The sequence below is a fragment of the Zingiber officinale genome, unplaced genomic scaffold (assembly GCF_018446385.1).
Source record: "Zingiber officinale cultivar Zhangliang unplaced genomic scaffold, Zo_v1.1 ctg134, whole genome shotgun sequence".
NCBI classification, from domain to species: domain Eukaryota; kingdom Viridiplantae; phylum Streptophyta; class Magnoliopsida; order Zingiberales; family Zingiberaceae; genus Zingiber; species Zingiber officinale.
Genome location: NW_024589830.1, coordinates 367,240 through 439,328, shown reverse-complemented (window position 1 = coordinate 439,328; position 72,089 = coordinate 367,240). Strand labels below are relative to the sequence as shown.

General features: G+C 39.8%; 5 protein-coding genes across 7 annotated transcripts; 2 read left to right on the top strand and 3 right to left on the bottom strand.

Annotated features, from left to right (window-relative positions):
* The first annotated feature begins 29,905 nt into the window (after positions 1–29,905).
* LOC122036212 (ABC transporter G family member 5-like) lies at positions 29,906–32,501 on the top strand. The gene has a single exon (XM_042595480.1). The coding sequence runs from the start codon at positions 30,055–30,057 to the stop codon at positions 32,347–32,349; it is 2,295 nt and encodes a 764-aa protein (XP_042451414.1). The 5' UTR covers positions 29,906–30,054; the 3' UTR covers positions 32,350–32,501.
* Positions 32,502–32,973: 472 nt separating this feature from the next.
* LOC122036151 (nuclear mitotic apparatus protein 1-like) lies at positions 32,974–53,181 on the top strand. The gene is made up of 18 exons (XM_042595377.1): positions 32,974–33,306; positions 34,303–34,524; positions 35,256–35,348; positions 36,616–36,668; positions 38,207–38,303; positions 40,840–40,913; positions 42,066–42,186; positions 42,800–42,910; positions 43,794–43,870; positions 44,433–44,499; positions 45,739–45,804; positions 46,265–46,372; positions 46,476–46,606; positions 46,692–46,758; positions 46,893–46,960; positions 47,043–47,136; positions 52,373–52,443; positions 52,559–53,181. The coding sequence occupies exons 1-18, from the start codon at positions 33,157–33,159 to the stop codon at positions 52,971–52,973; spliced, it is 2,085 nt and encodes a 694-aa protein (XP_042451311.1). The 5' UTR covers positions 32,974–33,156; the 3' UTR covers positions 52,974–53,181.
* A 425-nt stretch (positions 53,182–53,606) lies between these two features.
* LOC122036220 (exocyst complex component EXO70H1-like) lies at positions 53,607–55,568 on the bottom strand. Its single transcript, XM_042595487.1, has one exon. It carries the CDS (start codon positions 55,566–55,568, stop codon positions 53,607–53,609), a length of 1,962 nt encoding a protein of 653 aa, XP_042451421.1.
* A 2,187-nt stretch (positions 55,569–57,755) lies between these two features.
* LOC122036197 lies at positions 57,756–63,103 on the bottom strand. Of its 3 annotated transcripts, XM_042595454.1 has the most exons (6): positions 62,627–63,101; positions 61,609–61,697; positions 60,814–61,183; positions 59,306–60,729; positions 58,706–58,886; positions 57,756–58,626 (listed from the first exon to the last, which is right to left on the bottom strand). In XM_042595454.1, exons 1-6 carry the CDS (start codon positions 62,721–62,723, stop codon positions 57,989–57,991), a joined length of 2,799 nt encoding a protein of 932 aa, XP_042451388.1. In that variant the 5' UTR covers positions 62,724–63,101; the 3' UTR covers positions 57,756–57,988. The 3 variants fall into 3 exon arrangements, with proteins under 3 accessions (XP_042451388.1, XP_042451387.1, XP_042451389.1); XM_042595453.1 differs by having other exon boundaries at positions 59,306–61,183; positions 62,627–63,103; XM_042595455.1 differs by having other exon boundaries at positions 59,306–61,183; positions 61,609–61,681; positions 62,627–63,103.
* Positions 63,104–66,894: 3,791 nt separating this feature from the next.
* LOC122036183 (protein SLOW GREEN 1, chloroplastic-like) lies at positions 66,895–70,570 on the bottom strand. The gene is made up of 2 exons (XM_042595433.1): positions 69,344–70,570; positions 66,895–67,301 (listed from the first exon to the last, which is right to left on the bottom strand). Exon 1 carries the CDS (start codon positions 70,417–70,419, stop codon positions 69,355–69,357), a length of 1,065 nt encoding a protein of 354 aa, XP_042451367.1. The 5' UTR covers positions 70,420–70,570; the 3' UTR covers positions 66,895–67,301; positions 69,344–69,354.
* Between the last annotated feature and the right edge of the window lie 1,519 nt (positions 70,571–72,089).

The following is a 72,089-nucleotide window of genomic DNA, read 5'->3' as shown; positions in this document are numbered from 1 at the left end:
ATTCAATAAACAACACACACTTTCGAGTTTTAATTTGCAAGCACAACAAAACCATATTTTTTAGGTCGTAACTTAGAGTAAAACTCAATTTACAACTCTATTTGTTATTCAGGAAATAATTCAACTATACAATTCCCACATCAAGATTAAAAAGGGCTTGATATTATCTCACATCAGGCCCACCACTGGGCCTGATGTTTTCCATATCAGACCCAACGGTGGGACTGATATTTTCCCATATTAAGCTCAGCGTGGGCCTGATATTATCTCACATCAGGCTGACTGTGGGCCTAATATTTTCCCACATCAGGCCCACGTTCTGGATAAAATTTATCGTAAGATTAGATCGGCTCCAAAGAGATCTAAATCAACAATAGACGACATCGTTGGAGTCCTTGATGCATCAGAAAGCCACAGGAATTGATTTGGGTGCAATCTGATATCTCTATGTCCATTAATGGATTTTTGTCAAAATCCACTAATGGATCTAGGGCAGTTAGATTTCACCAAAATATCAATAAATGGGAAGGAATAACAGTCAATGAAGTTCTTGAGCCATGCGATTTGGCATGGAATAATGCAATTGCCGGAATTCAATGAACATCACACACTTTCGAGTTTTAACTTAGAGTTAAAACTCAATTTACAACCCTATTTGTTATTTAGAAAATAATTTAACTATACAATTTTCACATCAGGATTAAAAATGACCTTATCTCACATCAGGCCCACAGTGAGCCTGATATTTTCCATATCAGACCCGTCGATGGGACTGATATGGGAAAATATCAAGCCCAACATGGATATGATATTTGTCATATCAGGGCCAACTTTAACCTGATATTATCTCCCATCAGACCCACCGTGGGTCTGATATTTTCCCATATCAGACCCACATTCTGGCTAAAATTTATCGTACGATTAGATCAGCTCTGGAGAGATTTTAATCAACAATAGACGGCATCGTTGGAGTCCTTGATACATTAGAAAGCCACAAGAATTTATTTGAGTACAATCTGATCTCTCTATGTCCATCAGTGGGTTTTGACCAAAACCCACTAATGGACTTAGGGTAGTCAAATTTCACCAAAATATCAATCAATGGAAAGGGTTGAGTGAGGAGAAGGTAGATATGATGTCAAACTTAGGTTCTAACCACTGTCAATAAAGTTCTTGTGTCATGCCATTTGACACGGAATAATATAATTGCTGGAATTCAATGAACAACACACATTCGAGTTTTAACATAGAGTTGAAACTCAATTTACAACCCTATTTGTTATTTAGAAAATAATTTAACTATGCAATTCTCACATCTGGATTAAAAGGGGTATGATATTTTCCAAGGTTGTCTCAAGATTCCCCGAGGCCCTAGGCAATAATAATAATAATAATAATAATAATAATAATAATAATAATAATAATAATAATAATAATAATAATAAAAGCTCTTTAAAATATTTTTAAATTTTTTTGCTCAAGTTTTTTTCATTTGAATTTGGGATTAAGAATGACCGATTAAAAAAATGATTTATTAAAAAAATGATTTATTTTTTAAAAAATAAAATATTATTTGTATATAAAATTTAATTTTCTCACTAATATTTAGATACTTTTTTTTAACATTGTTAAATTATTTAATCTTTTTGAGATATTGTTGAATGTAAATAAAACTTTATTAATTTTAATTTTGATTTTTTTTTCTGATGAAGCATTTTCCTTTACGTTGTGATAAAAAAATCTTTGATTCATGTTATTATCGAGGAAGAAAAATAAAGAGTGAGAAAGAAATATTTTCGGCCAGGGAGAAGAAGAGCGTTCTTATCACCGGCAAGATAGCATAAACTTATAGAATTACTGATGAGAAAAGAAAAAATATATCGACGAGAGCATAAACTTACAAAATTAATGATCAGAAAAGAAATAGGCACGAAGCAACCTGGTGAGAGAATAATTAGGATTTTTATAGATATTGAGAAGGAAAGAGTTTATTAGTTTTATAAGATATATAATTAAATAGAATAAAATCTTGGCTAAGTGAAATTATGAGGAAATAAAATTAAATAAAATAAAATCTTAAACTAATTGTAATAATGAGGAAATAAGGATACGATATAAATAGGAATAATGAATTAATTAATAAGATGCAATTAATGAGTTAACATGATATTTATTAATGTGTATGCTATCATTAATTAATATTAATTATTCATTTTAATTTTTTTTTTTTAAGTCTACTTAATTATTTAATCAATGGGCCCCAATAATATTGGGGTCCTAGGCATAGGCCTTAATGACCTATGCCTTGTGCTGAGCCTGATATTTTCTCATATCAAGTCCATCGTTGGATCGATATGGCAAATATCAGGCCCATGGTGAGCCTGATGTGAGATAATATTAGGTCTAATGTGGGTATGATATTTGTCATATCAGGCCCAACTTTGACTTGATATTATCTCATATCAGGTACACCGTGGGCCTAATATTTTTTCATATCAGGTCCACATTCTGGCTGAAATTTATCGTAAGATTAAATTGACTCCGAAGAGATCTAAATCAACAATAGACAGCATCGTTGGAGTCCTTGATGTATCAGAAAATCAGAGGAATTGATTTAAGTGAAATCTGACATCTCTAGGTCCGTCAATGGGGTTTGACCTAGGGTTTTTGGATATCAACAAAATTATAATTAATAGGAATGGTTAGAGAGGTGAAGGTAGATATGATATTAAATCTCCTTTTAATTAAAGAATAATATCCTAGTCTTTCTTGATATTATAGACTAATTTGTAGCAAATATTATAAGTACATCATGGAATCATATCTCTCCTTTTCTACCAAATGTAGTATTGTTTGAAATTTATCCTTCCACACTGATTTTTTTTTCAAAGCAATAATCCTTCAAAGTAGAACTCATTAATGCCTTACGACAAAACTGAAGCTCTCTACTTTATTGCCATGTTAAATAAATGCAAGAAGAGATATGACAAAAGGTAGTTCAAATCCTCTGTCTCCATTTCTCTCTGTCCCCGTGTCCCACTACCGATCGGACGGATTAGATTAAATCTCAAAGATGATTTGCACATCACGAGGATACTGCACATATTTTAAAGATGCAAATCATCTTTGAGATTTAATCTAATCCGTCTGATCGACAGTGAGACACGGGGACAGAGAAAAATGAGGACAAAGGAAGAGATTCGTGTTGAAGTTGTCAATATAAAAATATCCTATGATGAAGTGATGTGCATCCGAATCATACAAATAACTTTTGATTTATAAATCTTAAATTGTGACTCGGATGCGATCGGATACTCTTTTTGATAATTTTACAACTAGGATGTTTCTAAAAAAACGAAATGTAACCGCTCCTTATAATAAAAAAAAAAAGCCGAATTCATTGATCTATTTTTAGTCAAAAGCCAAATTCAAATTGACTGATTTTAAATATATGCCTTTTAACATTTTAAATTATTAAAATATATCATTTCACGTTTAACCATAATATTATTGGATTTGTTTAAAAGAATAATAACGTGGCATATTAATGAATAAATGATTAAAAATAATAAACGCTTAGCTTATTTAGAATTATTTATTTAATTAATACGGAATATATTACAATGATACTATAATCAAGCAAACCCACGATCTTATAAAACTCGATCGTGCATGCTAATCCATGACACAGATCTAGCTCTACATGATGCTGCAGTTCTCTTGCTCATCACTGCGCTCCTTGTACGGGTATGGATGATAGTACGGTTGCGCGGGGGTTTGGTACGCATAATTATAGCTCACCGGCGGCGGCGGCGACCAGGTGATCTCGTCGTCGTCCTTCCAGTAGGGGCCAACGCTGAGGAGCTCGACGCCGACGGGGTCCATCTTCTTCCGCAAGACGACGATGAGTGTCACCGAGTCGATTCCCTCCCCCACCACGATCAGCCGGTCTCTGTCCAACGACACTGACACAACACCTGCCGGAACCACGATCGATCGGCATTTAACGACAGCAAAACTAATGAATATTGATGAATTAATTAATTACCGGGAAATCCTGAGGCTGTCTGTAGTGCTTTGGTTCGCTTCTTTGCATCCGACGTCGGCAACCTCATCACCACCTCAACAACCAAAAAGAAAACTATTTAACAATGAAATTAATTAATTATGAAGAAATTCGACTCACCTTAACCATCCTCCTTGGTTGAGAAGGAAGAATGAGGACAGAGAGACAACAATATAATTACTTTCTTGTCGTTAAATGTCTTACACTAATATAAACAAGTCTATTTATAAAAATTGTTAAAAGAATATATGGAAAAATATAATAATAATAAACATAGATTATAAAGATTCACAAGATTTTCTTGAATATTTTAAGAAGTTAATCGCACGAGATCGAAATTAATTAATATTCCCTCATATTGTCTATTTGCCACATCCTTCCAATTTTGTCGTTCCTCCTCCTCCGTTTGCATAGACGCATTTTGAGCAGTATATATTCCCTTTTTCTTTCTTGTTTAATTCTTTGTTTGAAATAGTATATTTTTAAAGATTCTTACATTTACTTGTATCGTTTTGAAATGATTGATTGTTTTTAATAATATTCCTTTTTTTATTTCTTTATCCAATTATGATGTTTAGATTTATAGACAGACCAAGCCCAAGCAACGTCCCAAAAATATTGTGTCCTCGTATCTCAGTGTTGATCAGACGAATTAAATCACATTTCAAGGATACAATGCATGTACATCATGAAAATATCATAGTCGACGATTCAACATAAATTGACTATTATTATTTCAAGTAAGCCGCCATGGTGAAATTGGTAGACACGCTGCTCTTAGGAAGCAGTGCTAGAGCATCTCGGTTCGAGTCCGAGTGGCGGCATCCTATCCTATCAAAAAAATCTTCTAAAATAGACACAACGGATCCTATACAATGGCTCCTATAATGTATTCAATTCTCGATTTCAATTCCCTTATGGTGAAATGGTAGACACGCGAGACTCAAAATCTCGTGCTAAAGAGCGTGGAGGTTCGAGTCCTCTTCAAGGCATAATATTAAGAATGCTCATTCAATGAGCAATTCAATAACAGATTTCGGATCTAATCAATATTGATATACCGATCTGTTGATACGAAGTATTCCGGCAATCCCCACGATCCGAGTCCGAGCTATTGGAATAGGTTCGGCAGGGGATCACGAAATTTTGGCGATCTTCTCCATCTAATGAATGAGGAGTCCGTTTAGAAATCGTCCGCCCCGCACCCACCCCCCGAGTATATGATTCAAGAGGAATCACACAAGGGTAGATTGATAAAAACCTCTGGTAAAATATCCACCAGTACCCATAATCCAGCAGATAAAGTACATTACATAGTCCGTTTTAGGGATTGGCGACCCGATCGATACTGGGATACGAAGACATAATTTCTTTTCGGGACATAGGATCTCAACCCAACAACGCCTTGCTTGCATGTGAAGACATCTGCAGCAACACACGCGCCACGTGTGTGTGAGCTCCAAAAGAAACACGTTTTACCAACTGTCTTTCGCGTACACAACGTGTCCCGACTGGATTTATGACAAGCAATTAATTCACAAAAAAAAAAAATTGAATTGGTACCATTCAGACGCTGAATTTTCCCTCTATGAAGTAATTGGAATGTCTGTCTTTCGCTATGGGACTAGAACCCATAAGTCATCTTTCCATCTAATTTTTTTAATAATCTTTCACATAAATGAAAACAAAAATTTATGATAATCTTCGATAGTCGAGTCAAGTATAAAATAGGTAGATGTTATCTTTTGAATCTTTCCTTGTGATCACTATTTGCTAACTGGTTGATCAATAGACGTGATGTCTTTGAATTGACTATCGTTGATGTAAGCATAGACAACTCTCACCCAGGACTCTTTCTGATATAGCTCAGGTCTCATGAGTGTGGCCGTTCTTGGCCTTGACCATGTCTGGTTCTGTGAGAAACGATAAGAATTGTGCCTCAATTCTCTTCGAAGCGGTTATTCTTTCTCACATAGATGATCCCTCGAGAGTAGTCATCTACTCTTCTTGATCATTAAGAGCCTCTTGACTTACCTTGGCCCGATTACTGTTTCATTGGGTTTCCCCATAGTATGTTTAGTCAGCCGCTGGATAACGGATTCTATCTTTTTTTTTACAATAACAAATCCTCGGGTCCGCAATCTCTAGTCCATTCCACAATTTGCACGTCGGATCATGGTCGGAATTCGATTAAAATTGACTATGATCTCTCTGGGTTCACCTTCCCACCTACGTTATAGTTTTGGGTTGAATCAGATGGCCAGAGGTCGCTAGCGGTGGGTGGACTGTATGGTGCGAAGTAGGGGCGATTCACCCACGCTCGACTCAAAACTATAACCTAGGTAGGAAGCGGATCCCAGGGGAAATCGCAGCCAATTTTAATCAGATTCGATCAAAATTCAACGTGCAAATTGTGGAAGGGACCAAGAAAGAACCCGATATTTGCGAACCAGAGGATTTGGATTATTTTTTTACTACCTTGTAACACATTTACGGTATATTTGTTGGGATTTTTTCTCCAAATAAAAAATATAATTATAAGATATTGTACTTTGGGGTCATCTGTCGTGAGTATTTTATGATTTATTCAAACAGCCGGTAGAAAATTTTGATAGGATCAAATCGGATCGGACGTCCCAGATACAATATTATCATTTTTATTGTAATTGAAAGAGACTGGGAAATTTAGCTATTCCATCGGTTCAATTCTTGTTATTTTCACTATAACCTTCTGTTGCATGCTTTCATTCTCTTTGCCATGACGTGAGCTTGAAACAACCACCCCTCGAGTGGATTGGAAACAAATCCTCGTATAGGTTGAATCTACGATCGTTTCTTAATTCGTATACCAGATAAATTTAAAACACAACTTGTAAAACTTCGTATTTGCCGTGATACGATATCAAATAAATTTAAGTACTAGATCTCTCTAATTGTACTAATATAGTATAGAAATGACTCAGGTTGTTTCCCAACGAATGTAACGATAAGATGATAATTTAGGATTATATGTTATTCATATTTTTAAGATTTTTAATATGGAAATGGGAGTTGTTTGGATTTTAATTCTAACCCTAACAAATTAAAAACAAAGTAAGTAGGAAACTAATACTGAAATAAGATTTAACTAAGTGTCAATAATTAATTCACAATGCATTGTCACTCTATGTTATGGTTTAACCATCAACACAATTAAACTAAACAATGAAATAGTAAAGCATTTAATAAAACATAATCTAGTAAATTAAAGACATTGCAACGAAATTAAGCATAGAACGAAATCTAAAACATGTAATGAAACCTAAGCTAATCTATCTAATTGCATTCAATCAAAACTAGAACTTAGCTAAATTGAAAGAACAAGATAAACTAAAAATTAAACAAACTAAAATACATCAAATTGAATTTAACCAATTCACCGGACACCTACTATGCATGAAACAAATGAAGCAAGATGAGTACAATTCAAACATAAAGAATTAAGTTCAATACAAGCAATCAATCAAAATTAGCAAACATTAACAATGAACAGAATTAAACTAAGTATTCCAACCACAATCCACACTCAACTTCTTTCAATACCAAGGACTACCCTTGCCGTCACACAAGAGCTCGGAGATTGAACCCCTAACTCCGATAAACAGTAGCACACTGTCGGTCTTCTACTCACTTCGACAACGATGATGGAATGACTCTTCACTTGAAGAAACCCTCTCCAAATGAAGTTGGTTGGTCGACTGTGAGATTGCACTGTGAAAGGGGATGAACCGCCACCGTTGTCTCCTTGCTCTGCCGCCTGAACCCCAAACGGTGGAGCTGCCAGAAGGAAGCCAGTCGGCGGAGATCACACCGGAGAACCCCTCCGGCGAGGTGAAGATGGTCGCTGGCGTTGCCGTCGCTCACAGCTTCCGCCAAGGATGCTTGCTGCCGTCGCCACTTGGAATCAAGAAGGAGAAGGTGGAAAGTGTTGGCCGCCCGGCGACAGTGAAGGTAAGGAAAGAGCCGCTGGCCGATGGTGAGGAAGAAGAAAGGAAGAAGAAGAGGTTGGCGCTGTGTGGGTTTGTCGCACGCCCTAGCCAAAAACGCGAGGAGAAGAGGATAAAGACGCGATAAAGATGAGATCGGTACTGTTCGTCCGCGTGAAGCGGTAAGTTTATTAATGGGTTTCGGGTTTGGGTAAGGAAAGGGATATGAATCCAATAAGAGAAGTGAAATTGGATTTTTGAAATTCGGCTTTAAGAGTGGGCTTGAGAATTGGATTGGGTTTTTGAAATCGGACTTGAAATCACATTAAATTAGAGCTCCACTTCTTGATGAACTCTTGGATTATTTAATCTTGATCAACGGTCCAGATTACTTCCCTACAAAACATGATGCACCTTGAAACCCCATAAGGATACTTTTCGACCCATGTGACATCCCTTATGTAAAGAGGTGAATCTCCAAGATTTGCGTTGACATGTGTAGTGGACATGAGTTTACAATAACAACTGAACAACATTAAATTTTGATACTCAGAAAGGCCAGTGGATAGGAAAATGTCAACTGGAATGGTTAGGTCGACATCGAAAGTGATGGAGCTGGCTAGCTGGCCATGGAAAGAGCTACATCTTTGACTGATTTGCCAAACCTCTTTTCTAAGGAACAAGAGTTTATATCTCACCTAAAGCATGCTACACTTGATAAGTTTGAAAATTTTGTGCCAGTGTGTCTTTCATGGAGTCAATATAATCACTTTCAAAATTACTAGAATTGTAAAAAGTTGGATACTGAATTACAAAAAAAAAAACAAAAATTAGAGACATGAACCCAGAGGCATATGCTAAAGTTCACTGTCCTGACTTCTCATTGCTCATGGATAATTTTAAAATATTGAAGAAGCAAAAATGTTGGAAGAACACTAGAGAGCTCTTGATTAGGAATTTCTTCTTCCAATAAATCCTCTTTCATAGAGTAAAGGCCAAGTAATTTACGGTTGTATACTTATCAAGAAATGTCTATGGAGTATATTACTTCACTAATATCATTGCCTGAGTGTCTGTTTTCATTTTATTTTTTTATAATTATCTAATTTTTATTATTCAATTAATTTTAGAGGTGACTGACTCGATTCTAGAAATTTTCCACCACCGACTACGAAAATAAATCGAGCAATACAAATGGATTTTGTCGGACGACGAGCATCATAATTAGTTTTTGTGTTTTCGTATACATTAACTTTAATTGCATTTCTTCTTATGACTTTATAAATTATCCTTGTAAAATATGATAATCCTCATCCAGAGCTGTCTCATGTGATTTGAAAAGGAGGTAAATTATGAAGATTTCATCTAACATAGTGACCATTTTTATAAAAAGTCAAATGATATGTGATACATTTCACATATGTTGGAAATCAACTTCACGACTGATCCTGTCTAAAAGATGAGAGATGGCACGTTGGTGACAATGACTTGGTTGTTGACCGGAGTTAGATTTTTCACTCGACAATGAAGCTTCTCCTTGCTTTTGCACACACTCCAACGACCAAACAGAACGTTAGCGACCAAAGACCAGGGAGGGATTCCCTAGCAAGGCCTTCCGACGCTCAAGTCAAATTTGATCCTGTCTGAAAGTTGAGAGATGACGCGCTAGTCACGATGGCTTGGTTGTTGACCGGAGTTAGAGTTTTCCCTCGGCGATGAAGCTTCTCCTTGTTGTTGCACACACTCCGACGAGCTAACAGAATGTTAGTGACCAAAGACCAGGGAGGGGGTCCCTTGCAAGGCCCTCCAACGCTCAAGTCAGTATGGATCCGGCGAAATGAAGAAGAAGAACAGTAACAGAAAGTGGCTCACACTAAGATAAGGTTCAGATGCAGAATTATACATACCTTGTCAACGGAGAAGACCCCCTTTATATATCACATCTCATAACCTCCGTGATCATGAGGCGGCACAGCTTGTTGGAGCGTTAGAGGTCGTTGAGTCGTGGAGCATGCATTACTTTGGCAATATGTGATAATTGTCCGAGGAATCTCCCATTGACCCATATGTATATCTCTTTTATCATTTATAATTTATGTTGTTTGTTGAAGGAATATGTTGTCAGAGGTTGTCGGTTGATAGGAGACATAAGAAGGTTCCAGAAGAATATTCTCTGACATATAATCATTATTCTGATAAGCTGTTAGATGTCTGCTAACGGAGTATAACTTGGCTAGGTTATACGACCGACCGATTTTATGTTTATCTCCATAATGAGCTGTTTAGTCATATATATAGCACCGTATATCCCGGCCGACTTATAAGGTCAACTGTATTTATGTCTGTTCTTGCCTTACGCTGTTGGTTGGTGTTCTGTGGGTTGATTAGGGATGGCAACTTCACCCTAACTCGATGGAGGATCTGATATCCGAGCCGAATGGAGAAGGGTATGGAAGGTCTATCGATACTCGATATCCGACCCGAATACCTGATTAAATAATATATATACATATATTAAAGAAAATTTTATTTTTCTAAAATCTACTAACTATTTTTGTTGATATTAGGAGTAGGCTATATAGATGTTTAATCTATTTTATTATATATATATATATTAATAGGATGTTGATTTTAATATATTTTTATTGAATGATAATAATTGGATAGAAAAAAGAAAAATTATAAGTATCGAAGATATCTGATCCTTTAATGGGTATGGATATACCCATCAGATATCCTATATTCGATGGGCATAGGGACGGAGGATATAAAATCTGACCCGAATTTGACACATTGCCATCCCTAGGGTTGATGTCTTTGTCCTATACTGAAGATAATCTCTGTCATGTATTGAAAATAGTAGAAACCCTATGTTGGAAGTTCATTCAAAGAGCAGTAGTTTAGTCCGGCAGCCAGATGAGGATATGTGTTTTGATCCCGTCTGTCCTTATCTGGTCGGGCATGTATGGAGAACCTTATGAGACTTAGTCATCTTAGACCCGGACGACCTTTACCTACCCGAGTGTTTATGAGCAGAGATATGTGACTTTAATCGACCGGTCTGTTACTCGGACGAGCATTCTTTGATGTCTATGTGAGGCGGTATAAGGCTTTAAAGTTGCCCTATCGGGTATTGAGCGTTGTCCAGAATTCGTTTAGAGAATAATATAATGTAATATTGAGCATGCTAGAAATATGTCCGAGAAGACATGTAATAGGACATGTAATAGCCTATGCAAGTTGGCAATTCTTTCAGGACTGAATATGAAACTGATTGCCTTTAAGGTCGGCCGGACCTTTAAATTGACCGAGTGTGTGTAAAGAGAGTTATAAGGCTAAAGATCTCAAGCCCGTTCAGTCTTTGTCCGACTGCACCTACATAGAGCTTCCAAGGGCTAGAGAGCCTTAAACCTGGGCGATCTTTAACCTAGCCAAGCGTATATATAGAATCATGAGGCTGAGTGCCTTAAACCTGGTCAGTCTTTAGCTTATCCGGGCGTGTACATAGAAGTATGAGGCTGAGTGCCTTAAACCCGACCGACCTTTAGCTGGTCGGGCTAAACCTGGGCTCCGTAGCGTGGGCGACGAAGGCAGGCAAGAGGTGCCCTCTCCCCTTGACTCGGAATACCACGTCACACGGACTTTGACTGTCACGTTACCTTGACTTTGACCGTCATGTCATCTTCTGGGTCTTCTCATTAATCCTCGTATCACTAGCCTCCCCTTCAAGCCTAGTCGAATAAAGTGTAGCTGACTGACTGAACTCAAGTCTAGTTTTCATTCATACTTCCCACCTGCCAGGATCGTTCGGGAGTATACGCCTATCCGGTAATATATGCTCTCCCTTATGCTTCCCACACTTAGCACCTAAATTTCAAAAACTGCATGTCAACAACGCCTTGTGAAGGAGGGAATACTGAGGATGTGCAGAGAGGCACTCTGTTGGTGGAATGATTTGGTTGTCACTTCTATCATAAATGATTGTTTATGGGTGAATGTCATGTGGCACCACTCCTCATTCTCTGAAACGGCCTCTAACGTATGCTTCTTCGTACGACTCAATGGCACATCTCCCTTCGTAACTCAACGGTCCTTCAGGCGTAGGCCGTTTTGATCAAACGGCTGTAATTAAACCACCCTTTATAAAAACCCTAAACAAACCCCTTTTTCTCCACACTTTGCACTTCATCTTCTCCAACCTTTCTTTCTGATGACTTCTTCTCTCTCGGCCTTCTCGCGTTCAAGCTTGATGATCTAGTAAGTCGTTTGTTCTTTACTCTCTCAATCCTCACTCTTTTCATCTTTGCTCCTTTCATCCTTGCTCTTTCCATCTTTCCCCATGGCCCAAGAGTCTTTCGCCCCTGGTATACCATGATCTATTCGGATTTTGATGCTGCCAAGGAGGTGTACATATACTCTCATTATATAATCCCCCAAATTTACCGCATCACCATCCCTTCCTCAAACACTCATCCTCACCATCCACCCACTAACCATATTATCTTCTTTACGAACCAGCTAGCAACTAGTTTGCCTTTTCCCATCCCTCCGTTCATGTCGAAGGTGAGTTAGTATTTCCATATTCTCTTACAGCAATTTGTACCCAATGCCTTTTGTTACATGTGTGGGTTTTTCATGTTGTTTCGCCTTTATGGAATCCCTCTGACACCGCGAAACCTTAATATGTTCTCCTACCCTAAGAGATCAGAACCTGGGGTATTTCTTTTCCAATCTCGCCCAAAGACAGTGTTCTTCAAGGACATGTCATCCTCGAACAAAAGCTAGAAATCACATTTTTTTTTTCTTTCTCAAGCTGCCAGAACCTATTACTTGGTCGTCCGAGTAGCAATCATCCCTTCCTCCTCTTCCTATCTTAGAGGATTACAAACAAGATCCTTCTTTTATCTCCTACTTCCCCAAGTTGAGCAGCCAATGCTTTCACATCCAGAAGTGGTTACGCGTAGGACTTCTTCATTTGTTTGGCATGAGCTCCATACGAAAGAAACTTCCCTGCTCTTTTGGTAAGCTCAATAACTTTTGCATTATCTTTTCACTAACTAAGGTATTTTTTATTTTATACAGTGGACGTCATTTTCGAAACCTTGGTCGATAAGAAGCTCTGCTTAGAAGAGGAAGCATTTGCTGCAAATGAGCAAGAATTATTAACCAAGCGAGCGGCTCAACCTGTCACCCCCCTCAATGGGGTGTCCAGCAGTCACATGGTCGAGCCCAGTGTGGCTATTATTTATGGGGACCCGTCCTCTGACCCTATCCCCATCTTGGAGGCTTCCCCCACAGAGGTGGAGGCTGCTCCATAAAGGAGGCGCAAAAGGCGTAGGCTTATCCATACCCAAATCCCTGAGGGCCCAACGTCTTCTGCTGAAGTTGAGGCATCCTCGCACATCTGTCTCCCGCTCGAGAAGAGCTTCCCCAGGGGGAGGTTCAAGAACAATCTTCTGAACTGATTCTACCCATTCTTCCTTCTAGCGGCCAAACATTAGAGCATGTCCATACATCAGAGGTCATTTCCTTACTAGACGAGCCAGTGGACCCCGCATCCCCTCGGGCGAAGACTCCCTTGACCTTTGGGACACTCGGACGACCTCCTCAATTTTCCACCTCCTTCGCTGTGCCATCCACCCAGGCCACAGACCCTCTCTCGACCTCTCCAACTAGCTAAATACTCCTACGGGTTCGTCTAACGAAGGCCTGGGAAGACGCTGGCAAGCAACTGAGTGAGCTAACTCCTATGGAGTTAGCAAACGAGCTCTCTTATGCACAAACTAAGGTAATGCAATTTAACTTTCTATTTATCGTGATGGAGGCCTTTAATACTCTCTATTCTCCTTACTAGCTCTGAGAGATTGAGATGAGCGCAACGCAACAACTATTTGCCCTGGCCCAAGAAAATTCATCACTAAAGCAGTGTGTCTATGAGACAGCCTCTCTTCCGTCACGCGAATGGTTAAGCAGACTAGAAATTCAACTTCAAGAGGCTCGAGAGTTAGTGAAAGTTGAGCTAGAAAAAGTGAGCAATTTAAAGACTACCTTGGAGATTTCAAAAGTCAACCTCCGATCGGAGACTACTCTCCGAGTGAATTTGAAGAAAGAGGTGGACTGCCTCTCCACTCAATTGGAGGAGCAAAAAGTGTTAGGATCTCTTCGTACGGCTAGAGAGGGGGTGTGAATAGCCGCCCCAAATCGCTCGTTTCTTCCTACAATTTGTTAGCGCAGCGGAAAATACAAATAGAAACGAAAGGAAGAATACCAAACCTTAACACAAGGATGTAACGAGGTTCGGAGATGAAACTCCTACTCCTCGGCGTGTCCGTAAGGTGGACGAAGCCTATCAATCCGTCGGTGGATGAGTCCCCGGAAAACCGGCTAATACAATATACTCCTTGTGGGTGGAGAAACCTCGCCACAATATTCTTGCAACAGCAAGAAAGGAATACAACAAGAAATACAAGAAGACAAGAACAATGAATGTAAAAACACAGGTTTTCTTGCCTCCTCGCCGACTGGATTTCGTTGAAGCAGCAGCTCCTCAGAACACCTACAACAGCAGGATATCCTAGTCGAGAAGCTCACGCGAAGCTTGCGAAGAAGAGCTCAACAAAGCTCAAGCACCAGAACAGCAGCTCTGTAGAAAAAAGAAGAAGTAACAGTGCAGCAGCAGCCCTCGACCCCTTTATACTGCGAAGAAGATAGCGAAGAAACTAGCCGTTGCGGCATCAGAAACCCCGATCGGTCCGCAGACCGATCAACCAGCGCATGAGAATCGTTGTCACCGATCGGTCCCCAGACCGATCAGGTGTCACGATCAAGCCCCGATCGGCCTGACCGATCGAGGAACCTCTGATCGGTCCATAGACCGATCAGCTTACCTCACGATCGTCACTGATCGATCCGGTGACACATAAGACAGTGGATCGGTCGCAGACCGATCCACGGTTTTCTTCTCGCAAGGTTGCGTTGCCTCCTGATCGGTCTCCGGACCGATCAGATTGCAATCGGTGAGCCATCGATCGGATTCCGATCGGTCACCAGACCGATCAGGGCAAACGCAGTATCACCGGATCGGTCACCGGACCGATCCAACTCCTCGATTTAGAGTGCCCTCTCTAACCTAGTTCGGAGAACGAGCTACGAAGCCCTCTCCGACTCCATATGCCAAGCTTCACTCACTTGGACTTCTCAACACGGATGTCCGATCACCCTTGATCCATCTGGATTTTCCTTGCGGCTTCACTCACGGGACTTTCCACCGGCTTCACTCACGAGATTTCACACGCCTAACATCCGGTTGGGACTTTCTCATTCACCTAGCTTCACTCACTAGGATTTTCACCGGCTTTACTCACCAGGATTTTCCCGAATGCCCGGCTTCACTTACAGGACTTTCACCTTCACCTAGCTTCACTCACTAGGATTTTCACTGGATTCACTCACGATTTCTCACCATTGGCTTCACTCACCAGATTTCCAATGCCAGCTTCACTTACCAGGACTTTCACCTTCACCTAGCTTCACTCACTAGGATTTTCACCGGATTCACTCACCAGATTTCCACTGGCTTCACTCACCGGGACTTTTCCCGTGCCAAACTCCTTGTTTGGACTTTCCCGATGCCAAGTCTCCATACTTGGACTTTTCGCCAAGTCCCTGCTTGGACTTTTCCGTGCCAAATCTCCATACTTGGACTTTTCCGAATCAGTCAACCAGTCAACCTTGACTGCGGTTGCACCAATAATCTCCCAAACATCTATTCTTGTCCCACATCAAGAATAGAACTCTCTCACGAGTGTCAAACATCAACATGCAACACAACTAGGTCAACCTTGACCTAAGGTTGCACCGACAATCTTCCCAAGTCAAACATCAAAATACAACTCGAGTCACGTCAACTCGAGTCGGGTCAACCAGGTCAACCTTGACCTAAGGTTGCACCAACAATCTCCCCCTTTTTGATGTTTGACAAAACCATAATCAAGTTAGGTTAACCCGATAACCTAACTTAGGTTTTCAATCATCTTCCAATGTCCAATGTTCTTTCCTTGAACATTCTCTGGACATTCTCCCCTTAGGTTAACCCGATAACCTAACTTGGGTTCTCCAATAATTCTCCCCCTTTTTGACACACATCAAAAAGATTACCAATGTTCTTCCTTGAACATTCCTTGACATTCTTTCCCTAGCTTAGGTTAACCCGATAACCTAACTTGGGTTCTCCAATAATTCTCCAATGAACACTCTCCCCTTTTTGACACACATCAAAAAGAACAAGGAGGGTATCAAGGTCAAGAGTTTCTTCCTAATGAAAGTCCCATACCTTTCATTTGAAACTCTTAATTTCCCCCTTGATACTAAACTCAACAATCAACTTAGTGATAATCCCATATCACTAATCCTTAAAAGTCTTTTGGAGTAAAAACTCCCCCTAAAAGTCAACTCCCCCTTGACAATTAGGTAAAACTTCCCCTAAAGGTCAACTCCCCCTTGACCATTGCACCAACAATGTCTTGGCGAGTTTCAAACCTTTAGAAATCCACAAAACCCAACTTCCAGCTGAAATTTCAGACCAACAGCTGAAAATCAGAAACTGGCACGCACTGATCGGTCCCCAGACCGATCAGAATCCCCCTGGATCGGTCCCCAGACCGATCCACCCTTCACTGATCGCACTGGATCGTCACTGATCGGTCACCAGACCGATCAGAACTTCCCTGGATCGGTCCGGTGACCGATCCACACTCTGAAATCAGAGATTTCTGATTTCCCTTCCCGGAAATTCAGAAACTCCTAATAAATTCCAGAAAATTCTAAAAATCGTAAAATTTTGAGGATACACTCCTCATACCATATACTATCACGGAAAAATAATTTTCTATGAAAATAGTTTCCATTTTTCAATCTTGATACAAAGTTCAAAAACTTTGAAAAAGTTCAAGTTTAACCCAACTTTGTATCACAATGTTCAATGATGAATGCTATCACTAGGAAAGCTTCATCAAGGTTTTTCAAATCAATTTTAAAATGCTTTTAAAATCATTTGAATTTAGGACCATAATCTTAGGGCTAGATGTACATGACTTGTACACAAGCTTTCCCTATGATCCTCCTTTTCTTGAATTAGGCTCATCTAGGTACAAAACTATGCACCTTGATCCTAACTCATGATCCTAATATCTCACACACATCTAAGGTGTATCAAACCACATTCAAGTCAATTTGATGTGAGATATGGGTTAAGGTCAACTTAGGCTAAGTTCTCATGCATTTTCTAAACATCAATTTGATCTCAATATCAAATTATATGTTTGTCCTTAAATCAATTTCATTGATTATAATGCAAGAGATGATGACATGGCATATAATGATATCATAAGTAAAAACATGTGCCAATGTCATGATGTCATGGCATAAAGTTTGAAACTAAACTAACACATGACATATAATAACCTAAGCATTATCATGACATTTCAAATGATCATAAATTAAATATGATGTCATGACATGGCATATGGCAAACAACCATGGTAAGTTAACACAAATAAAATACCTAGATTACCTATCTAAGTATCCTTAATCACTTAGCTAACTTAAATTCTAATCCTAGATTGCCCAAAGTGCTCCAAGAAAATGTCAAAACCCAAATTGACATTTTTTGATCTCTTGTTTGATTTATACCATTTAAAATTCTACAAGAGTAGCACTTCTAAGTTAAGGCCCGGATTGCCTTGATTACCTAAGAGAATATCAAAATCCCAATTTGATATTTCTCTAGGTTTTTCCAAATTGTGTCAATTTAAAGTAAGATTAATATATTCTCACTTTGGCACAACTTACTCTTCCAAGGAGTGAATGACAAAGATTATTCCATTTCATTTTCAAAGGTTCCCAAAAACCTTGAAAATGCTCCTTGAGTGTCAATTTCCTCAAAGTTGGGTTAACTACCCTTCTTATTGGAGTTGACACTCTCTAACCCATCTATGGGGTAGAGAAAATGCTCCTAGGAACCCAATACCTATTAGAGCTCATTGGGTTCACTAAATATTCACTAGGGATGACTTCCCTAGCAACCCTCCTAATGACCCTCTTAGGCTTTAAAGCCTTGGTCATTTGGGTCTCATCAAGGTCAACTATAGGGGTGACTTCCCTTGTGACCTTGGTGGTGGTCTTCCTAGTCCTAGATTTTGTTCCATAATCGAATGAAACATTATGGTAAGTGGGCTTGACCAATTGGGACTTAGGTTTGTGACCCAAACCTTTCTTGTCCTTGGGCTTTGAAATTTGACCCTTAAACCCTAGAGATGACTTCTCCAAGTTCTTAAGAGCCTTTTCCAAAGTATCAAGTCTTGACCTCAAGACTTGATTCTCCTTCTCTAATACCTCAATTTTTGATTTGTCATTTTTCTTTGAGGCATTCCTAGGCATGTGTCTAGTTGATTTGAGATTCCTACCTAGGTTCTCCTTAACCTTAGATGAGGTAATTCTAGGGTTGGCATTCCTAGTAGTATCCCTATCTAGGTTGACATGTTTAGCACCTAAGCACATGTGTTGATTTCTAGTGTTAACATGCTCATCATTATTTGCAATAGCAATAAAACTACTAGCATGTTTCTTATTTGAATTGCAATAGTATGCCTTAAAAGGTACCTTAGGGTTTGCCTTAGCTCCCCCTATCGATGTGCATCCCTTGTCCTTGTGAGGTTGCCTCCCCCTTGGACAATGGCTCCTATAGTGTCCCCTTCGCTTGCATTGGAAGCACACTACGTGCTCCTTGCCTTTGCGTATCGGGACTCCGGCTTTCTTGACCTTTGGTGCCGGTGGAGTCTTACCCTCTTTGGACACTTACTCTTGTAATGCCCAAATTCCCTACACTCAAAACACATTATATGCAATTTACTTGAAATTAACATGTTTGAGTTACCTAGGTTTGAAGATGGATGAATGCTCTTTTCTTCATCCCTTCCGGAGGTAGATGCTTCTTCTTCTTGCTCCAATCTTGAAGAAGTGCTCTCATCCTCTTCTTCCTTAGATGTTGAGTAACCCTCAACTTCTAATTCCTCTCCTCCATGGTGTGAGCTACTTAGCTCACTTGACTCCTCTTCATGGCTTGAAGTGGAGCTCTCCTCATGGAACTTGGCCAAGTTGTTCCACAACCCCTTGGCGTTGTTGTAACCACCTATCTCACACAAGATGTCATTAGGTAATGAAAACTCAAGAATTTTCGTTACCTCATCGTTGATCTCGGATTGGTGGATTTGTTCCTCCGTCCACTTCTTCTTTTCTAAAGGTCCTCCTTCTTTATCCATCGGAGGATTGAACCCTAATTGTACACAACTCCAATGCACTAAGTTAGTCATAAGAAAATACTTCATTCTTACCTTCCAAAACGCGAAATCATCGCGGTCGTAGAAAGGCGGAATTGTGACATCTTCTCCGAACCGATCCATTCTCTAGCGCTTGTGCTCCCACGGGTGTGAATCCGATGAAGAGCGACCTTGCTCTGATACCACTTGTTAGGATCTCTTCGTACGGCTAGAGAGGGGGGTGTGAATAGCCGCCCCAAATCGCTCGTTTCTTCCTACAATTTGTTAGCGCAGCGGAAAATACAAATAGAAAGAAAGGAAAGAATACCAAACCTTAACACAAGGATGTAACGAGGTTCGGAGATGAAACTCCTACTCCTCGGCGTGTCCGTAAGGTGGACGAAGCCTATCAATCCGTCGGTGGATGAGTCCCCGGAAAACCGGCTAATACAATATACTCCTTGTGGGTGGAGAAACCTCGCCACAATATTCTTGCAACAGCAAGAAAGGAATACAACAAGAAATACAAGAAGACAAGAACAATGAATGTAAAAACACAGGTTTTCTTGCCTCCTCGCCGACTGGATTTCGTTGAAGCAGCAGCTCCTCAGAACACCTACAACAGCAGGATATCCTAGTCGAGAAGCTCACGCGAAGCTTGCGAAGAAGAGCTCAACAAAGCTCAAGCACCAGAACAGCAGCTCTGTAGCAGAAGAGAAGAGGAAGAAGTAACAGTGCAGCAGCAGCTCTCGACCCCTTTATACCTGCGAAGAAGACAGCGAAGAAACTAGCCGTTGCGTCGCAACGGCTAGAACCCCGATCGGTCTGCAGACCGATCAGCCTAGGCGCATGAGGCTTCTGTTTGTCACCTGATCGGTCCCCAGACCGATCAGGTGTCGCGATCGAAGCCCTGATCGGTCTGTGGACCGATCAGGGAACCTCCTGATCGGTCCATAGACCGATCAGGCTTCGGCTCATCAGCCACCGATCTATCGGTCAGCAGACCGATCCACGGTTTTCTTCTCGCAAGGTTGCGTTGCCTCCTGATCGGTCTCCAGACCGATCAGATTGCAATCAGTGAGCCACTGATCTGATTCTGATCGGTCACCAGACCGATCAGGGCAAACGCAGTATCACTGGATCGGTCACCAGACCGATCCAACTCCTCGGTTTAGAGTGCCCTCTCTAACCTAGTTCGGAGAACGAGCTACCGAGCCCTCTCCGACTCCATATGCCAAGCTTCACTCACTTGGACTTCTCAACACCAGATGTCCGATCACCCTTGATCCATCTGGATTTTCCCTTGCCCGGCTTCACTCACCAGGACTTTCCACCTGGCTTCACTCACCAGGATTTCACACTGCCTAACATCCCAGTTAGGACTTTCTCATTCACCTAGCTTCACTCACTAGGATTTTCACCTGGCTTTACTCACCAGGATTTTCCCGAATGCCTGGCTTCACTTACCAGGACTTTCACCTTCACCTAGCTTCACTCACTAGGATTTTCACCTGGATTCACTCACCAGGATTTCCCGACTGCCTGGCTTCACTCACCAGGATTTCCCGAATGCCTGGCTTCACTTACCAGGACTTTCACCTTCACCTAGCTTCACTCACTAGGATTTTCACCTGGATTCACTCACCAGGATTTCCCGACTGCCTGGCTTCACTCACCAGGACTTTTCCCCGTGCCAAACTCCCTGTTTGGACTTTCCCAGTGCCAAGTCTCCATACTTGGACTTTTCCAGTGCCAAGTCCCCTGCTTGGACTTTTCCGTGCCAAATCTCCATACTTGGACTTTTCCCGAATTAGGTCAACCAGGTCAACCTTGACCTGCGGTTGCACCAATAATCTCCCAAACATCTATTCTTGTCCCACATCAAGAATAGAACTCTCTCACGAGTGTCAAACATCAACATGCAACACAACTAGGTCAACCTTGACCTAAGGTTGCACCGACAATCTTCCCAAGTCAAACATCAAAATACAACTCGAGTCACGTCAACTCGAGTCGGGTCAACCAGGTCAACCTTGACCTAAGGTTGCACCAACAAAAAGCTGTGCATGACCCAAGCTTACTACCCGAGATACCGAGTGAGATAATCTACGCTCGGACTTAGAGACTGTCCAGACTACCAAGGAGTCCAAACTAGCGTATCTATTGTCCAAGTTAGAATCTGTTCGAGCAAAATTGACGACCTATAAGGCGGGGAAGGATGAAAGGTTTAAAACCAGGAAAAAATCTCGTCTCCAGACACCTGAGTTCAACAAACCTATCGCTGACTCTATTGGCAAGGATCTTCTATTAGGAGCTGATGGTGCGATAGAGCAATTAAAGGAAGGTGGTTATCTAGTTTCTGATTCCCCCGTCTCTTCTTAGACCGCAGGACGATAATGAAGACTCGCCCGCCCAACTTGTTTCCCAAGTTGTTCTGACTTATCTTATTTGTATGTTTCATTTTAGTTTTGATCAAACCTTATTGCTTGCATCCATCTATATAATTAATCGAGTTCTTAAGTCTTTGTCACATATGTTCTTTACCTCTAATTGTTTCTAGCGTCTTGATGTCTTTGCCTTTGAATATGTGCACATGCTGCATAAAATACACTGATGACAGTACTATATTCGGCCAGGTCAAGACCCGAGCATCTATAAAGGGTCAAGGCTTATTCATGGAAGGGGTGACCTTTTGCAGTAGTTCGTCAGAATTTGACTAGATGAACTACAACGAGTGGAACCCTTAGCACAGCATGGTCATATTAAAAAATCGTTCGAGTATAACGTTATCTTGTCCTCCCTTTAAGACCAGACAAATATTGTTTATCTAGACCAATCGAAAATATATCCGCTCGATCAGTATGAACTCCGCTCGGGTTTGAAACCAGTCTTACATGCTCACATAAGTCGGGTCGAAGTCAACCACGTGGATTTTTAGTCGGCGTGCGTGTGACTTCCTTGCTCGGTTGGAGTCTCCATTGGTCAGACCTTCTGCAATCATGCCAATATCCCCTTGAGCAACGTTATTGCAATTTTCCTCCTGCCGCGTCGGAGGGGGGGGGGGGTGCTCTTGCTAGACTTGGGCAGGGGCCTAGGCCCGGCCCCCTTGCTGATGGGGCGTTCTTCGACGCCGATCAGTGCCTCAATATTCTCTTCGGGGTAGACCATTCGACTGCTAGTACTGTCGACGGTTGGGAGATGGTGAGTGCCAGCGAAACCCCCGAGTGACGGGCTAGTGATTCTCCCAATTATAATGATAACAATTATGGGTGTTATGGGTCTCCAACTGGTGATATTTATGAAACCTGGGCAGACCCCATCTAAGGGGCTCGGGGAAGGTCCTCTGCTCAACCTCCATATATTGTACAACTTGAGGTTGTGGCTCTTAATGATAAGGCGGTGGACCCGCTAGACGTCATTTGTGAGAAAGAGGTGGAGGCAATGCTCGGCGCTCAGGAACTGAGGCTGGGATAGGTGCAGTGACATCCTTCTTTCGGGTGGACTGTGCTTCTTTTACATTATATACTTGATCGCTTGGCCGAGTAGATGGTCAAAGTCCTTGGGTGCCTCCTGATTAAGGATCGAAAAAAGTCATTGTCTGCGATCCCTTGAGAAAAGGCACTCACTAGGATTTCCAAGGTGGTCGAGGGTACATCCATGACCACTTGGTTGAACTTCTTGATGTAGGCCCTGAGCATCTCCTTGGGCCCTTGTTTGAGCGAAAAAAGGCTCAAGGTAATTTTTTGGTACCAGTGACTGCTAGCGAAATGATAAGGGGAAGCCATGTAGAAATTCTTAAAACAATAGATGGATTCGACAAGCAATCGCTTGAACCACCTGTGTCTCGAGCCAGCCAGAGAGTGTAGTGAGGAACACTTGACATTTTACGTAATCCATATACTAGTGAAGGAGAGCGGCGTTCTCGAATTTAAGAAGGTGATCTTCTAGATCAGTTGCTCTAGCATATTCCTTTATTGTCAAGGGACGGTAGTGTTGGAACCCAAGGTTGTTTTGGTATAATCAACAAGTTAAGTTAAGTCCTGTGTGTTTTTAACCTTGTGTCTAAGTGTGCAGGAACTTAGGAGCACAGGTAGTCGAGCGGAAGACGCAGCTAGCGAGAAGGACGACACGCGGTGTGTCCAAGGGACGAGGCGCTGCGGAAGAGTACACCGGCGGACGAGAACTCGAGAAGGAAGCATGCGGTGATTCTGAGGGACGAGAAGCTGAAGTGGAAGACTACTCGAGGAGCAAGAGACGCAGCTAGCGAGAAGGTCAGCACGGGGTGTGACCGAGAGATGAAGACTGCGGATGAGTACGCCGATGGACGAGAAGGAAGCACGTGACGATTCCGAGGGACGAGAAGTCAGAGCGGAAGCCTGCTCGAGAAGACCAGAAGTTGGGTTTGGATGAGCCCTATTCTAGATGACAGAGATCACCCAAGCGAGCGGAAGACTCGGTCTGAGTCGAATGGTGCCGGAGCAAAAGACCCTGGCTAGAACCTCTAGGGCGCCCGGACCCCTCCAAGGCGCCCGAAAGGGCGTTGACTTTTCCCTCCGGGGCGCCCGGACCCCTCCGAGGCGCCCGAATTTGACTTTTTAACCGTATCGAGTTTTGACTCGATCTGAATGTTGGGAGATAAAGTTTATCCCCCCAGGGCGCCCGAAACCCTCAGGGCGCCCCGACCAAGGCTATAAATATGACATTGGTCCAAAAGCTTTTTCAACGAACTCAAGAATTATAATTCCAACGCTTGTGTGCTTTAAGTTTAGAGTTGAGCTTATGTTTCTATGCTTAAACGCTGTAAGAGGCTTCTCCGCTTGAAGGAGATATTCTAGTGCGCTTCATCGTCTTTGGATTAATAACCTCCCCGGTTGTAACCAAGTAAATCTCTTTTGTCTCTTACTTTTAGTTTATTTATTTAATTTGTTTATGCAAGTGTTATGTTGAGAGTTCGAGAATGGTTGGTTTTTATTTTTGTGTTTGCAAGCTATCCAACCCCCCCTTCTAGCCGGCTGCTGTGATCCATCAAGTAGTATCAGAGTCGAGGTACCTCAGAAGGACTAACTGCCGACTGAAGCAACAAAACGATGGCCGGAGCTAGCATCTACCCACCAGCATTCGAGGGGGAGTTTGCTTTATGGAAGCAACGCATGAAGGTATACCTAAACACAGATTTTGATATTTCATTAATTATGAAATTTGATTATGAAGCACCAAAGACAACGAATGGAGAAGAAATCAAGAAATATCTCTGGAACGAGAAGCAACGTAACGAATCGATGGCAAACGCTCGGGCTGAATTTCATCTTCTAGCGTAATACCAGATGAAGATATCGACAGAGTCGGAGAATACAAAAGCGCATAAGAACTTTGGGAAAAGTTCTTAAAGATCAACGAAGAACCATCTGAAGTCGAATCCAACTCTTCGATGGACACAAAGTCACCATCAGAACAGTCCAAGAATGAGGAAACTGGCAAGACAGCCTAACTCCATCCCGATGACACAGAAAGCTCATCCCAGATGTGCATCGATGAAGGGGGAGAGACTTCGGAAGAAAGCAACACAACAGGGGGAGAATCAACAGCTGACAAGGTAAGTCAGGTATGGTCTCTACCTTTTGAACAATTGGTTAAAACAATTGAAAAGTTGCCTGAAGATTTTTGTGAATTCGAAATTGAATCGTCAAAAGAGTTTTTCGGATTAGAAAACCTTTTGTTGAAAAAATTTAGCAAATTAAAAGCATTTCCAAAAGATTCTTGAGAGTTACAAAATACTTTGTTGAACGAATCTTGCAAATTAGAAACATTGCCGAAAGATTTTTTACCAATTATGTTGTCGAAAGAATTTTCTGCATGCTTAATATTGTTTGTTTTAAATTTGGAAAATCATGATTTGAGAAATTATGATAGACTAAAATAGAAATTTAGATATCATAATGAGATTAAAGAAATGGCAATAACTTGAGAACGAATTTTGTTTAAATAAAAATAAATAAATATTTTTGCCTAAGTTAAAAGTTTTCTAAAATTGGAAATTTCTGCTTAAACTTTTACTTAGAATTTTCAAAAATATTTTTACAAAATTACGTAAGTCAGGATTGTCTTTACTTAAAGCGATACTTAGAAAATTTTTTTTGAGACTGTTTCTGTGAAAATTATTGCAAAAATTTTCAAAGTTCTCAAAATTTTCTAAGTCTTAACCCTTTGATTTTTTCTTGCAACCCCATTTTTTTATGTGATCAAAGGGGGAGAGGAAAAGTATAAGTCTAGGGGGAGGTAGACCAAAAATAAATTTTCTATCTGTTTGCACTTAATTGTAAAAATTAGTTAGTTTATTTTAATGTCTATTTTTACCCTAGCTTAACTTGGGTTGCTCACATCAAAAAGGGGGAGATTGTTGGAACCCCAAGGTTGTTTTGTGATCAACAAGTTAAGTTAGGTCCTATGTGTTTTTAACCTTGTGTCTAAGTGTGCAGGAACTTAGGAGCACAGGTAGTCGAGCGAAAGACGCAGCTAGCGAGAAGGATGGCACGCGATGCGGTCGAGGGACGAGGCGCTGCGGAAGAGTACACCGGCAGACGAGAAGGAAATGTGTCGTGGTTCCGAGGGACGAGAAGCCGGAGTGGAAGATTGCTCGAGGAGCAAGAGATGCAGCTAGCGAGAAGGTTGGCACGGGGTGCGACCGAGGGACGAAGACTACGGATGAGTACGTTGGCGGACGAGAAGGAAGCACGCGGCGATTCCGAGGGACGAGAAGCCGGAGCGGAAGCCTGCTCGAGAAGACCAGAAGTTGGGTTCGGGTGAACCCTATTCCGGATAACAGAGATCACCCAAGCGAGCGGAAGACTCGGTTTGAGGCGAACGAAGCCGGAGCAAAAGACCCGGGCTGGAAAAGTCAACGGGGTTGACTTTTCCCTCCGGGGTGCCCGGAACCCTTTCGGTCGTCCGGTGTTGACTTTTTGACCAGATCGAGTTTTGACTCGATCTGAACATTGGGGGATAAAGTTTATCCCCCATAGGGCGCCCGAAACCCTCAGGGCGCCCCGACCAAGGCTATAAATATAGCCTTGGTCCAGAAATTTTTTCAGCGAACTTAAGAATTGTAATTCCAACGCTTGTGTGCTTTAAGTTTAGAGTTGAGCTTCTGTTTCTATGCTTAAACAGTTAAACGTTGTAAGAGGCTTCTCCGCCTGAAGGAGATATTCTAGTGCGCTTCATCTTCCTTGGATTAACAACCTCCCTGGTTGTAACCAAGTAAATCTCTTTTGTCTCTTACTTTTAGTTTATTTGTTTAATTTATTTATGCAAGTGTTCTGTTGAGAGTTCGATAATGATTGGTTTTAGTTTTTGTGTTTGCAGGCTATCTAACCCCCCTTCTAGCTAGCCGCCGTGAACCAACAGGTAGTATTTCGGTAGTTTACCCTCCAGTACCTCCTGAGAGAACGGTGTACTAACTCGTTCGGGAGAGCAGCTAACCATTGGGGTTTTCCCTTTGTGTGCATCCCGCACGGGCACGCCTCCCGATGAAGATGCCTGGGGTCTTCCCTCTCGGCCCATCCCTTCGAGCGGAGTGTGGAATAGTGCCCGGTGGTTGTCAATTGGCGAGGGTGGCACGAGCGGCAAGTTGATTGGTGGAATGGGTGGATGCACGAAGCCAACCACTGGAGGGATTGGTCGAGGCCCCGTTGTGCCTTCCACTCCGGCTCCTCGTTCAAGGTGAGGGCCTATCATTGAAGCAGCGGGGTCGTGCGGTAAAGTACCGTCGGTTGCTGCTTGTTGTTGTTGTTGCATTATCTTTTGGCCTCGGGTGTTTATCAACATTTCCAATTCTTTTTGAGTCAAGATAACCATAGTGAGTCATCTAGCTTCTTCCATCTTCATGTTTTACATTCAGGCGAAAATTCTCACAGACAGCGCCAAATTTGATCCTGTCTGAAATCGATGAAGATGATGCACTGGGCAAGTGACTCTACTGTTGATTGGGAGAAGCCCTTTAGTCCGAAAAAGGGGCTACGAACTGGGATGTAAATCCTCTCTGCACACACTCAAGCAAGCAGACAAAATGCCAGCACCAAAAAGCAAGGAAGGGGTCCCTAGCGTAGGCTCTCTGATGCTTAAGTCAATAGTTGGCCGAGCAGAGAATAGAGAGATGAACAATAAACGAGGAGTGCAATAAGCGTAGTGTAAATGTTACGTAAGCATCTCTCATTAAACCCCCCTTTATATACCGCTTCTCATAACCTCCACAATCATGAAGTGGTAGAGATTGTTGAGTGTCAGATGTTGTCAAGTAGAGGAATATGTATAACCTGGGAGGTGTATAATCACTGTCCGAGGAATCTTCGTTACCCATGCGTACCTCTTTTGTAACTTATGTCATTAATGAGTCGGTTGAAGGAATATACTGTCACAATATGTCGGCTGAGGGACAATGTAAAGTCACATTCGAAGAAGGTCCCATCGAATACCCATATAATAATAAATGAATATTCTCTAACAGATGATTGTTATTTTTTGACAGACTATTGTCATTCTCTGACAATGTTGTCTCTTGAAAATGTATCTCGATCAAACTTTAAGCCGACCAACAATATATTATAGTGACAGATCGATACGTAAGCAAGATACTGAGTTTGTAAGGATGTTCGGCTTCCGTGTCGTTCGCCTATACATTGTGATACTTAAGATCTGATTATGAAGTAATAGAGAGCCTGGTCTCATAGATCCGGCTGGCTCTATGACCGACCGACCATATGCTGGGTTACTTGCTTCTGAAGGCTGGGAAACTAAGCCCCAAGGGACTGAATCGGTACTTTAGGTCGATCAGCTTTATACTTGGAGCCTTGTCCCTACAGAGATAACTTGAGCTCTGGAACTTCGGTCAAGTTCCTTCTGAGATTTGTCTTGTATATGTATTCTGTAGCGATAAGGATGCTGAGCCCTATAAATCTAATCAGCAATATAACCGACTGCCTATATGAAAGAGGACGGACACATGAACAGTGAAGGCCCATGTGTTTGACTAGCTCATGCATCAGCCTGTGATATACTTAGTTGTGATCTGAAGGTGGACGGTTGGGTCCCCTGGACCCAGTCTAATATATGGTCGATCGTCCTTATGACAGTCTGGTCATTTATTAAACCTGAGCGGCTCATAGGTGCAACACTAGGCCTCTCTAGCCAGGCTGGCTTGTGGGTCGGTCGTCCTTGGATTGAGGGCGTTATCACTGGGTGAGTAGTGAAGGTCCTGTCGAGAGTGATACGTTGACTGTCATCTCTTATTGACTTTGACTATCACGTCACCTTGATTTTAATCACCATATCATCTCAGAATCCACGCATAATATCCCGTATCAATGATCATGCTAGAGGCTCTCATGTGTGGAACTCAATTTTAAAAGCCAAACTTGTTCTTAGAAAGGACTATAGCATGAGCATTGGAGTGAGTGACTCTCTTTTCTGGTACCATCCTTGGACACCGCTTGGATCATTTTGTAATTTGGTATCCTATGTTGATATCCAGGATATTAATCTCAGGGTTATGGATGTTGGATGCAATGATGGCTGGGATCTGTATAAAGTGATAACTCCGATGACTCAAGAAATAAGGAAGGTTATTCATAACATGAGGGTTCATTTTAATAGTGGAGTTCTGGATGTTTTATCATGAGAGAAAGATATTAATGGTTCTTATTCAACTAAAACAAGTTATTGTTGACTTTTAAAATATTCAAATGTTGCGTCCTTTAATCATGGGATATGGAAGCTAAAAGCCTGAGAAAGTGAAATTTCTTTTCTGGCTAACTTGCCTTGATGCTGTCCCAACTTTTAAACTTTTGTATCAGAGGCAAATTTGCAACTCAGTGTCATGTCAAAGATATATGATGGATGTTGAAAATTTTTTGCATTGTCTTTGTGACTGCCCAATGTCAAAAAAATTGTGGATTGCTCTTGATCTTTATTGTGATAGCTTTAGCATGTGTGGTTGCTTGGCTGAGAGATGGTTTGCATGGTCCTGTACATTTTTTTCATGGTAAACGCTACTAATTAAATCAGCCGGTGTCCAATTAGACCAATGATAAATCAATCCTCTCTTCCTAAAACCTAATTGGAAGTTTAAGGAAGGTCTAGATTTCTCCCAATAGGCGCAGGAGTTGGGGCTTCTGCAACGGGAGTAACTGCTTCTTTGATAAGTCATCTCCTACACACTTTTTCTTCTCTTTGTGTTTGTTTGGTGACTCTAGCTCACCTAAAATCCTGACTACCATCCCATAGTGCACTCGGTCTCAACTTCCACCAAACTTGTGATGCCTCCATCTCCTCGATTGCACCATGTATATATGCTCGGTCTTTGTTGCCGTTGGTGGTAAAATGTAGCTAAACACCTCTAACAACTCCAACTCCATCCATCCTCTTGTTGAGAAAATAAAATCTCCTTATCGTCTTGTTTCCTTGCTAATCCAAGAAGAAAATAACAAGATATTGTAAACAATCCAATCTACTTTGACCATCTCATCAACAAAGATTGAGATTGACAACTGTCTTCTATAAATTGCGTCATGAAGTTTCACGCCGCACTCAAAACTTGCAGAGCAGCTTCTTCGTCGTCCTAAAAGATTCGATCGATTGGCTTGTCGTTTGAGTTTCCGTCTCTTGCTTTGAGAGAGCAGAGGAAGTTAATCAAAGGTAGCGTGCTGTTTGTTCACCGATGACGCGCTTCGTGGATAAGATATCTGTCTTCGACCGGCGCGCTTCGGCGATGGCGGAAGCGGAGGGCATTGCCCGCGACGGCCTCCGCATGCACCAGGGTTCCCCCGCAGTAGCCATCCCTGGCCCTCCGGTTCAAGGCGCCGGCGGATCGATCACCCTCGGCCAGCTGTTCAAGCGCGTCGGAGACGCCCATAACGGCGGCGGCGGCGAGGAGGACGGCGACGGCGGCGGAAATGATTCCCAGCGGCACCATGTTCTCGAGGTGGACGCGTTCGAGCAGTACCACTTGGACTCCCGTCCGCCGCCGCCGTTCGTGCTTACTTTTACCGACCTGACCTACAGCGTCAAGCGGCAGCAGAGGATGAGTCTTTTCCGGAAGAATCGGCTCTCGTCGGACCAGCCGGAGATGGAAGCGGAGCTGGGACGGACGAAGACTCTGCTGAACTCGATCTCCGGCGAGGCGCGGGAAGGTGAGATTTTCGCGGTGCTGGGGGCGAGCGGGTCCGGGAAGTCGACGCTGATCGACGCGCTGGCGAACCGCATCGCGCGCGAGAGCCTGCAGGGCTCCATCACCCTCAACGGAGAGAAGCTCGAGGGGCGGCTGTTGAAGGTCATCTCCGCCTACGTGATGCAGGACGACCTCCTCTACCCGATGCTCACCGTGGAGGAGACGTTGATGTTCTCCGCCGAGTTCCGCCTCCCGCGCTCCCTCTCGGCGTCCAAGAAGAAAAGCAGAGTGCAGGCGCTTATCGACCAGCTCGGCCTCCGCGCCGCCGCCAAGACCATCATCGGCGACGAGATCCACCGCGGGGTCTCCGGCGGGGAGCGGCGCCGCGTGTCGATCGGCACCGACATCATCCATGATCCTATCGTCCTGTTCCTCGATGAACCCACGTCGGGGCTTGACTCCACCAGTGCGTTCATGGTGGTGAAGGTGCTCCAGCGCATCGCCCACAGCGGCAGCATCGTCATAATGTCGGTGCACCAACCGAGCTACCGTATTCTCCGCCTCCTCGACCGCCTGCTCTTCCTCTCCCGCGGTCAGACGGTCTACAGCGGGCCCCCCGACGGGCTCCACTCCTTCTTCGCCGACTTCGGCCATTCCATCCCCGACGGCGAGAATCCCACAGAGTTCGCCCTCGATCTTATCCGCGAACTCGAGGGCACCCCCGCCGGCGCCAACGCCCTCGTCCAATTCAACAACTCTCGACAATTCCACCCCACCCAATCCGCCTCCGCCAAGCCTGCTCTGTCACTCAAAGACGCCATCAGCGTCAGCATATCGCGCGGGAAGCTCGTCTCCGGCGCGACCGAGGGGGCGACCTCCTCCTCCTCCTCGTCGGTTCAAAAGCACGCGAACCCGTTCTGGATCGAGATGGGCGTGCTGACGAAGCGATCATGGACGAACACCAAGCGAATGCCGGAGCTGTTCGCGATCAGGCTGGCGGCGGTGCTTCTCACTGGCTTCATCCTCGCCACCATCTTCTGGAGGCTGGACAACTCCCCCAAGGGCGTGCAGGAGCGGCTCGGCTTCTTCGCCATCGCCATGTCCACCATGTTCTACACCTGCGCCGACGCGCTGCCGGTCTTCCTCCAAGAACGCAACATCTTCATGCGGGAGACGGCTTACAACGCCTACCGCCGCTCCTCCTACGTTCTCTCCAACGCCATCGTCAGCTTCCCGCCGCTGGTGCTCCTCTCGATCGCCTTTGCTCTGACTACCTACTTCGCCGTGGGGCTCGCCGGAGGGATTCAGGGCTTCATCTTCTTTATCCTCATCGTGTTGGCGGCCTTCTGGGCTGGAAGCGGGTTCGTGACCTTCTTGTCCGGCGTGGTGACTCACATACTGCTGGGGTACACCGTCGTCGTCGCCCTCCTCGCCTACTTCCTACTCTTCAGCGGCTTCTTCATCAACCGGAACAGGATCCACGACTACTGGCTATGGTTCCACTACATGTCGCTGGTGAAGTACCCGTACGAGGCGGTGATGCAGAACGAGTTCGACGACCCGCACAAGTGCTTCGTGCGGGGGGTGCAGATGTTCGACAGCACTCCGCTGGCAGCGCTGCCGGAGGCAGCCAAGGTCGCCGTGCTCCGGGCGATGGGCCAGTCGCTGGGGGTGCCCATAACCGCAAGCACCTGCATCACCACCGGCACCGGGATCCTGCAGCAGCAGAGCATCACGCAGCTTAGCAAGTGGGACTGCTTCTGGGTCACCGTCGCCTGGGGCTTCTTGTTCAGGTTCCTCTTCTACATTAGTCTCCTGATCGGGAGCAGGAACAAGAGAAGGTAGAAGACATAACTATCGATCAATCGATGACCATTAATGTTTTTATATATACTGCGCAGAACAAAAAAAAAAAGAAAAAAATTTTATCTAATGTCTCGTTTAATCCCTCCGTGTTCACATTTCAATACAAAAGAGTGTAAAATTGTGATTTCATATTATGCATGTTTTAATTAGTGATTGATTAAGAAAGAAAGCGTCAAATTTTATTAAAAATATCAAACCCTATATTTTATTTTGGAAAAAAGGGCACGTAGTTAAGATTGGATTGAGAGCTAAACGAACTAATTCAAGTCAGGTTTCAAATAAATTCATACTCATACAAAATAAACTAAGTCAATTTTAAATAATCATTTTAAAAATTCGGTTCATTTTAAATTCGGTTCGACTCGACTCAATTATTTTATTAAACAAATTTGAATATCTAAAAGCCCAACTCGACTTGGCTCGATCCGTTTACAACCGTATTCACAAGTTGATGAACCGAATGAATAATATTTTGAGAACGTTAACATATATATTTTTTAAAAATCTCAAGGCATTTTAAAAATAATTAAAATTTAGAGCGCATTTTAGAATGTCGTCTATTCTTATAAATGGCCACTTGGGCCGGATTCAGGCCCACTATGGCTGCTCTTGTTTGTATCACACGCGCTCCCCTTTGACCCTTCTCCGCATCTCCAGCTCGCTCCAACGTGAGATAGAGAGATCATCGTCATCAAACCCTATTCCTTCTCCTCCTCCACATCTCTCTCTCTTTCTCTCTTCTCATCCTCGCACAATCCTTTCTCCTCGGTCTCCTACTCGTACTCGATGTCGTGGCTGAGATCGGCCGTCAACAAGGCCGTTGAAGTTAGCGGCAACAACAACATCACGCGCACTGTCAAGAACTATGCCGATACCGTCGTACACCATGCCGGTCAGGCTGTGGCCGGTGGGGCGAAGATAATTCAAGATCGAATGGTATTGTTTTCTACTCTATAGCCACGTTTGACTCCTTTGGCTTGCAATATTTTGTTCCACCGTTTAGCTTTAAATCGTAATCATGGATTGACGCTTACGAACTAAGAAACCGAGAAGTTACTTCCAATTATTATCTAAACTTTTTTTCGTCAACGGTCTAAAGATGTAGATTGACGTATAAATGTTTTGTTTCCTTGTGTGGTTCATGTAGGTAATTAAGTTATGTATTTTTTTTTTCTTTCTATATTCACTTCATCGTCTCAATGCCATTATTGACATTTTGGATACGAGTACATTGGTGCATGCTTTCGGACTCGGGTGATTGAGAGGAGATGTCTCTCCCATACCTCTTGTTCTTCATCTACCCTGTGTTGTAAATGGCAAAAGAAACTAGAGGGAAGAAGGGGGTGGCAGCACTGAGAGAAAGAGTGAAGAGATAGAGCAGTGGAGGGAATCCCTAGCCTCACATACTGGGTGTAACACTGCAATGCCTGAAATTTGACTCCTTGCATCTCCCATTTATATTTTTTGTATAGTTACATTACGAAAATAAATAGCTCGTTCTCAATTGTTTATTTATTTATATAGTCAATATGGTGTACTGGTCCCTTTTCTCATCCTCTTTGTAATGTTTGTTCTTAGCATCAGCATCTGAAAAGCAGCTGCGACTACATCCATTACACTCTCTCTTTACTTAACTAAAATGCTTTTCACTACTGGTTTTGGAACAAGGAATAATGTCAACTACTCACATTTGCTTACTTCTATTTCTCTATCCCAAATTGTCTGAATAAGATTTTTTTTTTTTTTTTTTTGGAGATAATATTTTTTCAATTCATAAATTATTATAAGTGACACAGCTGGGATGGTACACCTGTTTGAACATTAATTGATCTCCATAAAGTGGCAAAATGAAGTTTTCACTTGATCTATTTGTATGAAGACTTCTTAACTATGAATAGGTGCATGTTTAAGTGCCTGAACTTCCCTGTGTAGGGCATGCGGAACTATAAAAGTTTCGAGCAAACTATTAAAAGATTGGAAGAAGCTGCTGTATCCTGCAGAGGAATAGAGAGAGTTCAGCTATTGCAAAGATGGTTGTTCGCTTTACGAGAAATTGAAAGGGTATATGGAAGTTCAACCAATCAAAAATCTTTTGAGCACCTGCACCCACCCTTATCCGATGAAAGCAACTCATCTTCTGGAAATGTTTCTTCGGTCAGTATATTTGTTACTTTGACAGCCAGAATCCAGATTATAACATTGACATTGGGCTCAAATATAAACAGCTGCTTATTTCACATCACTAAATAATGTTGAGCTTTTATATTGTTGATCTTACTATTGGTTAAACTAATTAATTGCATAGGATGTTTGGAATGGAATTTTCTACCTTCATGCACAAGTGCAGTCTTATCTTTACTGTGCATCTGGAAAGATTCTTGTTAAATTGATAAGCTTGACATTGAAGGGAGAACTATTGTCCTCATGTATCTCACTTTTCATAATCCAGTGCTTGAAGCCATTGTTTTCATCTTTTCCATATCCTAGCTAAAAGAGTATAGGGAAGGACTTCATTAGAAACTCTGAGAAAATTAAACACATAGTAAACATAAAGCCAGTTAATGGTTTAACTATTCTCTATTATGCAACATTTTAATGGAGAGTTAATACTCAAAATTCGGAATACTTCATCCTGGAAAATACATTATCCTTTCACTGGAATTTATATTCCCCTGATGAGTTTTGTGGAAAATGCCAAAACATACTATGTTGGCCTATTTATTATTTATTTATTCTAATTTAAGATATTCAATATCAACATTGCACATTTTTTTGTGGGGAAGCCATCAAGGCTACACATGTGACTACCAATAAATGTGCACTACTTGGGTTATTCATTATCAATTGTGAACATCATGTTTATGCTAATTGATATTTTTATGCAGATTCTATATTTTGATTTTGAAGGAGGTGGACCCATGAACTTTCGGGATGTATTTCTGTACAGCCATGCTCTTGAAGGGATTACATTATCCATGGTTAGACATCTTGCCGTTATTTAATAAGATTCTATTATGACGTCTGTAAAAGATTATTTTCCATCTATACTATGCTTAACTAGTAACCCAGTGCCAAAGTCTGATTATTGTGTATGGATAGTTTATTTAATATTAAATTTTTTTGTTATAGCTGATAGTGTTTTTAAAAGAAAAACACATCATGTTTGCTTGTATATCCTACATGCAATCCTACACTATATCTGACCAATATATCCCTGAGTTTTGCAGTCTGCATATGCAGTTGATTCCATAAAGAAGTCCAAATCAAGTTGAATATGCCAAAATACAATCAAATAAAAGAGATGGATTTATCCATAGTTTAGCTTTTTGGGATAGGGAAAGATGTCTCGTTCCACTCCCATATTGAGATGTGAAATATTGGTAGAATGTGACATTAGTACCATGCTAATTTTCAGATATACCTTTAATGCCATCAGTGGTTGTTTGATAGCAATTTCAACAAGGAACGAGGAAAGTGTAACCAGGTGTTTGAGGTGACCTGGAAGGACAAAGAACATCTGCTTTGGTGACCTAGTTGCCAAGGTGAAGACAACAACCAATACATCCTCCTTTTCTTCTAGCCCTTTCACCACTCCTTCCTTCCTGAATAATTGAATCTAACTCTCCAGCACAGGTCGGTAGTTTATGGAATCATTTCAGTCTGTAGCTCCAATCTGTTTCTACCTTTCTATCTGGAAGCATGGTTTGATCAATTAACCTTAAGCTCTAATAATACATGTTAATCTTTTGGTAAAGATGACCTATAGTTTGATGATTTAGCTGTTAGACATTTTATTGTTACATATCATTTGATTGATATCAAATTAATCATCGTAGCAATTTAATTATAGGAATAAATTTTATATGTTCTGTATGGATGTAAATTTTTTATTTATATAGACTGGTCTGATTGAATTACTACGTGGCATAAGAATTTCTTCAGTTGTTATTTGGGTTAAATATTTTACTATATTGTAGATGTAGAATTAATTATCTAATTATACACATGACTTTCCAGTAGGATAGTTTTGAAATATTATTAATGTAGATCACTTATGGGCCATATAAGCAATGTGTTGAGCACACAACACACCTGTGTATGTTTTGTCAAACCTTGACAAAGGATGTATTTCTTGACCCAGAAGATGAGAATTGTTGTAATTCCGACACACTTGGTTGATGTCTCATTATTTTTCTATGTTGTGATGATGTAGCGTAACTGCAGATTAATTCTTTTTTGACTCAGATTCTGGAGGCTCCAACTGATGATGAAGTTACTCTGCTCTTGGAAATATTCAGGTATCTGTGATTTTCCTTTAGTCTCTGCTAGGACTCATGGGTTCTTGTTGTTGCTGCTTCCTATTTGGTTTAGCTTTTCTACATTCTTGGAGTTTATATCCAGGTCTATTTTATGGATGATTGGCCACATAATGCTGAATGGCTAGGATTCTAATTCGCCCATTTATATTTTTACTGAGATTCTTTAGACTCTACTTTAATTAGCTTCATCTATTTGGTTTAGCTTTTATATATACCTTTAGAGTTTATATCCAGGTCTATCTTATGAATGATTGATTACATAATGCTGGATGGCTATATAAAAATGGTGGGATAAAAATGCATCTAGTACATCCAAAATAGGTGGCAATTGTGATCATTACTTATCAGTCAAGGAGATTTTATGTTCATTTCTTCATCTAGTTTAATATAATTTTATGTAGGATAAGTTAAGATTGTTATTTAGTGTCCAATTATATTTTTATATCTGTCCTGTAAATATTAACCAAACAGCTGATTAAATAGATGTCAAACTGATTTATAGATATATGTAAATGGTTATACAATCTGTCAAATGATAGTCATAGTTTCTGAAGTGGAGTTGTGAGAGTAGAGTAATGCATGATCGAAGGTTCAGAGTTAGTTACACAATCTTACCTCTGGAAGCAGAGTTTTCTATGATTGAAAAATCATATAGTCCTACTTCTGGAAGGAGTATATGTGATTCACACTCCAGGCAACCATATTAGTCTGCACAAATATTATGAACAAAATGATTAGTTTCTTTTACATTTCAACTTCTTAACTAATTGAAGGAAACAAGGGAAGTATCTCACATAATATAGTACATATAGTTTTTGACAAGATCTGATAAAAAGCAAATACAGATGAAAGGACCAAAACTAGGAAGGAATTTCTTGCATTGATCCAATATAATAGAACATATGAAGGTTAACTTATTGTTATGACCACAACTAGGAAGGAATTTCTTATATAGTTTTTGCCTAAAGTGATGTATTTAATACTGTATTTCCTATTTTAGTCAGAACCTCATTGTTAATCTTATTTTTGGTTAACTTATCTACTCTAAGATTGATATGCATAGAAATTATGCTAATAATTTATTAAATTTTCCTCTAATATGAATGACAACAACCTACAAGCATTTCTCTATTTGATCTAAAGTTAGCCCCCAGGGCTATGGTGTAGCGGTAGGACATTCAGGTTGTCACCCAAGCACCCGCGGTTCGATCCCCAGGTATAGCGAATTTGTAGGAATTTTTCCTCCAAATGGGAAGCGCAATCAAAGGATGCTGGGCTTCTTAGCCATCCGCCGCGAGCGCTTTCCGATTTACCCTGAGGCCGGTGGAAAAATTCCGTGGGGCCGAACCGGTCACCTAGGGCTAGTCAATAAGGCTAACTGGGTTTATCATTTTTCTTTTTTCTATTTGATCTAAAGTTAGTTTCTCTACTGCTAACCTAATACTTAAACCAAATGAATGTAAAACTTCTTGGAGTTGTATGTTTATTATTTGATGTATATATTTTTTCTCTTGTAGACACTGTTTGACAGGTGAAAAGGAAGTTCACAATGCTATTATAAGCAGTATACAGGATCTTGCAAAAGCATTTTCAAATTATCAGGAGGAAGTATTGGTATATTTCTTTGTATCTTATATTTGTATTCTGGTTGTATGATCATACTTTCTGATTTATTGCTAGTGATTGAATGAACATTTGAATTAAAAATGCTCTACTAAATGCTATCTCTTTGTACAAATTATGGTGTGAAATTTTTGCCAAGCCAAATCTCTTGTGTATTGTTTGCCTCTAGCTCCTTATCGATGGAAGGAGTATCCTCTGTCGCCTTCTATAGCTTGCAGTGAATGCATGGAAAAGCAGAAAGCCATGGACTAGTTATTGACTGGTGCCTCGTTTAATCCCATTTTAAGTAAAGGGGGATGAAGTGCTCAGTACTGGAGTTGGGTTGTTATCTTATACCTTTTTATGGCTTTGAAGCTTATTATCCTTATCCTCTTTTTCCCCTTTCCACTTCTCCCTCACTCCCACATTTCGTTGTTATATCTGGTGGTTGAGTTACTAGGCATGTGAGATTAAGCAAAAAAGCTTTCTTCTGAGTCGACAAAGAGCCTGATGTCCATTGCTAACTTTGACCGATCATGGTTGGGGCAAACACAAGTCAACTTCCAGCTCAGTCACCATCTGAGGTGCTGTATACCTGAGTTACTTGTGTGGTTGTCATAGGCAAGGCCTGACTAGTGTTGAACTTGAGGTCTTTGTGTGGTTGAAGCGACTGCCTTTTTTTTCTTGAGCCTTGTTTTGCTGCACATATTGTGTAGGTTTTTTCCACCTGTACATGCTTGGAGTTGGTGGAGCAACCCTCATATCATCAATAATAAAAGGATATTGATTCTGTTATTGATATAGCTTGTGCATAGCTCAATCACCTCTTGGATTTGGGATGGTTGATAGGGGTGAGTTTCAAGCAAAGAAAATGCTTTATGAAAGTTTTTGATAAATCATGAGTTGTCAATTTTCATTTTGCTTGTCGTTTTTGAAAAATTAGACTTGTTGCTTTGGATTTATGCTTTGCCTCATACCTTAGACGGGATATTATTATTCTTCAATCCACTGGAAGCCAGTGCACTTTATGATGTTTTGTTTGGCACTCTTTCAATGTGATTAGAGTTATCAAATGGGCTGACCTATGGTGGGGCAGGCCAACCCACCAAAAACCCATCACATGGCGTGACAGGCCGATCCACCATCTCAGCGGATTGGGAAATCCTCAAACAAATCCAACCCAATGCGGGTTGCGGGTTAAGCGGGCCAACCCATGAGCTCAAAATAAATAAAAATAAAATAAAAATTCCTACAAAAAATTGGCTTATAGAACATGAATGCAAAGGATATAAATTTCATACTCCCATCAATCAAAATAAACAAAAACAATGTTCCATCAGAATTATTGCACGATCGTTGAAACATATAGTTCACATTTAAGAAGAAAAAAAGAAAATTTCCAACACTTACTTTCAATTACAGATTGAAAAGAAAAAAATATAGTACATAACAAAGCAAAGCAGAAATTAGCTTCGTGAACTAGTAACGAGGTATGTCAAACTAGAAAATCATGACAACATTCTATGGCTAGTTGCACAAGATAGCTAAACAAAACACTCATCAAAAGGATTATTTATTGTGTTATTTCACAAGTGTTCACCCTGTAGGAAAAACACCAAATTGTTAATTTGTTTCAATGTGTGTGGATTAATTTAACAATTATCCACTACAACAGATATCTGTTGTCAGCAAACTTAGGAATTAATATCAACAAAAATAGGTGAATTTTGGTTTTTGGCAGCTCAGATACAAAAATGGAAGAGGCAAAAGGCAAACTGTCCATAAACAAGGATTATCCATATCTGAAGGCAAGTATGGTGGGATGCCCAATCCAGTTCTAAGAAACCTTCCAGCTATTCAACCATAAAGGAGCTTTGACAGCTGCAGCGTGTGCTAGACTGGTGAGGATTCGAGCTTGGATATTAGGGATTGCCGAATTGTCGTTGCCCGCCGGTCTCTTGGGAGAGTTTCTCTGTAGGCGATTCAAATAGAGATAGGAAGGTGAGGGAGGCGGCATCGGTGAGGCGGCGGTTGGTACTGGGATAGGGTTTTACGAGAGAGAACTGAGAAGAGCTTTTGTTTCATTTGGGGGCATTAAACTTGCACATGGATCATGAATCACTCACGGCCATTTTGTAATTTCTCATAGTCAAATCTATTAAGACACTCATCCAATGCATTAGATGTGTGTCACAACTGACTCAACTCATTTTGTTTGTCTCGGTTTTACTGTTAGATTGTATTGCATTTAGGCTACCCAGTACAGGGATGCTTACAATTAAAATTCGTATTTAGGCTGCCTTGTTACATATTGCTTGCCTTGGGTTGCATGCCAAGTAAATTTGTATTTGAAGTTACTTTTTTTGCATGTTTTGCATGTTGATTGATCTCTAAAGTACAAAGACTGTTGTGAAGCTATACTATGTAGTGTGTTAATGAGATTATTTTTCCATGACAATTTACTTTTGGTGCAATATTATTCCTGGATAACCTATAATGTGATGCTTCATATGAATGGCGGGAAATTGTTTCTGGTCTGGTATTTCAGGTGAAACGTGAAGAATTACTCCAGTTTGCACAAGGTGCAATTTTAGGACTGAAGTTAAATGCTGATATGACAAGGTCATTCACTTAACTGTTTTTTTAGCATGCAATGCTTTGCCTTGTAATTATCTAGTGTCAGAGAGGAAGTTTTAAATTGTTGAACTTCTCAATGAATTAAGTTGCATATAGCTAAGCAAACAGAAAAAAATTGAGGTGATTTGATTGTCCAAGGAACAATGATAGTTTACTCAGGACCCATATTCCTATTAAGATGCACATGTTTTCACTTTTAAATATTCTGGCCAAGCAAAAGTAAAGTTAAACCATTTTGGAATGCTAGATGAAATTAATGTTGGCTTGCTAGTTGGTTTAGATTGTTCAAAAAAGATTGAAGAACTTGTTTAAGTATATATGGCATGAGTCAAAATCTCATGCCATGTCGGTCATCATACTATTTTGTCGATTGATTTGCATGTGAAACACTGAGACATCAAAATAGCATCCAGGTCCCCTTTGTTCTCTGTGCGAGTCATCCTCTTTCTCTAGAAGACCAGAAAAAGAGTTGTCTTCTTTGTGTGACACCTTTTCTGTAATCCGAACAGGTCCAGTTCAACATCAAGATTGAATGGAATACATTTTCTTCCTCTAGGTTCTTCTTTCTTTTTCATCTCTTGCTGTTATGGCTCGACAGAGGAGCCATTTTTCTCCTGCTCCTGCTATAGATCTCAACACATGGATCAACAAAGGGCTCAACACCATTGGCATGATATCAACACATCTTGTTCTGTCAGGAGATTGGTACTCAGGCACAAAACGAGATCTTATTAATATATGGCCAAATTTGAACAAGTCATGGAGAATATCACACTATGATTCTTTTTGGATAGATATTTCAGTTATCATCTTGAAAATTTTCTATCCGCTGTTACTATAGATTTGCAATGGCTTTATAATGTTGTTTCTAGCAGTTTCAATATGCAATTGTGGGAGTCAAATGGGCTGATTTTGAATGAAAAAAGCATGTCAATGCCAGATGAAGTAGGTTTTTTTTTTGTTTATGTTCACTTACCAATTATTCAACCACCTCTTAGACTCATTGGAAGTTTTACTTAGTGGATTAGGCAAAGTTAAGTCAGGATTACCATTCTATCCCTACTTATGTTTCATGCTTATTTCATTGATTGCAAGACAGTCTTAATAATAGATAGAATATTTTATTATTCTTTTCAGGATAGAATATGAAACCTTAAATCTTAGCAAAAAGGTTGATGGATTGGAAGCATTGAAGGAGGATTCCTCAGGTGAAGGTCTTGCTAAAACATCTGAAAAGACCACTTATGCTTCTGTGGAGGTAGCCGATTGTTCAAGACAACTTTTTTCGAGTATAGTATTTGTCATCCGGAATGATTTTTGATATAAATATGTATGCATACATTGGTCATCATATCTCAAGGGCCTTATTATCTAATTTCTGCACACATGTTTTCTTGACAGCCTAACCTCTTCAGCTTGTCTTTAGTTTTCTTAAGAACTACTAGTTGACTACAATACTTTTTTTTTGGCGCTGTATGTGCTTTGGTGGTATTTACTAGTTTCTTTTAACTTTGAGTCAATGAAGGTGCTAGCTAGTTCAGCTACTTTTGGTGGTGTTGACTTGGGATCTACATCCTGCCTTTATCACTTACCTTTGGAAAAAAGGAGATTTTAGCCATCTTTTTATTAAGATCATTTTTTTGTTTCACATCAGTCATTTTTCTAGGAACCTCTAAAATCTAAATAAACTTAGATATTTTGTAGGTTTAAAATGTCTCTGATTTCTGTATTTTTTGGTTGATAATATTTTCTTCTTTTTATTTTAAAATGAGATCACTTCCTTGGCATAACAAGGGGCCTCCTTTTGTTAAAAGTTGTTTCTTATCTTGTTGTTTAGTTATAATTTTGAATTTTCTAATTCTATTATGTAGGCTCTGAAAGAAGCACTGACAGAAGTTCGCCTCTGCTCTAGATTGGAATCTCTGCTCTTGAAGAAGAAAACCATAAAATGTGGCGAGTCACTGGAGATCCATTCTCAAAAGGCATGCTTATCTTTGATTTGGTTCATGTTAATTCAAATGTGAAGTTTGATCCATTTTTATTCTTCAAATTTCTTTGAGCGATTGGGTGTGTCTCAAAGTTGGCTGGAAAATAATCTTAAACCCTGATAAAATTGCTCTCTGACTACACTACTTTGCATATTTGTCTGTTTAAGTTTTCTATAGACATCGTTCCTTATCAGCATGAATACAATGTTCATTCTTTGCCTCTAAGAATGCATGTTCTATTTGTTTAATCCTAGAGAATTTTCAAATCTGGCATTGTCATTCTTGCTTGCGTTTGTGGATGTCCCAATGCTATTAACTCAATTCAATTTTTTGTTTTTTTCTTCAGATTGTTGTTTATTCAGATTTTTTTGTCTAGCTATATTGTTTTTGAATTTGCCATAGCTCTCCCAGTAAATGACCGTATTTTATTTTATTGAAGACTTGTGATTGCTTATGTGGACAAAATTGTTTAGTTTGTGTTTGCAGCACAGGAAATTTAGTTGTAAATGCTGTAGATGCTTTTACTAACCCTATTGGTTTAAAAGAATATGCATCTTCAATTACCTGGTATGGTCTCCTTAGCTCTATCTTGCAACTAATATGCTTAATGGTTTCTGAAGAAGCATACCTGGAGATTTGTTGTTGATAAGAATGTTCCTGGCTTAGAATGTTCCTGGAGATTTGTTGTTGATGGCCCATCTATAGAACATACTAATCACCTTAATATGTTGAGTAGCTTTTATGTTTGGGGTATGGCTGATTTTTTTTACTATGTTGCTTATACCGGTTATGCCATATTTTAAATGGCATACATGACATTTTGTTTTCTCACAAATATGAAAAAAATGCTTTCATCATGATCTGGTGCAACCTGTAGGTGGATAAGTTGAAGGTTCTTGCAGATTCTCTTGCCAACTCTACTGCTAAGGCACAAAAGCGTATCCTAGATCACAGGTCCTATATACCACTTGCATATTTTTCTCTAGGTTGGTTACTTGAAGTTGATAGATGCAAGTTAATTCTTAATATTCAATCTTCTATTCATGATCCTAAAAGGCATACAACTTCAATAGGTCAGCAAAAGTTTCTTCTATCTGCAGTTCTCTAGGTATATTGGTAATAATATAATTCGATTATAGGCATTAGGCTCTCTTGGAAGAGATTATCACATGCAAACAGCTTAGAGAACTCTAGAGAATAATGGAGATTTGAATGCTGTAAAATAAATGTCTCATAATGGAAAAATATTCTTTTATTAAATGATGGCTTTAGTTTGATAGCTAGTTGATCTAGAAGTTATTTTCTTGGATAATCTGAATACTCTCTGAGGAGCTCAAACCTACAATTTTCTAGAATACAGAAGAGATCTGTAATGAAAGTTGTCAAGCACTGTTTTACACAATGCCAAATACTAAGACAATTTATATCCTACTCTTCAAATTCGAACATCTTGATTTTCCATGGACTTATAGATGAATATGATTCATTAATTATTATTATTTTTATTTTGAAGCAGGCACCAAAAAGAAGAGGCCCTTAACTTTCGTGTAATTAAAGCCAATGAAGTCAGTGAAGTTGAGAAGGTATACATTTGATAAGTCCTACCTGTGTTAGGTATCATGATAATTATAATGAAAAAATTCACAGCATTTAGGCTATAATTATATCCCTGTTGGAAATATGTGCAGTATGTATTCTGGGGCATCTTTGATAGTGTAGTTATATGCTTGATTTTTTAGTGGAACAATAAATTAACTTTTAACTGTAGCACTTCCTAAAGGAAAGGTGATACATGTCTAGTCTTAGATAATTGTCTAGACAACCGTACATTATGCTGGCCTAATGCCTTTTCCTATATGGTTTTTTGTGCTGCTCTAAAATATAGCATGTTTTCTAATGCGGTATCAAGTTTTTCCATTTGGTCTAATGTGAAGTTCTAACATGTACATGTGCCCATTGGACTTCGCTAAAAAAAGCACCTGCATGGTAAATGATGAAAATAAGCTAATAAAAAAACTTGTTCTTGCCACCAAACCATTGAATGTTGTTAACATTGTTTACTCCTGTAACCTAACTCCTATCCTGGTCAATTTTTCTAAATTGGATCGTGTCAATGCATCAATTACTTCATACTGTCCTCTGTATATAATTTTAGAGTTTTGTGCTTCTTATACTGTCATGCATAGCCATATGTGTGAGGATTGGTTTGAGAAAGCATCATTATTGGACCATGCCCCTATTGTCTGCAGTCTATACTATAGGTTCTACTATGGTTCAGCTAGAGTGTTGAATAGATGGCACACTCAAATTTGATTCCTTGCGTAAAACATAAACAAAAGATGCATTAGTAGCGTGAGTACGCATGCTTGTGTATTTTGTTGATTGTGTCAATAGTATATGTGTAGTGGAAATAAAATGAATATGATAGTAACACAAAAACACAGACATATCTAACTTAAAGCATAATGCCAATATATCAAAAACAATAAGGTTGAGCCCAACCACAAGGCCGGAGTAGTTGTCCCAACATATACTTATTATTTTTATTTATTGGAATAGATGGTATGCTTTAGTATGCCAGTATTTGGATCTTGCTTTTTGTGATGACTCCATCTTATCTGACATAATATCTGATGCAATATTAGGGCATTTCTGTATGTCTGTAGTACTGGAAACAATAAAAGTTATCTAGCAATAACAACAAAAGGCCATGCTAATCCCAACTAAAAGTCTATGAAAAAAACTAATATAATCTCATTTTGGTCACTTCTGATCTAGTTGTGGATATCATTTTTGAGTTCCGTTTTCCCAATTCAAATCAGGAATTGCTCTCTGAGATCGAGGAACTGGAGAAGCAAAGAAACCAGCTGGAGGTTGAACTAAAGAAGGTAATTCTCATGTCTCATATTAGGTCACACTTTTTTCTCTAGTGCTTCTATTCGTTAGTTTCTTTTTTGCTCAATGTTCATTTTATCTCAAATTCATTCACACTCAAGTTGCTCAATTGCTCTAGTTATTGTGTTTAAAACCACTTTTTGCCATTTGATACAATCAAACAGTTGCTAGAATTAGATCCTAAACCACTAACTGTGTTCAGGCACAATGAATCTTGTGATCTCGAATTAGATCACAAATAAGTATGGTCACTGTTTCCATATAGTTTTTTTACTCTATTCTTATCTTCTGTATTATTTCATTACTTTTTATATTCTGTCAAAATTCCAACATATTGTTTTAAGTTTGAATGTTTCACAATATTGTTGTTATGTATCAGATCAATCAAATTCTGACTAATGTCTCCACACAGTTAGCTTTGTTACTAATTATCATGAATTGGAAATGTTACAGGTTAATACATCTCTGGCAGCTGTGACTGCAAGGTTTAAGAAAACCAGAGAAGAGAGGGATCAGTTTGATGAAGCAAACAACCAGATTGTCCTTAACCTGAAAGCTAAGGTGCTCGAAAGTCCAATCCATGTTGACATTTACTTATCAACATAGGTTTGAAGATCCCACTTTAATATATAGTTACCAAACACTAGGTGTCTTTAAATTGCAGGAAGATGAGCTTGCAAAATCTGTTGCTTCATGTAAAGTAGAAGCTGATATTGTCCATGTTTGGATTAATTTCTTGGAAGATACATGGAAGCTTCAATCTTCATACACAGAGCTAAAAGACAAGCAGATCAGGTATGCTTTTCGTGCCTCTTGATAAGGATAAGCACTCATAAAATTTCCTATTTGAATTTTCAATTTCCATTTTCTACTTCCATAGTGATGAGCTAGAGAAATGTGGAAATTGGTTTCTGAAGTTAATTAAGCATCATCTCTCTTCATGCAAGGTATTGCCTTGTGCTGATTAATAAAAGTCAACTTCTATAATGGTTTTGTTTCTGTCTCCAATTATTGAATTTGCACTTTTTAAGCTTTTTTCATTTGTTTGCAGTGGTTTTCATCTGGTTTTTATTCTGTGTAGGATGAACTGAAACCTTGCATTCCTCGTATCAGCGCATTCGTGGACAACCTGAAGCAATTGAATGAGAGGTAGAGTAGTCACGTGTTTAACATTTAATGAAGATGGATATTTTCACATTGGTTGAATCATAATTATATCTATGTTTTGCAGGTCAGAAATGGTGCAGAGTTCAGATGATAGGGTATTTAAAGAGTCAAATCCCAGGAAACTTCTTGAAGAGGAATACTTAGCAACTGAAACAAAGGTATGCTAGGTTAACAAGTATCTTCTATTAAGTTATTATCGAACATACTTGACATGCACTTGTTATGTATAACTTTTGATACTTGTAAGGACTTGTATATTTATCATTGGATGCTATCCAGTGCCTAGTGGTAGTTACAGCATTTTTCCCTTTATTGGAGCATTGTAGACAGTCCTGAATTCAAACTTATTTATTCTTCATCTTTCTAAGTTAAAACATTGTCTGACAATTTTGCCATAAACATAATAAAGCACAGTTTTGGATCTAAACTTCTCAAATGATGATATGTGATGGAATTTGGAAGCTCCTGATTGTTATCCCTTAAGTAGTGTCCAGAATGCAAGTTTAGGTCATTTTTGCAAGCCCACCACATTGTTCTGAATTTGTCAGGACAGGAATGCTCTTGACTGTCAATATCAGTTTCTTTAGTGGTACGGGCATTCCAAAAGTCTGTAGGAGCAGAGGAGACCGGCAAGAGGGGGGTGAATTGTTGAAAACAAAAAATAAAAGTACCCTCCTCGGATTTCAACTCAGAAATAAATGCAGCAATAAAATAATAGCAACTAAATTAAGGAAACAGAAAAAGAAACAGGAACAGAAGAAACTCAAGGATTTAACCTAGTTACAACCAAGGAGATTGTTAATCCAGGACAGTAGAAAAAGCGCAGTAAGAAAAAATCTCCTTCTCTGAAGGCGGAGAAGCCTTTTACACTTTGGAAGCTCACTAGTTGCTTAGGAATTACTTACAGACTGATTGTTTGAGTTGTTATTGAATTCCTAGCTCCAGGGGCCTTTTTATAACTCCTGGAAAGTCTATCTCGAGGGTCCAAGGCGCCTTCAATAGGGGTCCAAGGCGCCTCCAAGAGATGAGTGGATAAAACTTTATCCACGGTATAAAACGGTCACATTGACCTGTTGAAGGCGCCTTCAACAGGGTTGAAGGCGCCTTCAAGCTGGAGCCGCCTCCAAGCCTGCTGGAGGCGCCTCCAAGCTGGCAGCTCATTTTCCAGCTTGGTTTCTTCAGCTTCCGATGCTCTGCTTAACGTCCCTCGAACGCGCACGCTCTTCACGCCCACCGGAGTACTCTTCCGCAGCGAGTCCGTCGGCTTCCTTCTCGTGCCGTCCTTCTCGCTGCGTCTTCCGCTCGACTTTCCGTGCTCCTAAGCTCCTGCACACACAGCAGGACCTAACCAACTTGGTTGATCACATCAAAACTACCACGGGGTCCAACAATCTCCCCCTTTTTGATGTGCATCAATCCAAGTTCAAGTTAGGGTAATAAATAGTAATTTTAAAGAAAAATTACTAAACTAACATATTTAAGCATAATTTTGCAATAAATAAAATTGCAACACATCTTCAAAAAAATAGGTAAAATTTTCATTTTCCTAATTCTCCTTACTCCCCCTAAACTTGTACCTTACTCTCCCCCTTGGATCACAACAAAAAATGGGGTCTTAAGTAAGAAAAAAAATTTTAAGTAAGATTGAAGTTTTGGAAAATTTTTCTAAGTAAAAATGAATTTTTGAAAAAATTTCAAAGTTAAATTGAATTTTCCAAAAAAAATTTTAAGTTAAAAAAAATCCTAAGTAAATTTTTTAAATGTTCCCAAAAAAAAATAGTCTAAGTCAAATGAAGTTTTCCAAGAAAAATTTCTAACCAAAAAAAATTAAGTTAGAATTTTTCAAGAAAAAAAATGTCTAAGGATTTTTTTTTTTTATTTGATAAACTTTCAAAGCATTATTTAATTCTTGTTTAATACTTTTTCAGAAAGTTAATTAAACATTTTCTTTTAATATTTTAGCTTCCAGGTCGTGGCGAGGCACTAGGCCTTCTTGGTTATTGGAGCAACAACCACTTCCTTAGACAAAGCTTCCATAAAGAATTTCAATGTTTAATTTTCTCTCTTAAAGCTTTTTAATTAAAAAAAATTAATTTAGCACAGATTTTGGAACCCAATAAAGGTTCCTTCCAACAGGATTAGTCAAAAACTTAGGGGGTATATAATCTTTAGGAATTTTCCTAAGTTAACCCTGATGCTTCCTTATATACCAATTTAATTTTCCATAAAATTTAAGTTTTGATTTTGAAAAAACATTTATCTTTATGCATGCATCAGTTTTTAATTTTTCAATTTCAAATTTTAAATTTCCATTTTCTGATTTCAAATTTTCATTTTCTTTTTCTAATTTATCTAATTCTCTAGAAAGAGCTTTAATAAATCTAAACGATTGATTCGGGGTTAGATTGCGTACCTTTCTTACCTGATCTGGTGACGCTCTCCCTTCACTGCTGCTTTCTTCTGACGTTCCTCCCCCTTCGTCGATGCTCATCTCTGAGCTGGACGTTTCTTCTAGCTGATGGCTGGCCATCAATGCTAGTCCCGAGAATTCTTCGACTTCCGATTCGGAGGATGACGAATTATCCCACGTGGCCTTCAGATTCTTGTGCTTGGAGGGTTCTGATTTCTTGTATTTTGACTTTTCTTTTTCTTTCTCCTTTCTCTTTAGCTTTGGGCAGTCATCTTTGATGTGCCCCTTTTCGTTGCAGTTGTAGCAACGAACTGTCCTCTTCTTTCGATGATGCCTCTGCGATTTAAATTTGTTAGTACTGAAAAACTTATTGAAGCGTCTTACCAGTAGTGCCGCTTCGTCGACTGAGGCTTCGGAATCAGAACTGTTCATCTTTGCCTTTAAGGCAATGTTCTGACTTATCTTCTCTGCTCCGTTGGGTTCTGAAACTCGAGACTCGTGAAGTTCAAAAGTGGAAAATAATTGTTCTAAAGTACTTATCTCGAGGTCCTTAGAGATGTAATACGCATCTACTAAGGAAGCCCACTCTGGAGTTCTCGGGAAGACATTGAGCGCGTATCGGATAGAATCCCGGTTGGTTACCTATTCTCCAAGGTTCGTTAGTTGCGTTATCAGCTCCTTGATTCTCGCTTGGAGTTGCGTTACCTTCTCGCCTTGGCTCATCCGGAGGTTCGTTAACTGGTTCCGGAGGATGTCGCGCTTCGCTAGTTTCGCTTCGGAAGTACCTTCGTGAAGCTTCAGGAATTTTTCCCAGAGATCTTTCGCGGAGTCGTAGCTTCCGATCCGATTTACCTCCTGCGACGGTAGAACGCTGAGTAGATGGAACTCAGCCTTTCCGTTGGCGACGAAATCTGCTTGCTCCTTTTTCGTCCAGGTATTTTCCTCATATTTCGGAACTGCATAGCCATATTTCATTATTAACAGAATGTCAAATTCGGTTTTAAAAAATACCTCCATTTTGCGCTTCCATGTGGCGAAGTCTCCGTCGAACTTCGGGGGATGGATGTTCGCTCCGGCCATCGTCTTGATAGTAGTGCTTCAGTTGGCGATTAGTCCTTCTGAGGCGATCAGGCTCTGATACCAATTGTAGGAGCAGCGGAGACCGGCAAGAGGGGGGTGAATTGCTGAAAACAAAAAATAAAAGTACCCTCCTCGGATTTCAACTCAAAAATAAATGCAGCAATAAAATAATAGCAACTACATTAAGGAAACAGAAAAAGAAACAGGAACACAAGAGACTCAAGGATTTAACCTGGTTACAACCAAGGAGGTTGTTAATCCAGGACAGTAGAAAAAGCGCAGTAAGAAAAAATCTCCTTCTCTGAAGGCGGAGAAGCCTTTTACACTTTGGAAGCTCACTAGTTGCTTAGGAATTGCTTACAGACTGATTGCTTGAGTTGTTATTGAATTCCTAGCTCCAGGGGCCTTTTTATAGCTCCTGGAAAGTCTATCTCGAGGGTCCAAGGTGCCTCCATTAGGGGTCCAAGGCGCCTCCAAGAGATGAGTGGATAAAACTTTATCTTGAAGGCGCCTTCAAGCTGGAGGCGCCTCCAAGCTGGCAGCTCATTTTCGAGCCTGGTTTCTTCAGCTTCCGACGTTCCGTTCTTTTGGGTGATTGCGGCCAACCGGAATAGGGCTCACCCGAACCCAATTCCCGGCCTTCTCCTCGAGCAGCCTTCTGTCCCGGCTTAACATCCCTCGAACGCCGCGCACGCTCTTCACGCCCACCGGAGTACTCTTCCGCAGCTCTCTCGTCCTTCGGACGCACCGAGCCCGTCGGCTCCCTTCCCGTGCCGTCCTTCTCGCTAGCTGCGTCTTCCGCTCGACTTCCTGTGCTCCTAAGCTCCTGCACACTCAGACACAGGGATCAAACACAGCAGGACCTAACCAACTTGGTTGATCACATCAAAACTACCACGGGGTCCAACAAAGTCAAGATACTGGACATTTTGTATCAGTAGGATTGATGAGATCTGAGTTCATATAAAAAATAATAATAAAAAAATCCTCTGTTTCTCATGCAATCTAGTGGCTGGGCTAGGAGCAGAACAAAGAACCTCATATTGGAAGAGAGGATCCTCTGTTCCACTTTTTGTGGACCGGGGGATGGTCCACAATGCAATCGCGGCCGAATTGCCGTCGCGATTTGGTCGCAATTGATTGCGATCCCTCCTTGGGTTCACCTTTCCATCCAGATTATAGTTAGGTCGGGGTGGGCGGTGGGAGGCCATCCCCCGCTTGGCGCCCGGCTGCCCTGCCACCCATCCACCTCATTCCGACCCAAACTATAACCTGGATGAGAAGGTGAACCCAGGGAGAGATCACAATCAATTACGGCTGAATCGTGGCCATGATCCTGGATCCGGTCTCCATATTGGGTCTGTCTATCTCAATCAACAAGTAAACTCTTTGTTTCTCCAGGTTCTTTTTCCGTCTTTGTTCAATTAAGACAATGTCAGCTAGAAATCAATCAACTTTTTCAAAATCTACTGATTTCTCTTATGATCTGATTTCACTTATTCGGTGAATACTCATCATTTTTTCTATTTCCAATCACATTTTAAGTTTTCAACAATTCTTCAACAGTCCTTTGATTGGATCTTTGCCTATACAGCTCGTCCTAGTTGTATTAGGATCGGAGACATGAGAAAACACATTCATTATCAACTTCTATTGGCCTTTGTTGGGTTGTGGAAATCCCTGAAGACAATAGATATAAAAAAAAGGCCTTTAGTTACGAGGATTAACAGATATTAGGTATAGGGACTGAACCAAAATTTCAGCCATGAGATTAGTTTTAAGCATAAGCACCAAAAAGTTTTGTGAAAATGGTCATTGTATATGATAATTTACCAAAGCATCTTGACATTTTTATAAGGACATCGATAATTTTATTATATCATAACGTAACCATCTCTTTTCAGATTGTGACTGCCTTTAGTGTGGTTGATCACATGAAGAAGCTCTATTATGCTGAAAGTGAAAATGGTCTCAGGTACTGCATCTATGTATTCGTTTAGTACTTACTACATATATGTTAGTTGCATATAAATGTTTGCAATCATCTCAACTTTTTGGATAACTAAAATTTAACATGTTAACATCTTCAGGAAAGATGATCCGGAAGTTGATGAACTATTTGAATTGATTGATAAAATGCGAGCTGAATTTGAGTCTATTGAACGACCATATCTAGAGATGGAAGTTCCTGATGAAATGGCGATGCACTCTGAAGATAGATCAGCAGAGAGTCCTTCAGCAGCAGCAGCTGCGGCTGCTAAGATTGCCAGTTCACCAAAATATAAAGCTATGGGCTCATCTACACCATCTCCTAGGACGAATATGTCGTCTCCTAGGATGAATGATGAGCCATTTGATCCAGAATCAGAAATTGCAAAACTGGAAATGGAATTTGGACAAGTGAGCAGGGAATACACGACTGAAGAGATTGATGGCTGGGAGTTCGATGAACTAGAAGAACAGGAATCAAAACCTCATATGCTGGCGTCAAAATCAAATAAATAAATAAATGTACACTGCAATTGGGAGTGATTGATGAAGTTTGCAAGTCGTAACATGAGTTGATCACAAAGCACCTAAACAGAATGTATATTTATTTGTTGGTTGTATATTCTTTTGTATATCCTTCATACAAAACCTACTTGGATTACTCGAATGTCAAACTATACTTTTTGTGATTACAACAAGCCACAAACTTGATTTTATTTATCTAGTTTTTGGGCTTCATAATCAAACAAAAGCAGATTCTGTGAAAATGCTTTCTGCCGTGCCAATCTTAGAATAAAGAGGGAATTTCCAGCAGAATCTTGAATTGTGAGAGGTGTACGATATTATCATCAACATAACGCTTAACAGCTCTTTATTGATTACATGATACTATTGTTCAATACTTTTAAATAATCTGACAAATTTAAAATATATTTAACGGAGATAATATTTGAACATGTATATATCATCCAACTTTAGTTTTTTAGGGAGTTTATTAGTATTTGTAAAATTATTTTCAGAATGCAATCTAATTTTTAATTATTTTATGTAAATTCCATTACAATTTATTAGTGACAAATAATACATTGATTCTAGGAAAAAGAATCAGTCGTTGAATTCCCATGCTCGTTACCAGCAACGGCCTAGATCTTATAGGGACCTGGATGACGCTTCGGACCGGGATGAACGGGACTCCGAAGAACTCGAGAACGAACCGGAACCAGCTTCGTCGGAACCGGAGAAGAGCTCCGCGAGCCGCTGGCGCACAATCTCGGGCGACAACTTCGCTGCCTCGCCCTCCTCCACCGCCGCCTTCCACCGCTGGTAGAACCCCCGATACGCAGGCAGCACCATTTCCCTCACCGCCTCCCTCACCTCCTCCCTCATCCCCGCGTCCGCCACCACCCACCCGGCCTGCGCAGCGCACGTCGCCTCCACCGCCGCCACGAATGCCCGCATCTGTACCCGCGCCACTCCAGCGCCGACCTCCACTGACGGAACCTCCGCTGCTACCTTCCCCCACGACACCCTTTCGTAATCCGCTGTATGCCGCCTCGCTTTCGCGGCGTTCCGCGCCAACCACTCCTCGCCTAATAAACCCCTCAGCCGGCAGTGGCGGATCATGTTCACGATGTACTGGAGGTTGTTCGCCAGGAAAAGGTATGATTGGCCTGCATGCCGGTACGCCGCCGCCTTGCCGTCGAGCTTGGCGAGGAGCGCCAGAATCAGCAACGCCAACCGACCGGCGATCCCCGATCGATTACCGGAGGAGGAGGACGAGGAGGAGGAGGAGGAAGAAGAAAACGAGGATAAGGACGCAAACGACGGCGCCCCTGTCTTCTCCGCCGCCGATGCAGAGTCCGACGCATCGAAAAAGAAATTCGGGTGGAGAGTAGATTTTTGAAATGGGAACTCCGCGTAGATCTCTGCGAGGGTGGAATCGTGGTCGGCGAGCTTGGCGATGTAATCCATCGTGCGACGAGTGAGCGGGTGAATCCCGCCGCCCGGAGCAATCATCTTGGAATGCTCCTTGTGTACCTCCGCCTCGAACTCAGCGAGAGTATCGCGGACGAGCTCGGCCAGTTTAGCGAGCGAGGATAGGGCTTGGTCCCGGACAGTGACCGTCGACACGAACGAGAACACCGGCTTAATTTCCGGCAACAGCTCCGAGACGGCTTCGTGGAGCTCCAGGATCCGGAAAATCCTCTCCGTTGACCGTTTGGATTTCGCCACCAGCTCTGGGAAACGGAAGAACTCCCTCGCCGCCTCTCCGACGATATCGACGAACACGGCTTCTCTTACGGTGTCGAAGCCGGAGAAGACGTGGTCCAAGAGCATCCTCTCTCCGGCGAACAGGGCGGTGACGGCCACACGCGAAGCGGCGATCCAAGATCGTATTTTTATCTCGACCAGCGTCCAATCGAGCTTGTGGACATGCAAATTAGGCGCCGGCCGTTCGAATCCAAGGCGGTAGAGGTCCTCGTCGACGACCGACTTCCGGATGATCTTGTAAACCCGGACGCACTCCTTGCCGTACCCGACGGAGATCATGGTCTCGGCAATGGCTCGGAGGTCGGCTACGGCGATGGCCGCCTCACCATCGACCTCCTCCTCCTGCTCCTCCTCCTCCTCCGCGTCGTCGGAGACGCTGGATCGGGTGGAGGAGCGGATGGAGAGGGACTCGGGGTCGAGGCGGTCGCGGTTGGCGGCAAGGATCCGATAGAACTCCTTCTCGAGGCGGTCCATGGCGCACTGCAACACCGTTTGTCCTCTTACCAGTGCCGGTTTGGACGCCGGCGAATCGCCGGCGGAGACAACGAACAGCATGTATCTATGGACGCTACGGACGGCGGCGAGGAACTCGCGTGCCTCCGCGCGATCATCACGGAACAAAGAAGTAATCTTGGCGTCCGGGCGCCACTGGGTCACTATAGCCTCCGCCGCCTCCTCCGCCGCCATGTACTCTGCCATCAGCGCTTCCGAGGAAGCCTGCTGCAGAGGCCGAGGAGACGCTGCCGGCGACGGGCTGCCGCTATGGTGGTGGTGGTGGTAAAGCAGCCGACCGAATGAGGAGGAGTAAGGCAAGAAGCTCCTCAACCCCTTCCTCGTCATGCTTGTTTAATCTGTTTCTAAGCTTCAGTGCAGACCATCATGGTATTGGTATTTATAGACGACTCTATCTGCAGCAGCAGCAGCAGTATCAACCGCTATTTTATTCGTGGACTCCTTCAATCGAACAAGAATGCAAGTTTTCAAATTTAAAAATAATAATTAAAAAAGAACTCCAACCGCTTTCTCTCTCTGATTCTGAAAACAAGTTATCTCGAATGGGTCTAATGATTAACCCATAAGATATTATCATCATAAAATTTAAGATTCGAATCTCAATAAATCTAAGATAAATGTCTTCCTATGTTAATCATTATTCCAAAAATTAGTAATCATCTATGATTTATTTTTTTCATGATCCTGACATAAATTGATAAAAATGTTGAGACAAACATATTCATGTTTTGCCACTTGATTTTGGAAACAGGAATTAACTCCACTCTCCTCTCCTGAGTTGTTGGAGATTCCGTTTGACCGTTGCAATTATTAAAAAAATTGTCAGAGCACGCCACAAGCCTCGATTTCTGTTGAAATATATGGGGAGATGAGATCGTTCGTTATCTGGGACTTGGGCAACCGAGTCTTCTCAACTGCGGACCAGGCAAAACAAAGTAGAAAAGTAGTGACCGAGGGAAGCTACCTGGAATCCAGATCCTTTACTTTCAGAATTAAATTAATCTGCCTAAATTTAAATTATATAAAATAAAAGGAAAAAAAAACTAGTGAAGGTAAGTAACTGTGTTTTTTAAAAAAAAAAAACTAGAGTAATTTATTGGCCAATAGACAACCACACCTTCACTACAGATGATATTATTTATCTAATTTATGTGGAGTGCTTTTGGATCTTAAATACTTTTCGATTTATTCTAATGATAAAAAAATTTTATATCTAATTCAGTCAAATAATATAATGTTATATTTTACACTTTAATTTATATAAAATGCTGACAACTAAATTAAATTTGATTATAATAGTCTAACTGGCATAGTTTGAACATTACGCATTTAATTCCTCTAAGTCAGGAGTCTACCTAACGTAGATGGGGTCAAGCTTGTCTTATCTAGTGGAGGTATATCTACTTGTTTATTTTTACTCAGTCAATTATTTAATTAGTTCATTTGTGAAAATTGGGAAGACTGATATAAGGGCACTTGAGCTTATTATTATTATTATTATACCATATTATTTAAACTAAAAGCTATACATCTACAAATTTATTTATTTATTTATTTTAAGAAAATTGAGATGGATTTTTTTTTGGTCTTATTTGGGATAAGAAAAATGCATGAGACTGTGTCGAATTCAACTGAACCATAAAATGAATGAAATTACATGCTCGCATTTAATTTGCCATTGAAATTAATAATTTATGGGGTTTTCCTCTATATATTCTGATTTTATTTCAAATTTATCGAATATAAGGACTAGATACATAAAACAGCTATATTTTGAAGAGAGAGAGGGGGGGAAAAAAAAAGAAATAATATGAGAGCATTTTGAACACTTCTAGATCATCAGAAGTAAACAACGAAGACTCTACACTTGTTAACAATTCTTACATTTAAAGTCACCATTTATAGCGCACTAACAAACAAAACATGTCTAAATAATTAAAATCTCCAAGTCATCGATCATACAACCTATACAAAAGCAGATCCCAACGTATGGCCGTGGGAGTTTGAAGGTTCGTATAGAAATTAAATATAAATTGATTGCAGAGTTAAACTAACTCCCAAACTTGTGGTGTTCTTCCAGACAAAATCAAGTCTAACAAAGAAAAAATGAGGATTGTTGTTTGGTCGATCGATCAGCGTAGAGAAGATTCTACCTCTGGGGCCAAAATAAAAACAAAGAATTTGTGTGCGTGTATTAATTAAACTATTTTATTTTTAAATTATTCTCTGATATATAAGAATCAATTAATTGAATTGTATGTGTTCTAAGTGACTCTACGATGAATATATTAACGATCAATAACGTAGAAGAATATATTAATTGATTGGATATTTTGCATATGTATGAATTATGATAGATACGTTACGTTATTGCATGCCTCTGGGCTGATATCAAAATTCTTACTCTATCTCTCATATTCTTCATTTCTCCTCATTTTCAAGGCCGTAGGGCCCCGGGAGTATAGCCCAGTCAAATATTGAGTGTTAAATATTTTTTTTATTTTTCTGTGAGAATTTAGTGTTAAAGTTGATAGGATATATAATTACTTATTTGAAAATTTTACATATTTATATTACTGACGCATAGTCTTCGTGATCACCTCCAATGAAGTTAAATTTTATTGCTCAAACAGGTGGAGGTGCAGATCTATTTTCTAGACATTACTCCTAAACATTTAGCGTTTGCTGGTAAATTAGAGAGGTAACTAGGATGGATTGATGAAAATGAAACCTCCGGCACCAAACTGTCATAAGAGAAGCTCACTGACAAGTTCCTCCAACAGATCAGCATTCAGCAACCTCTCCATTTCTATCCCGACGACATTGGCATCAATTTTCCAGCCAAGCCATCCTGGCTCGAGGATCATCTTTTCCTGACTGCATTGTATCTCTTTCCTTTGCTTCACCACAATTTGCCATAGTGCGTCAACAAGACTCTCACTGTTGTATGTTGGCAGACATAGCTTTGATGTGGGCATCCCAAGGCAAACATCTGAGTATGAACTAGTAACTAAACCCACTAGATTACAACTTACGACATCAAACAGCAATTTGCGTTCTGATCTTGACCATGAAGAAATTCCATCGTAACTCTTCTCGAGCTTATCGAAAACATATTGGTCAAAAGCAAATCCAAGACAGCAGCACTCTTTTATGAGTTTGTCATCATGGACACTTTGAATACCTGTCTCCAAAAGTATGTCAACTAGGTATGTGAAGTCTCTATCATCAACATCTTTGAATCTTACTTCATGTAAATCCCCTAGAGGTAGAAGTTCACAATCGCCTGCTGCACAATCTTCATCACTCAGCACAAGAACCTGGCTTTCCTCTGCACATGTAGCGCCTGAGTCCATTTTTAGACGTTGAAGTTGAATTCGGAGTTCTGCACTTCAGCCAAACTAGTTAATATATACAAACTATAAAATTCAGGAGAAGAAAATCAGTTGCAGATTTAGACTTGCCTTTAAGATCTGCACTTAATCTGTGAAAGCAACCTGAGCTGTAAGTTTCATCTTCCAATGGAGTCTCTAGAACTGAGACTGGACTAGGCTGTTCAAGGTCGTTGGAGCTTAGAGGTTGTGATTTTGCAACATTTGAGTCAGATGGAAGCGATTTCCCATGAGGATGACCACTTGGTTTTTTCTGGAGAGAAGAATTTGCATTTTAAAAATTTATAGTCATACATGTTATAATAGCATAAACGTATGAATCTGATTTAAAAACTCATGAAACCATAAATGAGTCTTTTTCTTGGAGTAGTTGAAGATATGAAATTAGGTTTTAAAAATTAGAAGAAAAAAAAACAGAAAAAAAATACTTAAAAGAGTGTAAGTTTGTAACAAACTATCAAGTGTTAAGTGATGGCTGTGAAAGTGTAAAGACACATGATAGTACTTTCTGTGCATCTAAATATAATATATCGAAGACATGTCTGCTGCATATCTGTTTGATAATATGAAAGGAGTGAATCTCTAAATCGCTGTAAAATTATAATATTTCTTAGAAATAATTATATATATTAAAGAAAATTTTACCAAAGAACTAAAATGGAAGAGGGGCACCTGAAGTATTATATCCTTAACATAACCATATCCATTGTCTAGTGGAACATGAAATGCAGACTTCATTGCGTGCTCCTCCTGAGTAGTCAAATGCCATACCTCATCTCCAGGTATAGAAATGAAAGTACTATCATTTAGATGATATCTCTTGGAGTTGGTGATGGCATGATTAGTAATTGCAGTATTTAAGTTAGTCTTGGTGACAAGATCTTTTGCATGAATTCTCTTTCTAAGTCCTTCTGAGTTGACATGGATCTCCCGTTCAGATGCCATATTTTCCTCTGCAACATAGCCAGCCAGTTGATAGTTGTAGTTTGGGTGCTCGGATTGTTTAGCTGTTGGTAATTCAGTGGTGCTACTACCAACGCTTTTTCTGTCTTTATATTTTGGACTACATGAAGCCGGAAGTGAATTGGATCTTGGAGAAAATATGGAGCTCCCATATCTTGGGGAATCTTCTCTGCTAATACCCAATTGAAAGCTCCAGCTACCGAGAATTTCATCTCTAGATAAAGCTTCCAATGATATATTTTCCCTATGCAAAAAATCTACAGAAAACCTTGGAGTCTCTTCCTCAGATAGTTCAAGAACTTCACCATGTGTGCTTGAGCATCGAGAAATAAGCCCTAAGTTCTGAAATAGTTGGGTCACATTCCCTCTCTCCAAATAGTGGTGGTTTGGATCCTCCATGCTCACACAATATTTAGTTGAAGCCATAGATAATGGGCTTAATCTAGTTCTCCAATTCCCACAAGGGTCTGCAGAATCAGGAAGCTTTGTGATGTCTAGCATCGTCAATGAGTCCCCATCTCCAGTGTACTCAGCAACTGGAGGGCTAAAATCCAATTTGCTAAGTCTACTCCTGCTGTGCCTCATCTTTCTAGTGATCCTTCTGTAGTTTTCTTCTGCATCATTTACCATGTGACCAGTTTCTTCCTTGTCACAGAACTCCTGAGCTCTAGATGCTGCAATTTTTTTGTCTTTTTTGGAATCAAACCAGAGGTTATCGTGGTCTAAAAAATTAGCGTCTGGTACCTTTTGTGCTTTCTCAAGGATTGGTTTCAAGATAACAATATGAGCAGGATGAACAGCAGGTTTGGATCTGCCCCTCTGTGGTGCCAATGGATTATATGGAAGAGAACCCGTGTCTTCTTCAAAGAGGCATTTTTTAGGTCTTGCTTCATGTGTCTTACAAGAGCCTGTGATTTCCTGATGCATATAAGTAAACCTATTGTTACTTTTTTCTGTTCTGGATGACCTGTAACCAACTTTATTCCTCCCATTCTCAGTCCTGCATTTAGATGGTTTTAGTATTGTGATCTTACTTTGATGAGATAACTGTGCATGTTTCAGATCTTGAAGATGCTTTGCAAATAAAGAGTTGGAATCTTGGAGAAGTTCCAGAAAAAGATCCCTGCTTGAATCTGAAATTCCAAATGCACCATTGAGTTCTTTAGATTTGTAAAACAATTCAATGGGTGATTGCCTATTTATATCCATAAATTTACCCCTTTTATTCTTCTCATAATCTTCATATGCTCTTTGTCTATGTTTTGCCCTCATATCAGAGTGACTTGAATGCTTCTTACTTTTGGTTGGTTTGCTTATTTGAAGAACATGTTTGAGCTCTTGTCTCTCCTTATTTCTCCATTTTGAATGGTCCTCAGTTTTCACATAATTTCCCCAAAAAATTGGGCTATCCATATTCTTTTTTTGTTTGACAAGAGAGGGGAATGCATCAAGATCCATCAGCTTCGCAATTAAACTGGGTGAAGAATGCTTAGTTACTTTCCCTTTTGACAATTCTTCCTCTATCAAATCCTTTATCAGAACTTCACTGGTTTTCTTGGATGGGCTTCTCTTTATCATAGCAGCAAACTGAAAATAGCAAAACAATACAGAATTGCACTTAAGGCCTTCGATTCAATATTTCAGTACATGTGAAGGACAATCAGTGAACTGAAAGCACTATATACAAAGTCAAAAAAAAAGGTATTCACCAAACAGAGTTAATGTAAAAGTATTAAATGTTGCCAACCTTATAAGAACATCATCTCTTGTAAACAAATAAATTAAACTCTGATTCGTTGCTCTTTTTTGTTTTGTTTTTATAATAGACCATGAAGGCCAACATTTAAATCTAAAATTTCCCACAGCCAAATTGAATGAAATTGATCATTACAATTTTGTGATACAACAATATAAAGAGAAAATTCACACTTAAAGAATCTTCCTCTGCTAAAAAAATCAAACGAACTTGACAATGAGATTTATTGCAAAACCATGAGGAAATCCTCACTTACAGTATCTTCTTCTGCTGAAAACCCCATGATATAACCAGAATCAATTGCAGTGCTAGTAGCATTTGATCGTTTTCTGAAATCATAATGATCTGAAATAAGAAAATAATTTAAAACATTCAAATTCCACCATACTAAAAATTTCAGGTTTGCATCATCTCAAATAATGATCAGAAAGTAAGTTTTATCATAGTATGATTTCCCCAGTACTAGACACTAATGTTTCAACGAGTAATTTCACTTGAGGATTCTAAATTATATGCATCCTAAACATCTTTGATTCAACAAGTAACAGTACAATTGCAGATGAGTAATCTATTCTTCTTTTCTTTATGATATATGGGAATCCAACCTTGCAAGAGTTGAGGCAGCTATAAACGCGCTAGCAAGAGACACATACGAACAAAGCACTTCAAACAGAGCGTACATTAAAAAAAATAAAAAATAAAAAAAGTTCATAGTGGCATGAGATGACGGGGATTGTGAAAATGACCATCAAAGCTGAGAAAGTAAATACACCATCACCTTTACCAAACCCGGGTGCCGAAAACCGCTTTTTATAGACAAAAGAAACAGCAAAGCAAGTCGAACACATTGTGTTGGCGTACTTCAAACAGAAAACGGCAATGGAACTAAAGAATCAATCTCTTCCAAAAAAACTACGCATAGAAATAACATGGCAGAAGGAAGTAACATGAGTATCTGCCTTGGGAAAAAGAAGAATTGAATGAAACAAGAAGTTGTTGCATAAGTATAGGATTCTTCATTCTTCAAGCATCCGATCGAAAAGGTCACATATTTCCACACAGATAAAATAAAAGAAACCCATTTTTGAGTTTTCCCCCCAAAGGGCACACCAAAAAGCGGAATATTTCAATTACGAAACGATACGAAACAGAAGCATGCTAGCTTTCCATGTTCAAGGGAATCCTATCCAGAGCGACTCCAAAACCTAAAGAAAGATCAAAACTTCGGCGACAAATTGGAGCTCCAAGAGAGAGAGTAATTAAAAGAAGGACACCTTCATTTGGAGCTGGGTTCACTGACACCCGACGCCGGCCGAACTCCGCCGCAGCTGGGGGTGCCTCCCGACGGCGTGGTCGGCTTCTATGGTGCATTTTCCTGTGGCTCCTCAAGAGCTAAGCACTCCGACTTCTCCTGCCTCGAAAGGCTATCTCGAGGGAGCAAGCGATGCGGACATCGAGATCACGACGGCGACTCGGCGAGGCCGTAGAAAGAAGAGATTACATGGAAGAAATCGAGAGAAGAGCAATAATAGGGAGAATGATTACAGTACTGGGAAGGCTTAACGGCTCGTAGACGGAGTGGCGTGCAGTGTACGAGTGCGACTCTACGAACGAAAGAGAAGAGGTAGCGAAGCATTAATAAGAGCATGAATAAGAGTACCCAACACGTACACTTTAAAATGAAAATTATTTGTTTACCCGCCTTATGGTTAGTGGAGAAGATGGGCCCCTGTCCAACCCATCTTTAAGGTTTTACACCCATTAAGAGTTTCTAGAATATTTAGAGAGAGCATTTGAAAAAAATGCTCTCTCACAAATATTTTCCATTGGAAAAGGATAGTTAAAAGCATTAGAAATCATGCAACGGTAAGGTTTTATATATATATATATATATATATATATATTCAATCTCTTTAGAATCAATTCACGTTTTGAAAGAAATTACAAAAAAAATCATCGTTGCTTTTAATTTATTATTATTATTTTTTAATTCAATCAACGTTTTTTTTAAAATTCAATCAAAATATTGTATTGCTTCTTTTTTGAATAAAATATTAATATTAAAATAATTATATTAAATAATATGTAAAAAAATATATTTATAGATAAATAGTAGATAAATTATATTAAATTAAAGAATTTAAAATATAATTAATTTTATTTAAATATAAAATTAGATATAAATTAATAAAATGATTATGGGACATAAATATTTATTAGGTGAAATATTTAATTGTAAAATTGGAGATATTTAAAAATAAAATATTTAATGGGTTAGACCATAAATATTTGATTGGTGAAATATTTGATTATGAGATTTGTAATATTTGAAGAGTGAGATATTTGAAAAATGATGTAGAAATGGGGACCATAAATATTTAGAAAAAATATCCTCTCTTATTATGGATGCTCTAATAGTAGGGGTGTTCTGCTGGGCGCATCGCCAGCGTCTGAGTGTAGTGGGGTGCCTCGTATGCATTGAGGCACCAATGTGGGTGTGCACAGAGTGACTACACACTACACATTTCATGAACCCTTAGAAAAATCAATTTAAACTTTTTATGTTACTTAATACTGTAACTCAACTTCTAAACTCTAAAGACAATCTTATTGACATAATGAAAACTTAAAAAAGGTCACCCATGCTTGTTGACCATGAGAGATGTGCAGGATAAAACATATATATATATATATATATATATATATATATATATATATATATATATATATATATATATATATATATATATATATAGAGAGAGAGAGTTTTGATTTACCACTCATTTTAAGTCGCAACCCTATGTGCAACTCAATTTTTTTTTAGATTTAATACTATAACACCATCCCTAAACCCTAAATGACTTATTCACAAGCTAATAAAAAAAATAATAAACTATGCACCGCACAATCGTACATAGTGTGGTGTGCTATATATATGAATTTTAGCTTGCATACCCGTCGTGACTCCATAGGCGATTGAGTGAACTTGGGGTGCCAGGAAATCAATCGGAGCGCCCAACTCGCTTTTGAGCACTCAAATCACTTTCAAGCGCCTCAAGTTCACTCAATCGCCCGCGGAGTCATGCATGAATGGGTGTGCAGGTTAACAACTTTTATATATACACACACAAACAAGTTGATAGCTTGCACACCCCTATGGGCGATAGGCATGGGCGGCTCTCACAATCAACGAAACGTTGATTTTTTTTATTTATTTTTTAAAATTTTCAGTTATACTAATAAAAATTTATTTTTAAGATTTAAAAGGTTGAATTATAATACTAAGTATATATATATATATATAGTCGACGGATGACTCTCATGCATGACTAAGTACGTGGGGCATCTGAAATTGATCTAGGCAACCGGAGTAGTATTATATATCATCAAAAACTTATTCTACCAAACAAATTCTTAAACAGCTTCTGACCATAAGCAATTTTTTTTCTCGACATCCATGGAGATACTCTCCCTCATAATCACAACTCTTCCCTAAACTTCATGAATTAAGCCCTATAAATGTCCTAGACACATGGATGTGATTATACCATAAAGATGAACAATCTAAATGCAATGAGTGTGCTTGCTGTGTCTGTGTGTAACTATTCAATTAAAAAATTCATGCCATAGAGATGAACACCCTAAATGCAAACGGCAAACCCTTATTTGAATCTGCCAAACTCATCAACTTCACCAACCCCAACTCGGACTGCAATCACATCTTTTTTAATTTTTCTTTTCTGTGCTGGAAGTGCTCTCTCAATCTAAAAATCATCATTACCGACTGGCTTGAGTTCAGATTTATATAATCAACCAGCGTGTTAAATTAGATGGGGGAGACAAGTATGATTAGTGCATGTAAATAAAAAGGCAAGCTAGATTTAATTTATGTAGTTTGGGTTCCACAAAGAAAATTGAAGCAGCAATGCCTAGAAAAGTCAAGAAGACAGTAACAAATGAATATGTAAGTTAACAGACATCGTCCCCCACTCAAGTTACAAGTACACTTATTTTAATCACGATGCCAATTAATTACATATATAATTAATGACATGGTAATTTTTTTAAGTTAAACCATTGATTACTCCATGCAGGAGAAGGGAAATTGTAAATCCATGGATCAAATGGAAGCATATGATTCTGGTTTTTCACCTAATCATTTTTCCACTGATGCCCTAGCAAAGTTCCTTAAACAATTGCAAGTATCCTGATTTGAAATGTGTAAAATGAAAATATATAGAAAAAAAATGATGTCGAGAATAAGAATCTATAGGCAAACACTGAAGTTAAGGCCTGACCGTCCAAGAATTTTAGAATGTATAACTATATTAACAAGATAAATGTCCAATATCTCACATGCAATTAGTACTAACGTTAGAAGACATTTTAACAAATCACACCTCTAATATGTAATTATTTATCATCTCAGGATAAAAAGTATATCCTACCTTCAATTTTAAGATTCCCTCCATAAAAAAAAACTAGTGGACATTTTGCCAGCTGATTTGCAACTGAATTATGGCATAATCTCCGCACAAAATTTGATCGTTTTTATAGAAAACGACAGCAACCAAAAAAACTATGAATTGATTATGACAGAAACGACATTACGGCAATGCATGGAAAGAATGCGGCATGAGCTGCAGATGTGGAGAGGGTCCCACGGTCCGAGAAAAGACAGAGCAAGACGACAGGAAACAAGGAGACTTGCTCGCCTACCTCGTAACACACAGCCAACTATTCAATTCTTTGCAACAAGTGGAAGAAAAAGATGAATTACCTCATAAGACGACGACAATGATATTAGATTCGTCTCCACGCCCATCATCGTGCTTGGGTTTTTAATTCTACCACACATCCTTGAGTCCTTCCTTTCCTTCTGAACCCTGTAGAAAAGAAAGATGATAAATTAGTTTAATCTCTCTGACACCCTGAGAGACGGTTTTCACCCATTTGCACTCGTGATCAATAACATATCGGTCACAATGAGTCATGGACGGTCCCAAACCTGTCACTTTTGTCTCATCTTTTACACACAGAAATTGAATTTATCAACCATTACAACATGAGGTAATGAGAGTGACACATATTAGCAGAGCTTCTCGTGCAAGAGTGAATTTATGAACCCAAATCTAGTTTCTAGTTTCATGAAGATCAATCTCAATGAAGAAAAACTTGACATAAATGAATTTGCTGTGTTCAGCGGGATAGGCAGTCCATGCCCAATCCACTAAACAGTGTATCAGACTAATGCTTCAGACTCCCAATTGGCCCAAGTGATATTATCAACAAATGATATCAAGGTCATTTACATGCAAAAGCAAAAAAGAAAATTAGCATCAAGATTTTCTATCAAATGCATAGGCTTATATACTCTTCAGATAGAGCGACAAGATTGGTGCAGAGTTTAGGATCCAATAATTACTACCAGATTACATACACGAAGGATCGTTGCACAGAACTGAATTCAATCTTTAGCTGCCCGCAGCTCTGAAGCAGATAAACAAATTAGCATATTAAACAACCTTTGCTGCAACACATCTCACTGAATCTTCAATTAGATGTCAGAAACAAAGTTATGCCTCGGACATGTTAAATTATAAAATGCTTCTGTTGGTGTTATTGATGACATTAAATTAAACAGAGCTGACTGACAAGAAAGATGCACATGGTCAAGATCAAGCAGTTGAAGCTTACAACTTGCTTACATATTGTTAGCTTGATATTTAACTAGACAAAGTTCTTTCCTCTCTCTATTTTCCAGTGTTAGAGTGCTGGAGTAACGGCACTAAGTGAAGCGCAACACAGCCTCACGCGGTGCTGCTGCTGATAAGGCAAATGAATCAAACAAACCTAATGGCATAGCTGGCCTGATAACCATGGTGCAACAATATTGTGGCAAGAACCAAATCAAATTCTCGACCTTGCTTCATATGGTATCCTCAGAATCTACACAAACAATAAAAACAACATTTATTGTGATTACTAAAACACACGCTCGAAATATGAACTAGAATAAGATGAACATTTAATTTTTCATTTGCATTGCAAAATAAGACTAAATCAAAGTAACAAACTACCAGTCACATGGTATGGGTAAGGCATAAACAAATGGACGATCATATTTTTCATCAACCAGAGATGGCGCAATCAAAGAAACCAAGAAAATAAGAGTCAGATAAAAGCAAATTAAACATAAGAGCTTAGCCAACTCGAATACTTGTACAAGGTGAGATGAAATGGTACTACTCACTATCACATTAAACAATTTTATAGCCATTGGCAGCAACAAGGGTTCAGTTTGTCATCATCATTATCAAACTGTGACTGTCCCAACTATTTGGGTTTGATTACAGAGATATTATCTTCCATTGACCTCATGTACGATGCCTATGATTTGTAATCCCTAACTACACTTCCCTTAGTTTAATCTTCTATACTTTTGTTTTACATATTCTCAAATGGAGAGATGCATAGGTTGGTTGGAAGACTGATAAAAAGTTACGACTTATCAAATAGTCTCTCCCTATATTGCAGGTCCCAAGATTTCGAAGTTTCACACATCGCATATGCTAAATTATGCTAGTACGTTTTAAGTTTGTATCACTTCTAAAAATTATTCTTTATTTACAAAGGAACATATAGACGTGTGCATATAAACACCAATAACAACAACATTAAGATGTGTCTCTCCCGACTATCTAGGGTCGACTATATGATTCTTAATCCTCCATCAAGCTCTATACATGGCTATATTGTAAGTATATAGGAGTGTGATTGAGATGTGCTGAGCCAAGGTTACTTGTGTTTGAGGTTGTTGATTACTTGATTTACTTATAAAGTTGTTCAAATTTATTTATTAAATTTTTTATCAAGCTTGAATCAAACTTGAGCTTATCGAGCTCAACTATAGAAATATTGCAGCAAAGTTTCATTGTTATTCTGTATAGAAATATTATATGGAACTAACTAGTGCTTGATCATTTTTTTGTGAAAACATATTTATTTTCCAATTTAGGATTTCCAGCTGAACCAGACCTAAAATAATTAGATTCATCCTCAGTTGAAATTTTCAAAGCGAAATATTTTGGTTTTATTCCAATTTTTCTCACCTAACCAACAAACCAAGTCATGCCCATCCTAAGTGACTTCTCTTGAGAATGAAGAAAATTTAATGGAATCACAAAACTCAATCTTAAATGAACCTCTTAAAACCTTCACCTTAGAACACCCCTTAAAAAATTGTCCTTAAAAAACCCCATATTATTTTTTTGCTTGCGTTGGAATCTTGAAAATGGACCTTAACTCCCACATTAATCCATCTTTTGCTTGCTTGATAAAGTATTTTTTCTATGCGATATTTTTTTATTTGTTTGCGCAAGACTACTTGGGTTGCATCATACATATTCCACTTTCTAAATGGAAGATATACTCAATCTTCATCAAAGATTTACTTTTAGACAAAGGAGTTAGAAATAAAGGTCAATCCACTAATACTAGGATATGGAGTAATTGATTTAGAGACCAATATGTCGATTTACTTATTCAAACAACCACTATGATGTTAACTTCATTATGCTGAAAGGTTAAATCAATAACTGTGAGTTTAAAATAACTAAGAAATGTAAATCCATATCATCTGTTCTTTGAAGTTTTAATTTAACTATACTCGAGAAAAAACGCAAACGAAAAATGTTGTGCTCCCACACTGGAAGAACCAATTCCTAATAACAAGCAATTGACACTTGGAAATTTAATCAAGCTATAGAAAGAAAAAAAAAACTCAAATGGTATAATGGTGGCTTAATCTAGAATAATCCGATCCGCGAAGTCAAATGATAGTCAGTAATTTTGCTTTGCATCACAAACTGCATAGCCACAAAAATATTGTTCAAAAGTTGGCAATAACTAAGGCTTGTTGTAGCAATTTATTTCGACACTTTCTAAACAAGATGGATGGCAAAACCGAATACATAAGGAACATCTCTTACCATCAATGACCTTAACTCTTCAATGCAGTTTTTCCCTTTTGCTCTTGCATTTGCTGAAAATACTTCACTGCAGTCACGTTATCTTCAAATAGTTTTGCATAAGGATTATCCTTTGGAAGGAGACTCCGATACTTCCTGAAGTGTTTCTCCGCCTCATCCTTCTTCCTCAACAAAGTATAGACAATCCCCTGACCCAGGTAAGGTCGAAAATCACTCGGCTGCTCTTCTGCCAATTCTTGGTAAATCTCAAGCGAATCTTCATAATTCCCTTCAATAATGTTAATCTGCGCAATCAGCAATTTAAAATCCCTCAATTGTTCGGTTCTGTTGTGTTTCTTGCACAACTCCATGGCACCTTCAATCCTCCTCAAAACATCGTCGATATCATCGTCGTCGTCGGACTGCGAAGCCGACATGAAAAGCCCATGATAGGCTTCTACGAGAAAGGGGTCTTTCTCCAGGAGTTCCTCGTACAACATCCTCGCGGTCCCCGCCTCTCCGTTGTTGCTCTTTAGGTGAGCCTTGAGCAACTGGAGATCTGCATCCTCGGGCTCGAGGGCTATCATACGATCGACGATCCCGATTGCCTCGACGAGCTTCTGCGCACTGATCTTAATCTCCATGAGGGAGCGGAGGGACTCGACGTCGTCGGGATGGGAGGCCAAGCGCTGCTCGAGGGCACGCTCTCGATCGCCTTCGAATGGGATTTTCGAGCGTTTGGAGGAGGAGAGGGTTTGGAACCTTACATCCTCGGATGCAGCGGGAGGGATATAAGCGGCGGCGAACGCGGGGTTTCGGAGGCGGAAGAGAAAGAGGGCGGCGGAGACGGCGGCCGCGGTGGAAATGGATCTGAGCAGGGAAGGAATGGGAGAAGGGGTAGGCTTAGTGGGGGAGACGGAGGCCCGAATGGAGAGAATGGGAAGGGGCCTGTGTGGCGAGGACGTGGAGGAGAAGGGTTTGGGGGGAGAGATGGAGAAGGGCTTTGAGCCGGCGGAATAGAACGACAAGGAAGCGGGATGGGGACGCAACGTGGCCAGTTGAAGAGGGATGTGATAGATCCAGCAGAGCGAGTCCATCAGGGGGAGAGGAGCACCGGCGGTGGCGCCGCGGCGGCGGAGGCGTAGGTGGAGGAGGATCGGCTACGGGCGCTAGCGTCAAGCGCAACCTACTGACTATAAATTTCGGCGGCGGAGGCGTAAGTGACTTTGACCCTTATCTGGAGACGAATTACGAAGTAGCACAGAGGAGTCCATGATTATTATGTGGTTAAAAAGTTCAAGAGTTGATCTTTGGGGTATCATTGCTTGCCTGAGCTTAACGTCTCCGTTATATATTTTTAATCTGTGTATCTATATTTATCTTCCTCCATATCCGTGGATCAACTCTAGGAGGACCGCTGATGTGACGGTTCCATATTTTTTTAGACGAATTACGAAGATACAACATAATCACTTTTTTTTTTAATTTTACTAGAATCACTAGCACATAAGAAATAGCATAACATTGCAATAGCGTTCGTCCACACAATGATCTTCAAGTTGTTCTTGGAGTTTAATAATCATTCACGAGTTTAGAAGAACTTTGGCCTCTACTTTGATTCATGAAATCCATGTGTTTGACAAACAGATAAATTTTATAAATAATTAAAAAACTAATAAATATGGCATTAGAAAATCAAAGACCCCTCTCTCTCTCTCTCTATATATATATATATTTTAGGCATTATATGAAAAGTTATATATATATATATATATATATATATATATATATATATATTTTAGGCATTATATGAAAAGTTATGTCTTAAGTTGATTGACTTTGATTTATGATTGAGAGAGCCTAACTTAAACAACACCGTCAATCCAATATGTTAAAAAGTTCAAAGTCTACACAGGGCCGGCCCTGATTTTTCGGGGCCCTTGGGCGAAAAGAAAAAAGGGATCTCTATAGGAAAAAAAATATATTAACATACAATCTGAATAAGTTTAATAAGAAAACTTGAAAATTAATATATTTCATTTAAAATATGATAAACTCCATACAAAATATATTTCTCAAGATTCTTCAAAAAGTACAACACCATACAAAATATATTTCTTAAGTTTCTTCAAAAAGTGTAATACCTATGAATACGAAAAAAAAATAAATATGAAATAATCATTGAAAAAAATCTATATCTTCTAGCATTTTGAGAAGTAAAATCATCAATAAGATTTTCAAAATCAAAATTTTCTAGCATCTCATTTTCGATATATAAAATTGTCAAGCTATTTATATGCAAATCATTATCATCATCTTCTCTCAATTCTTCCTGCTCATTCGTTGCATGATTATGATCATCATTTTCTCTCAATTCTTCTCGTTCATTGATTGTATTATCATTTAGTTCTTCTTAATTACTCAATTGCTGCTCATTTGTTGTATGATCATTTAGTTCTTCATGACTTTTTTCTTGTAATTCATCAATTGAATCTTCAATTGAAGAGCTAGCTTTAAAAAACTTACAAAGAATACATTTGTGAGTTTTAATAATCTGTTCCACTCTTTTTTTTTTTGTTTATTTTCTGACTCCAGGGTTGATATTTCTTTGAAAACATATTTGTACTACTAATTTCAAGTGTAAAAATAAAACACATAAAACCAGCAACAAAGCTAACAATGAAATAAACACAAGTAGTGAAAATAATAGTTGAAGAATAATAAAACTTGGTTTATACTTAAAGCAATCGATATAATATATTCTATG

Bases quoted from the DNA above. Each gene is read 5' to 3' on its own strand.
- LOC122036212 (XM_042595480.1), top strand. From the start codon at position 30,055: ATGACGCGCTTCGTGGATAAGATATCTGTCTTCGACCGGCGCGCTTCG.
- LOC122036151 (XM_042595377.1), top strand. From the start codon at position 33,157: ATGTCGTGGCTGAGATCGGCCGTCAACAAGGCCGTTGAAGTTAGCGGC. The intron at 43,871-44,432 runs GTCCTATATACC...ATTTTGAAGCAG, and splicing joins AAGCGTATCCTAGATCACAG to GCACCAAAAAGAAGAGGCCC. The intron at 46,759-46,892 runs GTATTGCCTTGT...TATTCTGTGTAG, and splicing joins ATCATCTCTCTTCATGCAAG to GATGAACTGAAACCTTGCAT.
- LOC122036220 (XM_042595487.1), bottom strand. From the start codon at position 55,568: ATGACGAGGAAGGGGTTGAGGAGCTTCTTGCCTTACTCCTCCTCATTC.
- LOC122036197 (XM_042595453.1), bottom strand. From the start codon at position 62,723: ATGCACCATAGAAGCCGACCACGCCGTCGGGAGGCACCCCCAGCTGCG. The intron at 61,698-62,626 runs GTGTCCTTCTTT...TTCTTATTTCAG, and splicing joins GAACCCAGCTCCAAATGAAG to ATCATTATGATTTCAGAAAA. The intron at 58,627-58,705 runs GCAAGTCTAAAT...GCTGAAGTGCAG, and splicing joins ATTAAGTGCAGATCTTAAAG to AACTCCGAATTCAACTTCAA.
- LOC122036183 (XM_042595433.1), bottom strand. From the start codon at position 70,419: ATGGACTCGCTCTGCTGGATCTATCACATCCCTCTTCAACTGGCCACG.